The sequence below is a fragment of the Pseudoliparis swirei genome, chromosome 1 (genome assembly GCF_029220125.1).
Source record: "Pseudoliparis swirei isolate HS2019 ecotype Mariana Trench chromosome 1, NWPU_hadal_v1, whole genome shotgun sequence".
Taxonomy (NCBI): Eukaryota; Metazoa; Chordata; class Actinopteri; order Perciformes; family Liparidae; genus Pseudoliparis; species Pseudoliparis swirei.
In genome coordinates, this window is record NC_079388.1 from 5858087 (window position 1) to 5919713 (window position 61627).

General features: G+C 43.8%; 3 protein-coding genes across 3 annotated transcripts; 2 read left to right on the forward strand and 1 right to left on the reverse strand.

Moving 5' to 3' along the window:
- Positions 1-6614: 6614 nt before the first annotated feature.
- On the reverse strand, positions 6615-9121 carry LOC130195107 (uncharacterized). The gene is made up of 6 exons (XM_056416398.1): positions 9086-9121; positions 8437-8565; positions 8168-8361; positions 7493-7640; positions 7095-7299; positions 6615-6929 (listed from the first exon to the last, which is right to left on the reverse strand). The coding sequence occupies exons 2-6, from the start codon at positions 8539-8541 to the stop codon at positions 6622-6624; spliced, it is 960 nt and encodes a 319-aa protein (XP_056272373.1). The 5' UTR covers positions 8542-8565; positions 9086-9121; the 3' UTR covers positions 6615-6621.
- Positions 9122-12813: 3692 nt separating this feature from the next.
- LOC130193638 (uncharacterized) lies at positions 12814-13679 on the forward strand. The gene is made up of 2 exons (XM_056414287.1): positions 12814-12965; positions 13415-13679. Exons 1-2 carry the CDS (start codon positions 12860-12862, stop codon positions 13603-13605), a joined length of 297 nt encoding a protein of 98 aa, XP_056270262.1. The 5' UTR covers positions 12814-12859; the 3' UTR covers positions 13606-13679.
- Positions 13680-26934: 13255 nt separating this feature from the next.
- On the forward strand, positions 26935-58427 carry LOC130197852 (beta/gamma crystallin domain-containing protein 2-like). Its single transcript, XM_056420793.1, has 22 exons — positions 26935-28169; positions 28842-31072; positions 42168-43236; positions 43547-44380; positions 48999-49046; positions 50243-50361; positions 51787-51991; positions 52908-53047; positions 53138-53264; positions 53371-53406; positions 53484-53623; positions 53746-53872; positions 54450-54607; positions 54702-54828; positions 54916-54948; positions 55460-55572; positions 55663-55792; positions 55882-56021; positions 56263-56386; positions 56628-56786; positions 56932-57091; positions 57512-58427. The coding sequence occupies exons 1-22, from the start codon at positions 27852-27854 to the stop codon at positions 57598-57600; spliced, it is 6627 nt and encodes a 2208-aa protein (XP_056276768.1). The 5' UTR covers positions 26935-27851; the 3' UTR covers positions 57601-58427.
- The last annotated feature ends 3200 nt before the right edge of the window (positions 58428-61627 follow it).

Below are 61627 nucleotides of genomic sequence, written 5' to 3' on the forward strand. Positions count from 1 at the left end.
ACAAACTCAGAAGATAATCAGCAAATATTTAACACCTGCCAGCTGAAACTAGAAGTGACATGACTGACTTTCTGTTTTATTTCAACAGAAAAATGCCAGAGATAAACAGCAGTGTGTGTGTGTGTGCGTGTGTGCGTATGTGTGTGCGTGTTTTACGAGGGTGACACATTCTGATGCCAAAGTTCACTTTTGGTTTGAGTTCCTAATAGCCAGTGGCTGATGTCAACAAGACAAGCGGTGCACACCTTCCATCGTATGTCAACAGGCTGATCCCTTCGTCAGTAGCGTCAGTTTGACCTCAGTGTTTGACTTTCGATTGTAGTTATTTTTTTCTTTTTTTATTCAGCGGGCGAGGCCGTGCACACGGGCGTGTAGGGCTCTGGGGAACAGCACGCGGTGGTGACGTCGCCGCAATCAGCTAAATGGGTCTAAAGGTTTAACAAAAAAACAGATAATAAACGCCGGTTTATATATTACCACATTAGAGTCCGCTCAGGACACGCTAAGTAGGAATATTCATCCATTCTCTGGCAGACGGCGCCATGAGGGCTTCTTATCGCTCTCATTATCTTGTCCCATTTTACTTCCCGCAGCTCCACCCAACAAACACTCAGGGGCCGAGAAAAAGTTCATCCCCCCCGAGACGTCTGGAAACCCGACCAGGGGAAACCAACGCCACGATAAATGTGTAAAAACGCTCTCGATAAACAGCGTTCTCTCCTCGGGAAACACCGAGCGGCTACATGAGACCACGGCAAGCACAAAGCAACGGTGCATGCAGACATGACGGTGCTAGACATGTTGCTGCTTCATGCTCCCCGAACAAACGCCAACGGTGAGAGTCCAACTCTCCTGGTGGATAGTTTGTGGTACTGCACTCGTAGTAAAGGCTTCAATGTGGTCCACCGTTGTCCACATAGACTATGAATAGAAACATGGTCTGATAGATTAATTGATTATATTTTCAAAACAAAGTAAAAGAAACTTTTTATATGGAGTTAATACCAATAGCGACGTGTTTATTTAATTTAATTAATTACCTGAGGAAATTGTCAAATGGACCAGCCTTATAGTTAACAGACTTATGTTCATTTATTTATTTATTCACACAATAAAAGAATACAGGACAGATCTAAAATTATTAAAAGACACAGAAATGCGTGCAGGTGAGAAAATAAACCCAAAGGGCTTATCCAAGGTTCTCACCTAAAGAAATAAACAAGTATAAAGTTAAACAGGGTTAATCAAACATAAGACACGATAAACAAGTACCGTGTCCTGTGTGTTCAATCCATCGACATATATATCGATAACAATACATCAACAAATACAAAACACGACGTACATGATGGCTCGGTAGCAAATAGAGAGGCGTGATGCACCAGACTGGAGCTTCATGTTTGAAGTTACTGAGTGAAGAAGAGGAGTGAGCAATAAGAAAGTGAGTATTCCAGAGTAAAGTATGAAGACAAATATCAATCTTCTCATCCATTTCTCCACCAGAGAAGATAAAAGTACATTTTTACTGTAGTGTTCGGCTCCATTGACAGATCTCAGGGGCCTCTGGTAAAAAAAAAACCGATAACATGTGCTGCCATGGCACACGTTCCTTAGTCGTGTAAAATCACATGACCACGCAGCGTGTAAAACGCCTGCATACAAACACTCATGTATACGTATACTGAGCATGCTCATGGAGAGGCAGCGGTGAGTGAGGGGCCCTGCAGCTCGTGGCCCCCGATGCATGAATCCAGCCAAAGGACGTGGACACGTGCAAAGATCTGTCTTTCCTAAATACTTTAGTAGTTATTTGGTTTGGGATATTTTATTGACCCTTCGTGGAAAAGGAGCTCATTCCGTGTCCCTGGAAGCTGCTGCAGGGGAACTCCAGCCCAAAGTGTATATTTTATTACATTGTTTTATATATATATATTGCCATGATGTATATTCTATTACATTGTTTTATATATATATTGTTAATACTTTCTTCTTTTTTTTTGTGTGGATATTGTATAGTTTATTCTCATTCTTATTCTTTTTTTAGTCTGCTACTGTTGTCGGGAGTTTTGCACATAAGAATTTCACGAACCGATTATACTTGTATAAAAGGGGATGTGACAATAAAAACTTGAATTGAATTGAATTGAATTGAGGCGTGACTTCACTTTAGTGCCCTTACTAGATGAAGGGTTTGTTTTCAGTCTCTTATCGCCTCACGCGTGCGTGGCTGCTAATAAAGTAAAGCAATATAAGCCAACTTTATTGTGTAATTATCGAAAGGATAACATTTTACAATAGCAAGTAAATAACACTTTTTTTTTTTTATACAGCAAATGTCATGGCAGTAATGTCTATGAGTCACTGAGAGGGTGTGTGTGCGTGTGTGTGCGTGTGGGGAGGGGGGGAGGGGGACTCATTGCATCCACACTGGAACTTCCTTTACAAGTGGCGCGCGCAGGTTGCCTTCTTCGATTGGATTCAGCACGCGCGTGGCGCCATCATGAGGCGCAGTAAGGCGCATGCGCATGAACGTGCGCGCTGGCCTGTAGTTCCGTGACCCTTTTCATCCACTGTGGAGGTATTAATGAGGAGATTATATACTGCTCCGTGTGCATGCTTATTACAATATACATTATTATTATTAATAATCCGTTCCCGGTAGTGTCGCGGCCACCGCGTGTGGTTTACCAGCCTCAAACGGCGCGAGACGAGTCTCGCCCTGACCTCGCGTGCGACATCATGGCGACGGGAGGTTCCTGGTGTCGCCTCCGGCAGCAGGAGCTACCTCGCGGGAGCGCGGGCGGAGCGCGACGTCAGGTGACGGAGTCGCTGTTGACGCATTGTGTCACACAGGTGGCGCCACCACCATGCAAACACGCACGCTTACTACTGTACCTGACGCGCGCGCTTCAAATCAGCGCACAGGTGCGACGGTGGGCGTGGTCCAAACAAGGAGGCAGGAAGCAGGGCGTAAGGACTCGCCCCTAATTAACGTCCCCGGTCTGAATCTGCCGGGCAGATATATTCATATCTGATTTATGAAATACTGGAAGATATGAAGCGTTTGAACATCTTATCATAAAACCGTACGCGCAACCCGGCCTCTATACCACCGTGACCCATTAGAAATGAATGTACTCATTTCCTCATTTCGATTTTCTTTTGTATTCCGTAAAGATCAACATAGTATTCTAATTATATAGTATTATATGATTATTATTATTATGATGATTATGTACAAACGCTATAATTTGTGGCAATTAGGCCTATCTGTGATGCTGAACGTTCAGTCCAAATAGTGTCTGCATCTATCATATATAAATATAAATATATATATATATTTGTTTTAGTTTTTTGTCCATAATAATAATAATAACTTTATTTATATAGCACCATTAAAAACAAAGTTTACAAAGTGCTCTACAGAGAATTAAATAAAAACAAATAGAATAGTAAGATACAAATATAACATGTACATACAAAATTTAAATTAAATAAAATAAACGGACAAACTAAATGAGGCGAACCAAAGAACTGCATCAAAGGACATCACTTAAAAGCTGTTCTATAAAAATGGGTGATTTAAACGATAAAGCCAAGGTTGTATTGCCTTCCTTGGTGTTTAGTCAGGTGACCTTTATCAAGATGGAGACACATATATATTCCATACCTGACCTATGATACCGGAAGATAAAACTCACACAGGAATATCTTATCATAGCGACAGACTACGAGCACCGAATATAACAGTGTGCAGCTTGGAGACACCCTGACCCATTAGGAGACACATATGCATGTCCACATTTGGAATAATGTCATTGCGTAAAGCTTCAGTGGCCCGAGAGCCGTCGGAAGGCTGTCGTTGCAGGCTGCGTGTGATCTGGGTGGAGCTCTTGATGGGCGTGTCACACCTGAGCTCTGCAATCTGCACACAGCGTGAGGCAGCGGCAGCAGCTGTCTTCTGTCAACAAGTGCCATCTGCGCGCGGGTCCGTGTACGTAATGTTATTTGGTTTTTTCGTTTCATTCCAAATACGGAATACGGAAATCACGTGGTTTTTTCGTTTTCCGTTTGAAAACCAAAAACGGAAAAACGGAATACCACCTCCGTATTTCGTTTCTGCCGTCTGAAACCAAAAACGACAGAACGGAAGTGCTTAAAATGAAGTCAAAATAAAAGCCAGTGATACATATTCGTATTAACCTTAGAAGAATATTAATTAATCAATATAAAGAATAAATAATTAAACGGGGATATTTTAACGATGCAAACACATAGCAGGGTAACGTTAGAAGAATATTAATTAGTCAATATAAAGAATAAAGAATTAAACCTGGATATGTTAGCGACAGTGGTGACGACGGGAAGTTTAATATTCATGTAGCCTACACAGCAAGAATCACCTTCTCACTTAATCGTTGCATTGTTTGATGCAACACAGTTCCTAATATAGATTAATCAAAGTAATGTTTCTGTGCAGAGACTATATTTCCACCGCAGAGTAAACGGTTCACCTTTATACCGCTAGATGGCAGTATACCTGTTATTGATACATATGTATTTAATGCCGTTTATTTCCTCTGATATTTATGTTCATGGTTAATTTCCAGCATAGTTGTATACATCATGTATTTACTTGTTTTATTTGGGTCATTTTGGAACTAAACATTCCCACATGGAAGAGTGAGGATATGATGACCACGAGGCAATACATATTGACAATTGAAAATAAAGAGACAGTTGAGTTTTTCTTATTAAGCAGCCTTCAGTTCGCACCCAGTCACAGCACCACCTGTGCTTCACCTGTAACCTTCATTACTACATCATCATTACATCAACGGTTAATGGGGACACGTTTTTTGTTTTGTTTTTCGTTTTATGTTTATATGCATGTGTGTGTATGTATAGTGTGTGTGTTTATATGTATATATGTGTATTTATGTATGTGTGTGTATGTATAGTGTGTGTGTTTATATGTGTATTTATGTATGTGTGTGTATATGTATGTATGTGTGTATATATATATATATATATATATATATATGATTCTTTGAAATAAGTTTTTTCGAGAAATCATAGGTTAGGGCACTTATAAGCTCGTTAGCTTCAGCCTCGACCCTTTCGGTCAGCCACTTTCTTCATTTGTTGAATTATGAGTGTTGTATATTTTGCTGATTGAAATAAACTAAATCATCATCAACATGTAACCTGTTCTGTTGTTACTCTGCAGTCTTAGCCCTCTGACTACATCACATCATCATCATGTAGTACTTTGGTCTCCAGAAGGATGGAGCTCTGTGTTGTGTGTGAACATGTTCTGAGGAGTTGACTCCATGAGTTATTGTATCAGACTGAAACATGGAGAGCAAAGCTCCTCTCACATCTCTAAGATGTCTCACATAGTTTATAGTAGTGATTGTTAGGAGTTGTCTGTGTTTAGCCGTATGGCTATATCTCTGCATGTACATTTAGATAAGCCATATTCAGCTCAGAGCCTTCTTTAGCTCAGAGCAACAGGCCATGGCCTTCTTTAGTTTAGAGCAGCAAGTCATGGCCTTGTTTAGCTAATAGCAACAGGTTTAGCTCAGAGTAGGCCTAACAGGTCATGGCCTTTAGTTTAGAGCAGCAGCTCACATGTAGCCTACTTATATCTGATCCAATGACATCTGCACACTTCTAGATTAGTAAAGAAAGAGAATCTTTGGTATTTTCTAATTCTTTATGTCAAGCACAAGTTAACTACTCCCCTAAAAGAGGAAGCCTTCAGAATTAGTGGTAGCATTGCATTGCTGGATCTCAATTCCTCTGATTCTTCCATCTGCAGTTAATCTGCTCGCATGATTTACATCATCAAAGTTTTGCCTTCCAAGAGCTGTTCCAAATGAAAAGTGAATGTCAGATGTATGAACCGTCCTGACTGAGCTTCACTGAAGCTTTATACCTGCTACAAGCTCAGGTCAAAATGGTGTTTAGTATTATGTGATTTATAGGTTGGCTCAGATTGTTTATCATTGATGTTTGTTCCTGCTGTTTGATTGTAGTGCTCAGACATCAGCTGTGTTCTTAGTGAAGCAATAGGTATCAGATTGGCATCCAAACTGAGGGTGTCAGGGTCCTTAAGCTGCCCTTCATAAACAAGCGAGGTTCCCAACCACATCGGGGTCCTCCTCCAGTGGGAAATCTTCACACTGGGTTCAAATCTGTGATACCCGGCTGTCGGGGAGACCGACTTATGAGCCTGAAACAAGTGATACGATGGTGGCTAATGTATGAAGTTATCATGGCTTCACCGCCCTAAACCGGCTGCAACCGTCTTGTGTGTGTATATTTTGGGGTGTAAGTTTGTTACCTAGGTCAGAGGTCGCTGAACAAGCCATCTTCCAGTGCCTTACAGGGCAGGGGGTCAACACACGTGTCACTCTCAATAGTTGGTGTTACAGGTCCAGCCTTTCCCATTAGAGATTAAAAATGAAATTCGTGCCAGACTTTGAAGACATAAGTGTTTATTCAAAAAGAACATATTTCTCCCTTTAAACCCCCAACATTTGAAGAAAAGAAAAACATCCGTCAGTTGAACCAAATAAAAGCACAGACAATAACAATTTGGACACACAAACAACATCAGCGTTGACAATTTCTCCTTGAGATGTCGATGAGGCCTTTGAGTCCATCTTTGAATGGTTGTGGCAGATTATTCACTGCATTGTCCAGCAGGACACTTGTATCAGGGCACTGCAGAGCAAATTCCCTCACTGCAGCTTCCTGGTCCTGTGAACTTGGAAACGGGTTGGTGCCAAAGTCTGACACTCGTGTTAGTGAGCCCACTTCCTGGTCGTACCAGTCTGCAGCCACAGATGCATTTGGCAAAAGGTCTGTCGACAGCTTCTTTGGGCATCCATCTCTGGCCAAGTCATTTGGTATCCCCCTCCCTGTAATAATAATAATTCAATGTGGCTGTCACAACCATGCCATGTATTGCAACATGCTCCTTCTAGTATTTGATTAAACATGTTTAAGAAACATTCAATCGTAAAACATTTTGAAAATAATTATTCACATTAAAAAAGGCTTGAAAGACCAACCCGAAGACATACCAGGAATCCTGTGTGCATTCCATGCTTGCACAGTTCGGTTAACACCGATCTGGGCCAACTGGCATGTCAAAGATGACACACAGAACCGAGTCATCTGGTCCTCCATGTCCAGCTCCTCCTGATCCACCAGTTGGACCAATGCAGCTTTCAACGGGTAGTTAACTCGGTTGTTAATTTCTGGCCAGATTCTCTCGATTCTGTGATTCTGTCATTGCAAAATAGAGACATTTTCAGATTCTTGATAAACAAATATTTCCCCGCCCCCCCAGACTAACTTACTTTCACACATTTCAATATCTTCAGTTAACCATTCTGAATAATTAATGAAAGTGTGAAATAGTTATTTAATTACATGTTGATTAACTTTATAATCAGCAAAACCATTGTATGTCGATCACCTTTGTCGATGGTGTTTGGAGATATGGTGGCCTTTCAGTGTTGTGGCGGTGGCTGGCCAACTTCTCCTGCATGAAAAGAGTGAGGTAGAACTCCTTTCCATGATCCACTCTGACCTGGTCCCACATCCCATATTCCATTACTGCACTCCTGCAAGAAAACATAACATTGGCAGACAGCAGTATGGAGGGTAAGGCTAATGGTGTCAGATACATTTACAAAATGTGTAGTAGGTCTTGTGTTATCAGGTACTGATGAGGTGAGATGAGTTGTAACTTGCTGCTTAAAAGGGTGTCTGTAGCTTTCAATAAGTTTAATTTAAGTCCTTTTAGACCAATATGAATGCAATTTAATACGTTGATTCAAATCCAAACTAAAAAAATATACAGTATATTATGAAGGTTTTCACATGCGACTAATCCCACTTAAGTTGAGCATTTTCTTTTAATACATTAACAAGCCATATTGAATTTAAATCCACTTTCGAAAATGTCGTCTCTTCCTAATCAAGTACATTTTTCAGAGCTGACAAAATGGTATTCAAGAAATTGTAAGATATTTCATTTTAAATGCATTTTTTTGTTTTTAAGGACCCACAGACACCCTGTTAAAACACCTCATAAAATGGGGATGATTTGTAATGTTTAGGGTACAAGGACAACAGTGTTTTCAATTACCTGTAAACGTCATTGTAGATGGTGAGGTTGTTCTTTACAGGCATAGTAGCTTGTCCAACAATTTTGCTGGAGAAGCCATCTATTGCCAGCACATGAGTCACGCCAAACATGACAATCTTCTCATTTTGGTCCATGTGGATTTTGTGACCCACATAGGCTGCATGGTAAGGAACAGGGTTGAGGTTCCTTGCTCCCTTAAACAGACAAAAAAGAACATCATGACCTTATTGAATAGCACAACATATTCTAATTTGAGAAAAAAAACCAACCTGGCATCGTGCCTTATGGTAAGGTGGGTGAATGTTGCGCAAAACAGCTCCAACACGACTCTCTGATGCGAAGACACCTGCAGCTGCAAGACTCCCAGTCATCATTTTCCTGCCATAGGTAGGACCACCCTGAAGATAAAGATAATATCTTTACTTTCAACACAAATCCTTTATGATTCATTTGGCTTGATTTTTAGTGGGCGGGTCATTATGACCCTGAACACAGGTGTCTCATCTCTATTTATCTACATCACCCCATGACAATTTTTAACTAAATGCTAATAAAATGTAGGAGAATATACATGTTATAGTAAACTAATGCAATTTAATTTAGATTTAGATTTTTTCAATGTACCTAAAAAATAGTTTGAACATGTATTTTTCATTAAATCTATGGAGGGGTGAATAACTCAATTCCACTAAAAACTGATTGGATTGTTAGTAATGGTGTTGGTGATGAGGTACAAACTATAGTTATTAGGATGTTTTTGTTTCTGACCACTTTTGGGTCAAACTGACCCGGGAGCATGACGGCTGTATGTCAGAAACGAACATAACAGGAGGGTTAAAGTATAACATACTAACCTTACACACACTTATAGTTTCGTTGTATGCATTTTTTCGCGCAAATAAATTAACAGCACCCTACCTGTGTTATTGCATTGGAGACTGCAGCTTCAAGTTGTTGGTCAGTCACTCGCTGTCTTTTTAACCCGTGGTCTTTACAAAACTTCCGAATATTGGCCACGGACGTTCCTCTACGCAAGCCACATTCAAATATCAAGTGGTTTTTTATGTCCACATCACTACAGCCACTATGCATCATTTGTTGTACAATATCTAAGTAAGGTAACAGGCTGGAGTCCATCTTGCGTGCTTCAGTGCAAAAGGGTGGCAGTGGCAAACACGTCTACTGCGGGAGATAAACACAGAATAAACTCAGTTACCCAAAATGCAACCCTTTGTAGTGTCAACGACATTTAACCCTCCTGTTATGTGGCGGGTCAAATTGACCATTTGTTTCTTTGTAAATGTGGGACAGTCTTTCTTGCTCCTCCAACCATATGTTTCAAAACACACACACGCACACACACACCCCGACACACATCCCAACACGCACACACATACACTCCTGTTCAAAAGCCGCATGTATAAAGTGCTACACATTTCAGACTTCAAACAAAAGAACCAGGTGGTTATTATGGGAACCATCTCCATCCTGATGATCCTGATGATCATCACCCTACATGAAGCACGGGCACTTTCTAGACTAAACAATGTTTCTCATCTTCTCACTTTCCCCCTACTTTATAAGTATTGCTTATTAACCAACCAAATTAAATAATTTATTAATACCCAAATCCTACCAAACTGACTCCAGATCAGCACGTACACGCCGACACATCCGCGCACACAGGACTCTCACTAGCACCCATTCAAACTTCAAGCTCAAAGGAAGGCCAGTTGTATAGCTTATATCACCATCATAACTGTTTTCATGTGCTAGCATAATTGCACAAGGGTTTTCTAATCAGATATTAGTCTTCTAAGGCGATTAGCAAACACAATGTACCATTAGAACACTGGAGTGATCGGTGCTGTAAATGGGCCTCTATACACCTATGGAGATATTTCATTAGAAACCAGACACTTCCACCGTGAATATTAATTTACCACATGAACAATGGAGAGTGTATTTTTATTAATTTAATGTTATATTTCTTGAAAAAACAGTGCTTCTCTTTGAAAAATAAAGACATTTCTAAGTGACCCCAAACTTTTGAACGGTAGTGTATATGGTTTAGTTCTGATATTGGGCTGGTATTTGGGCTGGTTTTGATTGGCCATTGGCTGGTTTTGTCACACAGACCTGGCAACCCTGCAACCAGGTGACCAGAGCACGTTGGAGTTTACTGTTGGTAACAGGAAAGCTAGAGTGACAGGTTTTCCGTGAAACTCTTTCCAGTCTTTTCTTTCTTTCTATCTCAAACATGGATGATAAAGTAGCTCTTTGGAGAGGATCGCGGGAACTCCAGGTCCGAGAATTGGACGTAACCCTGGACAACGTTGCCCGAATATTTAAGGTTAGCACAAAATGTAAAATGTTGCACCATAAATTGGGTATTTAGATATTTGTATTTTAGTTTAGATTCAGTACCAATTCAAGTTCATTTTTAGCTAACATTACAATACAATTCCACTTAAAATATCAAGATTAAGCTGATTTAAAGATATGCTCCTGCATACGATTTCGGTCCAGCTCGGGAAACCATGCTGCCAGCGGCGGTCAGGGTTCACGGACTTTTTGAAATGATGGCTCTGATGTCTCCGAGTGTTTAAACATCAGATATCATTCTGTTCTCTGAGTTCATTATTTATTCCCAGGTGACACTAAATCAGTTTAAAGTAACAGTATGTAACAATTGTACCTTAAAATAACAGCTTGAAAAGAATTGTGCCGCTACAATGACTTTTAATATGGCGATTTGCGGCTCCGCCATTGCCATCGTGGGGAAATAACTCCGCTATGTAAGATTCTGGAGGCGCCCGCTCCGGGGCGGATGTACGTCGACCTGCTTTCTGGCAGTGATTACGCAATGTCATATAGTGCCAGCCACGCTCGCAGCTACAGTATAGGGTAGCTTTTTTATGTAGCTTTTTTTACAAGACAGGATCTATAATGCATCTATCGTAACTGGGTATTTACGACACTGAAGTAAACGTTAAATACCTCAAAAACTGAAGGGGGTGCTAAAAGGGAAAAACTACATAATGGGGCTTTAACTGAGGCCAGGATTAAGATTGATGTCGAAGACAATGTCAAAGAAAAGACTGGAACGAGTTTGGAAATAATGTGAGTAACATTAATTTATTCAGCAACCCGTAGCTGAAATGAAGTATAGCAGATAATTCTGTCTTTTTTAGCTCATGCACGCTCACACACACACACACACACACACACACCTGTATGACAGAAGTATAGTAAAAAAGAACTGATATAAAGATGTTGTCATCTCTGTATTTTCAGCTGACACCACGCAGCATTTACATTATTGACGATGTCGGCAATGTCCTGGTTCCCACTACCAGTGGCTACTTTGGTGTCTCTGGAGACCTCACTGCTGGTGGACGGTATGAGGTTTGTGGAGAAGAGACCCCAGCCTCAACGGCCACAGCAGGCCTGCAGCCAGCCCCACCCCTCTTCCGCCATGCAGCCAGGCCTGTGGCGTCTGCTGTCCGTGCAGGACGTGCTGCACCTGCCCATGTCAGCCGAATTTTTTCCAGGTTTGTTTTGACCAAAACCAACTCTAGAGCTGAGCATTGCTCATTACAATGCACTGAGGGCAACCTCCTAGGATGATTCTTGAAAAAATAAAACCATTGTATGTTTACAGGCTGAATAAGAAAAAAAATTGCTTAATATCTCTTTCCATATTGGTTTTGTCTCTCAACAGGAACATATCGATCGGCACTGTCGATGGGGGTGCTCTCAGAGCAGATGGGGGTACCCTGTACATACTTTTTAATGAGCAGGAGGCCAATTTAAGCTCAATGGCTGACAAAGTAAAGCACAACCTGGGCACAGAGGAACAGGTGGTCCTCTGTGACGGCATGGGCAACCATCTGCTCGATGGGCCGGGGACGACTGGTATGTTCTTGTAAAAGCTTCATTCCTACTTAAGTGTATCTTGTATGTCAATTATTGTTTGATTCTTGTTGGATTTGCTAACTTTGGATGATGATTATATATAACCTAATCATTTACAAAGTAATACATTTGAAATTAAAATTTTACGTTTTTTTCTTTAGGTCTTTTGTTTTGGAAGCAGAATGCCCGCCGCATTATTGCCCTGCTGGACAGCTCCTACAGGAGCTGATGGAGCATAAGAGGAAGAGGAAAGGGTAACAACAATGTAGAATTCGCTCTTCTTACGTCACCATGTGCTTTTGAACACCACCTGACTGACAACACAAGCAGTGACAGAGACCTCCACATTCAGAGCTACTAACAGTCTAGCAAGGCTAGTGTTTCACCCAAAAGTCCTGGAAGTCATAAATCAGTCCGATGGCATCATGGTAACCCACGCTGAATACACATTAATGGGATCAATTATGAACATATATTTATGTGAAGAGGGGATGAGTGTGATAGACTAAAATGCTTTCCTTTGTTTTTAAGGTGCAGTACTAATTATTTAAAAAAGAATGATGTTACTTAGTATGTGACAACCTGAACTGTAGTTATGAACGGTCAACAGCTACAGATACAGCTAATTACCTCCTTGAACTTTTAATTTTCTAAACTCAGTTTGTATATATCTATCTCCCTCATCTCCCCAGACGCATAGACGATGAAGACGTAAAGAACGTGGAGAAGCTGTTGCGGGCAGCAGAAGCGCTGCCAGCGGTCACACAGACGCTGATGGAGCTCGGGGACTATGCCCGGGCTAACAAAATCAACACGGTGGCCCTGACTGACGCCCAGGTGACCTCCGTGAGGGCCACATTTCAGTGCCTGGTCTGTCGAGGTTTGTGACTTTTAGATTATTTCTGTATAAACAAGCCATATTCTGCAGCATTAAAGTCATTGCTCTACCCACTTCTAACTGCCCAGTCCCATCAGTGGGTTCATTCTTACAAACCAACTTCGCACTGTCAAGCTTTGGTCAGATATATTTATATCTATCAATGAAGCCGCAGCCGGCAGACACAATGAGTATCAATATATTCAATTAAAGTCAGATAATATTGTTATCATGCAAACAAGAATAAGAATAATAAGGGGAAAGAATTGTCAAAATAACATGTTTGCCTTTTTGAAAATGGACCGCTAATATTTCATCATATCCCAGTTAGAAACAGTAGATGGGAAAACATAAATGTTTCACTTAGCAGTGTCAACAGATATAGATCTCTTTTATGAAAAAGTGCTTTCGACTTTCATTCCATGAATTCACTAAAATGGTTCATCTTGCAGACGTCATGGACGAGCCGGTGGTCGCCCAATGCTGCAGAAGCCTCATTGGGTGCAGGGTGTGCATTGACCAGTGGTCCGCCACCAGCACACACTGCCCCAAGTGCAGGGATGAGGAATTTTCCTCCAACTACTTTGCCATCACAGGGATGGGGGAAGTGGTTGATGTGTTCCGGGACACCATCGGCCACTAATTTTGTATTTTTATAAATGGTTCTGTTTTTTTCTTCTTTATTGTTCGATGTCCTTCTGTTATTGTGTTACATGTCCAATAAATGTGTTTGAACAGTTTATTATTTGACCATAACTTGCCCTGCATTTCATTTAGAGTAATTTGTTTATTCTTGTGACTGAGTAACACGTTGGTTGTTATAAAACACACAGCTCTGTCTGAGTTGTTGGAGGACTGATTATGAAAATCTGCTTTGTGCTGCTCAGCTGCTCAACTGCAGTGTTATTGAATGTATTGGTCAGAACAAGATTAATCACATCAGGTATGGGTGATTTGTGGCTACTCTTATGAACATGTTGATGATGATGTGATGTAGTCAGAGGAAGACTGACAGCAGAGTCACAACAGAACAGGTTGCATGTTGATGATGATTTAGTTTATTTCGATCAGCAAAATATACAACAATCATAATTCAACAACAATTAACCTATGATTTCTCGAAAACGAATTTCAAAGAATCATATATATATATGGATATATATACACACATACGTTACATATACATACATATACATACATATTCACACACATATACATATACACACACATACATAAATACACATATATACATATAACACACACACTATACATACACACACATGCATATAAACATAAAACGAAAACAAAACAAAAACGTGTCCCCATTAACCGTTGATGTAATGATGATGTAGTAATGAAGGTTACAGGTGAAGCACAGGTGGTGCTGTGACTGGGTGCGAACTGAAGGCTGCTTAATAAGAAAAATCAACTGTCTCTTTATTTTCAATTGTCAATATGTATTGCCTCGTGGTCATCATATCCTCACTCTTCCATGTGGGAATGTTTAGTTCCAAAATGACCCAAATAAAACAAGTAAATACATGATGTATACAACTATGCTGGAAATTAACCATGAACATAAATATCAGAGGAAATAAACGGCATTAAATACATATGTATCAATAACAGGTATACTGCCATCTAGCGGTATAAAGGTGAACCGTTTACTCTGCGGTGGAAATATAGTCTCTGCACAGAAACATTACTTTGATTAATCTATATTAGGAACTGTGTTGCATCAAACAATGCAACGATTAAGTGAGAAGGTGATTCTTGCTGTGTAGGCTACATGAATATTAAACTTCCGTCGTCACCACTGTCGCTAACATATCCAGGTTTAATTCTTTATTCTTTATATTGACTAATTAATATTCTTCTAACGTTACCCTGCTATGTGTTTGCATCGTTAAAATATCCCCGTTTAATTATTTATTCTTTATATTGATTAATTAATATTCTTCTAAGGTTAATACGAATATGTATCACTGGCTTTTATTTTGACTTCATTTTAAGCACTTCCGTTCTGTCGTTTTTGGTTTCAGACGGCAGAAACGAAATACGGAGGTGGTATTCCGTTTTTCCGTTTTTGGTTTTCAAACGGAAAACGAAAAAACCACGTGATTTCCGTATTCCGTATTTGGAATGAAACGAAAAAACGAAATAACATTACGTACACGGACCCGCGCGCTTCTCCCCGTGCATCCGCTTTTAATCAACCGATCGTCGCCGGTGGAAGAGGGTTTTTTTATTTGCGGGGCAGGGGGTTGTTCTCGCGCCTCAGTCCTTTCGGAGAGATGGCCAAGAGCACGTCCAAGAGGACTCTGAAAAGTTTCTTCTCCAGGAGCGAAGTCAACCTGCACAAGTCGGCGGAGAAGGACACGAATGATGATGAGAAGTCCAAGTTTAGATTGTTGAAGTTAAAGAAAAGGACAAAGAGTGAACCGTACCTGGCCAAGGCGGCTAATGAGAGCCAGCAGATACTCAGGTATGTTTGCAGAACGCCGTGTCTTGTCTTGGACGCCTTGGAGACATTAGTGAGGGCTAAATGGACCCAGACGGATGAATCTTTAGTGTCGTGCACCGAGTGTCCGGGGGTGACGGTGTTTTTGGATTGATGCTTCTCTAAGTTGAGTCTCCTACATGCTTTTTGTTGAATGGGACCTTCCCCTTGTGGGTTAAGTGCACATCTCCTCATACAGCTGGCTGTCCAGCAGCCAGTGTGGACGTTTAGCATGCAATAAAAGTCTTTAATGAGGTTAACGGTTGCTGAAAATGGTTATTTCCTGCACCGTGCCAAATCCTTTTCCTTAGAATTACCATGACTTTGAAGATGATTGCGTTAATGGAGATTTTAGATAGCCCACAAGGGCATTTATGTCTAGACAGGACTGTTAAATAGGCTGGACTGTGAAATCCATACTATTCCAGTCATTATGCAATTGTGAGAAAGTGCCAATGGAGTATATTCGGGGATTTAAACCTCCTTCAGTTCTCCAAAAGCTTGCAGAGTCCTTCAAGGACATGCAAAACATGGGTTTTAAACCTTTTTGTGTGTGTGGAAAAGTCAAGCGGTCGCAGCTGCAGCATTATTGGGCATTTCTTCAGCCAAAGAGAAGAAGCATGATTGAGTATCTTGTTGTCGGGTCAGTTGGAACACTTGAACGTGAAAGCACAAATTACAATTGGTTGTACAAGGAGTGCGTCATCCCAACAGATGTTGGAACGTGTGCATCAACTGGTGGGAAAGAAAATAAGCCTCCCAACAAGATGTTTTTGTTCGTCTGTGGCTAAGCTAAAAACGGCAAAACAAAAGTAACCAAAGACCCTATTTGCTATCGATTTAAAAAATAACTTTTGAGGAAGAGTCAGAAGGTCTCCACTTTGCGGTTGAAAGGGAAGGCAGAGTTTGCCTGTCCTGATTGACCCCACTTGACTTTAAAATTATCTGGTTGTAGCTTCTTCGTGTTTAATATTTTCTGATTTAAAAGTCTTCTATGATATTAAAATGTGACTGTTTGACTTTTTTTGGACTGCTAGTCGGGTGGAACAAGGAACTTAAATGATCTAACTTTGCCTTTGAGCAACTGTAGTGAACATCTTTCACTAGTTTCATCAAAGATCAAAGATCTGATTGAGATGAAGATAAACCGCAGATTCATTGATAATGGAAATAATCCTTTGTTCCAGCGCTAATCTTATGGAAAAGAAATAAGAAAAAGATGCAACATATTGAACAGAATCCTGCAAAATATTGTACATTTAGTAATTCTTGCCGAAGATAGCTGCTCTATGAAGTTACTGTAAACGGAGCTTAAAGCAAAATGACCACAAATAAACTTCAAAGAGACACAACTACAAAGATGCTCACCGTGACTACAAAGAGACGTAAAGCAACTCCAACAAAAAGGGGGCGAAACAATCGCACGCAAAAATAACCACAGTAACAAATACAGAGTGACACAAAACAACGACGACACGAGAAGGAGACACGAGAACCCCGAGAGACGCGTAACAGGGGCCGGAACCAGGAGGCTCCACAACCCAGAAGTCCTCTCCAGTTTGGAAGAGGCGGTGCTCTGTGGGAAGACAATGCACATAAGGGATAAGCAAAGGGATGTGAAGAGATGCACACACACACACACACACACACAGGGGACCGGAACCAGTGGTCACATGCCCGGGCGAAGTCTTCAATTTGTCCACGTGGCTGCGCACCAGCTGGTGACCGCCTATGCACACAAGAGATGCACACGGGGGGGGGGGGGGGATTACGCAACACCTACGCCTAACAGCGCACACATTCAGTTCAAAATGACACTAAAGATAACCTTAATGTTTAATATGAATGTTCAAGACGTCAGCCTCTCAGATTGTGGATCATAGTCGCTTCCTGACAGCGTCAATGAGCTATTGAGTGCGTTCCCGAATTGTTGACATCGGAAGGAATGTCCGAGATCGGAGTTCAATCCAGACGTCGACTATAAATCTGTTGTTTTAGTCGTTCGCGAAGGACTAAGTCGTAATCCAAGTCCGGGGGTCTGATCGGGCAAAGACTTGAGGATTTCAGGGTTTAATACATCTTGTAGTTGTGTCTTGTTTGTTTTGGACTCCAGTGGCATTCCAGAGCGTTCCAGGTGACGTCGTGACCCTGTACCCCTGCTGCGTTTGACATGAAGTTTTCAAGCCTTTCATCAAACACGTCAAACACACCCTGAGTTATGGCGAAAGACTCGTCGGGCTTTCCGAGTGGAATTGTGGAGCAGAAGAGGTACCGGGTAGAGAAACCGGCCGCTCCGCATGCCTCCTGCATTGTCGTGGGATTAAATACGCTCTCCTTGTGCCAGCGATACATTTGCAACAATGTTAGTCACAGTTTAAGCTTAGATGTCTTAAATATCTGAGATTACTGAGAACAATTGGGGTCAAACTGAGTCACCGCATCGTTGAACCTGTTATCTCCTCCGGAGGAATACTTGATCGTCCTCCAACACGTTTTATTGAGGTGAACTATTATTGTGTCCTATACCACAGGACTTCATTTGTGGTTCTGCTTTTATTCCTTCACATCTTTTTTACGCCCCGTTTGTCTAGAATTCCTCTTCACGGGGCGTTTCACTTTCTCTCCGCTCTTGTCCTCTTCTTATAGAGCGTATTCACGTGACGTCAGAATCTCAATCGCGCCATCTTGGGGTCCCACTTATTAAATGTCAGAAGAAGTTGACCTGGCTATCGTGTCCGCTGTTTGATTATGCGAGAGCCCAGCAACCTCATGTCCTTCTGCATTACCAAAGAAAGATTTCAGCGGTTGGAATTGAATATTTGCAACGCTTTTTTACCTGATTTCACTCGCTCAACACTTTGTGGTTAATTCGCTAGTGACCAGCACATAGCCCGGTCACATTCCTGTGAAACAGTTTTCATTTCCGTTATCGACCATGGGACATTAACAACTATTTCTGCGTTATACTTGTTGTGGAAATACCACAAATGTCGGAACATCAAGCGCCCCGTGTCTGGGTTCATATATGATCCGTAGTCACAGCTCCGCCTCCAGGACGAGTGTCTGGATGAAGCCGCTTCCAGCTCCTTCAGGACCAGCAGTGACTGTTTGGTGGCCGTGCTGATGCTGTTCCCATGGAGACAGTGTTTTATTTTACCTTGAAATGAATCACAGAGTAAAGGCAGACATCGCCCGACGGAGTTGCCATGTTCATGGCTTCCTCCCAAGTTTCCATCCACAGTTCCTTTTGCGCAAGTGAAAGACATTGATTTTCGCTAGGCGAAAAAAGCAAAAAGAGATTATTGACGAGAGTGTGTCAATGGAAACGTTCCCACAACCCGATGTAGCAACAGAATAGTCCTAACGCTCAGACGCCGAGTGAAGCCGAAGTAGATGCATCACAAGTTGAAGTAATAGCCTGTCTTTTTGAGCTGATAAACCCATATTCTGAATCATTAGTCCATCCAACAGTGAGGCACAGTACCATAATCACAAGGCACACCGCTTTGAACTGAAATTGTGTCTCCTTCAGGATATAATGGTCATTTCTAAGGGAAGAGCGGCATACAAACAAGCAAAACAATGCCGTGGTGGGACCCCAACATGGCCGCCAGAGTTTGTTGTGGTCACGTGAGTGAATACGCTCTATTGACGGGCCATGTAAAACGGCATGAGAGGCGTTCATGGAGCTGGATTCTGCGTAGTTACGGAGAGCTTTGTCAGTAAAATGAATCGTGTGCTTCAAGTCGGTGATACTGCTGTCGGGTTAATGTTTTATCTGTTCCTTTTTTAAAAGGGGGTATCGACTCCCAGTGACACGGCAGAATAACACTGCCGGACATAATCAATGAAAAGAATAGTTGGTTTCTTTACAAGAAGTATGACGTACGCATCAATACATGGCTTCCTCCCTACTCTGTCCTCGACCGTAGGGAACCATGTCGATTCAGCTAACTGTCTGGCACGATGCACGGCATCAATCGGCCCTTTGCTGTAGCCGTTCAAAGCAAAATGAGTGTGATGATGAGTCCCAACGTCAGTTGTAATTAGTTCAACATGCTCTTAACTGCATCAGTAGCACTTGTGTGACGATGGCAGCGCGTGTGCGGAAACTGCAGCATTAAAGCCCGATTTAAAGTGCCATTGCTTAGGGTGACCAGACGTCCTCTTTCCCCTGGACATCTCCTCTTTTTGAGACCTAAAAAATGCGTCCGGCAGGGATTCCAAAAGCGTCCGGGATTTTGCTTCGTCGGATATTTGTGATTCTCTGGGTCTTTCACTATAGTTATTACGCCCTTACAAGTTTTGGAAATGGTATCTCCCTTACGTTCCACCTTCTTGCATGAGCTCTGATGGTATAGAGAACAGTCATTGGTCGACCGATCTCTGGGTTGCCAGATACACGATAATTATCCTCCAAATACAACCATGTTGAGCCTTTGGTACGATACTTCACCGTTTCCAATCTGGCAACACGGAGCACCTCGCCGCCTCCACTAGTTCATTGTTGTTTGTGCTATAAACTCCTACCAGCGCCGCCGCTCCCATAGCGCACTACGCGCTGTGCGTAGGGCACCAAGTCCTGAGGGGGCTCCACAAAATAGGCAACTAAAAAAATCCTCATAGTTATAATAATTATAATGCCGATATTATTTCAGTCTAGAAACATTAGGCACCTTTTAGGCATGTATATCACAAAACAGGCAGAACAAGAGAGACGTTTAATCGCTCAGCCCCCCGTCGCCGACGCTCGCCGTGGGTCCCTTTCCTATCTCAGGGGGAGCATCATGCAGGAGTTATGCTTAGGGCACACTGACTACTACTACCCCCCCCCCCCCCCCCGTTACGCTAAGCTAAGCTAACTAGCTGCTGACTCCAGCTACGTATTCACCGCGCAGAACCGTTGAACAGTTCCTGTTGGATGAACCAGATGGTGCCTGTTTAGGTCAATCGGCCTACAGATGCAAATGTGTAAGTTTAGTCTCTCTCTCTCTCTCTCTCTCTCTCTCTCTCTCTCTCTCTCTCTCTCTCCCCACCTTGTTCTTATGCAAACAAACATCCCCACATTTTACTGCGCGGCCAGCGAGAGAGTAAATGGCAGTAAAAGTCAGTTACATCCTGTTGAACTTCATCCAAATAGAGATTCTTTTTCCAGAAAGTGTTTGCGCGAGTGAGTGAAAGGTGTCGCGCGTCTCTTTTACGTTGACATGTAAACAACACGACATCTTTCTCTCGACGTCTGCCCGGTTGTCTATTTGCAAGTGTGTCACGCTGTGTATGTTTCCGCTCCTCGGAGTTCACGTTTGCTGTCGCGGGCTCGTGAGCGTTGAAGTTTTTTTTAAAGCGACCTTTCACTAAACTCGACGTGATGACAGCTCGTGATTAATGACGAAGGCTCCGTGTTGACTTTGGCGCCCCTGAAGCCTCACGCGGGGAGGCCGACGTCCCGGGACGCGAGTTCGGAGAACAATTCTAACGACAATTCTAAGCGTGGAGTCGAATCATCTTCATGAAAAGAAAATAACTCAATTAAATAATTAACTTGATCCCCATCGCACAATTAGACTGTGCTCAACATGAAAGTCCTCTTTAGGATACACCAACTCACTCTCTGATCAGCCGGTTCCATTCAACATTCCCGAAGCAGTGATTCACAACCAGCAGCATATTTTCTTTTTAAAAGCCACTGCTCACGCTGCTGCATAAACAGAATGACATGTGTGTAGAGCTGTTCTCCCCGTTCCCTCTTTGTTCTAATATGTCGTTCTGTAAATCACACGTTAAGTCGTTAACTCTGTTTTCTAAGGTCCCACTTGTGAATTAAACTTTATGAGGCAATGAGATTGCCTGTCTAAATAAAGGTTAACTAACTAAATAAATCACCATATCGCCTTCGGCAGCACAACGTTTGTGGCTCCACAAACACCCCGCTTCAGTTGTGCCTTTTTTAGTTTAACATTTTAAGGAAACTGTGTACGATACTCGTCGCTGGCTAGCTGCTGATGTGTCGGGGCTACTGAAGCATGTGTACGTTTAAGGACACGATTTAACTAACATTACCGTCTATCCCTGAATTTATCATAAAAAGTTGTCTCTATTCACAGAATAAAAAATTTGAAAAAGGTTTTCCTTGTTTGACCTTATTGCTTGTTATAGCTCACGTTATTTACATATATATATATATATATTAGGGCTGTCAGCGTTAACGCGTTAATCTATGCGATTAATTTGGCCGCGTTAACGCACTAAAATATTTTAACGCAATTTTTTTTTTTTTTTTTTTTTTAAACCGCGGCAGTGCGGTTTGACACTGTTTCCGTTTTTAAAACAATCATTTCTCCGCGAAAATAAGGAGCAGAAATCAGTTTAACTCGTGGATGAATCAGTCGGGTTTCCTCCTGCTCCTCCTTCCTCCCGTCTCCCCCTCTGATCCACAGAGGAACGAAGGGGCGACGTGTCGGGTGACGCGGCGCGGAAAGAACTCGACACACGAAACCTTCACCGTGATTGGTCAATCCGTTTGTCTGTTTCGGGGGAAAAAAAACAATGAACACTCAGTAAATCACAAAGGACCTCCCACCTCACAGGTGAGGCTCATTTAGCAGCCTGTCAGTCAGAGAACCAGAGAACACGGCGCGAGGACAATGAGGCTCATTTCAGAGCTGAGAATGTTCTGGAATGTTTGATGTATAACACGTGGGGGTGTGTCACATGCAAAAGACTTTAAACGGTGAATTTAATTTATTTTGTAAAATGTATAAAATGCCCCCAGCCTCCAGAGGGTTAACGTGACATATTTGAATGTCAGTCAGTTACCAAGGCCACTGGTTCTGCTGCTGTTCAATGTTAAAGATGACAGGACCAATGGGGTCTCAATATACCTCATTTTTTTTTACTAATCTGATGTTTCACTGAAGAAACAATTTATCATCCACGATATTAAATACCTCGCTGGCACTGTATATGTAGGAGCCTCTTTGAAAACACAGCTCTGTGTGAAGTTGTGTCTTTAAAAAGAAGGGAAACACTTTTAACCTTTGTGTTGCCTTCGGGTCATTTTGACCCGATTAAATATTTAACCCTCCCCCGCCTTTGGGTCATTTTGACCCGATTCAATGTTTCACCCTCCTGTTACCTTTATATTTACTAACATATTTTACCCTTTGGGTTCAATTTGACGCCAGCAATTAAAACCTCCAGAAAATTATTAGAATTAATATTGTTTTCCAAGTTTAAGTGTGAGGCACTTTATGTTTGTTTGTTGACTACCGAAAGAACACCGACATTAAACATTGAATGGGGTCAAATTAACCAAGGCGGCAGGAGGGTGTAATATTGATTCGGTCAAAATGACCCGAAGGCAACACAAGGGTTAAACGGTGAATTTAATTTTTTTTGTAAAATGTATAAAATGAGCCCAGCCTCCAGAGGGTTACCGTGACATATTTGAATGTCAGTCAGTTATCAAGGCCACTGGTTCTGCTGTGTTCAATGTTAAAGATGACAGGACCAATGGGGTCTCAATATACTTCTTTTTTTTTACTAATCTGATGTTTCACTGAAGAAACAATTTATCATCCACGATATTAAATACCTCACTGGCACTGTATATGTAGGAGCCTCTTTGAAAACACAGCTCTGTGTGAAGTTTTGTCTTTAAAAAGAATGAACTTTTAACTTTTAACTTTTAATTGCGATTAATTAATCGCAATTTCAAAATGTGCGATTAATTAGTTAAATTTTTTTAATCGATTGACAGCTCTAATATATATACATGCAATTTAAAAGTGTTTCAGTCAGTAGACTTTTCACCAATTTAACATTTTTAACCGTGTGCCCCTCAGTGACGCTGCCAAGGATGGGAAGTCCTTGGATGACCTCATCGGAGCGGGCAAAAAGAGTCCTACCTATGGCACCGCATCCAGGTCAAAGGTCAGTCAAGCTGTGTGTGTGCGCCCCACATGCCCACAAGGCTTTACTTGTGCATTTAAAATAGCGTCACCCGGGTTAGTGGAACCTGATATGGGGAAATATAGCTTATAGATGTCCTTTTGGTTTGAAACCGATGAGTTTTTAAAGTCCTTGTTTAACTTTGAGATTCACATATTTTAGTTATGTGATGGTAAACATTGAGAAATGTACTGTTTTCAAGTAGTTATTCTTATTGGCGTGGAAGATGTCTAACACACACACACACACACACACAACATTCATCTGAGTTTGGAATAAAGGTTTCAACTAAGAAGAACATTTTTATTTTGGGTATTTAAACTTCAAAATCCAGTATGTTTTTCACCTAACAGGCTTGTATACATTTAATATAAAAAATAAACTTGGTCGGACGTGATCAGCACTGGTTTCATAATCTTCCTAAGATATAAACAAGACAAAATCTTCAAGAAAAAAATAACATTTTAGAAACCACCGGAGAGGGAATCTCAAGGAAGGCCTTCCCCTGGGGGAGGGGTGCAGCTGCACGTGGGAAAAGGCAATAATAAAGACACCGTCAGCACCATGCTGTCACGAATACACCTGTTGGCAAAAAATAAATTCTTCTACAAGGTGTGTTTGTGTGTGTGTGTGTATGTGAGACATACATTTATGTAGTACAACATGGTTTCAGTCGTCCTGCGGATCAGCATTCATTGAAGCAATACGGCCTGTAATTACACCGGATCATTATGGCCACAATTCTAAGCGATAAAAATATGTCAACGGTTTAGTCCACGTTGTCAATCAACCAGTTTAAAAACCTACCACTTTTCCCCGCCCTGAAACGTCCACATTTAATGGATTGATTGTGGATGTTTCAGGGCGGGGCAAAGCGGTACGCTATCAGTTCACGTTGTGGGATTTCTGTAATTGAAATTCCTAAAAGGGGAATATGTATCATCTTTTTTTTACTGCAATGTATATATATATTTCTTTATTCCAGACTCATGTGTCCATAAAACAACAAACACAAATACAACAACAATATATAAAATACAATACAATACGAGGACACAGGTCCAACCATTGCAGCTAAAAAGTGACTCGTGGTTAAAAAACATACACACACTTCCAGAAAAAAGACAAATACCTGGTATCACTCAGTGTGGTTCAGTCACGGCTTTTATAACTACATTCTCTGAGACACTCAATCGACATTTCAATTTAAATATAAAATTCCTCTAAACAGCATGAAAAGTGGGAACATTACGGCTCACAAACATCTGACTTGCACTTTTCCATCTAGGAAGCTTGAGCAGGATCCTGAAAGCATCATTAAATACATTTAGAATATGTCTTTTGCACAACATGCTCACCCGATTGGACCGATCCACAGGGGTTTGGAGACAAATATATTGCAAGTCTGTGTTTTAGATATTCACGACACACTTTTTCCTCTATAAGTTAATGACAAAAAATCATCTGAAAACTTCCTTTAATATTTCATCTTTGGTTGTATTCATATCTGAGCTTTGCTCCTGTAGATGTAGCATAACAGGCTCTGTGCACTCGCCCAAACAAGAACATCTTTGGGGCAGAAATGTTGTCGGACCCATTGCGTACCCTTGTTGGATGAACTGCATTCCACCAACACACTTTGTAGATTCTCCCTCCGGGTCTTGCAAAACAATTTAAACAAAATTAGCAGCGGTCTGTGATTGTTCCATTCTCTCTGTCAGTATTGTTTAGTTTACTTGTATCTACATTACTCCCATGTTTTCCCGCAGCATTTAAAGAGGCGCAATGCAACCCTTTCTGACTCCCTCCAGAAGGGGGCGCCAGTGCGCTACCAAACGGCCGCTCAGTTGTGGTCGAGATGAACTCTGATGATGGGACTGCTTTTGTGGCTGAGACCTGCAGGACAGATTTCAGGACAGGGGTCATTTCAAGGGGGCTCGGGTCACGTAGAGTCACTCGCATAAAACAAAAAAGGTTCAACCCAGGGTAGGGGTGGGGTACACTTTGCAACGATAAAGGTCTGACATCGTGCAAGAATCGAGCAGGACTGGATTGAGGCAAAGCATCAATTCAATTCAATTCAGTTTATTTGTATAGCCCAATTTCACAAATTAAAAATTTGTCTCGGAGTGCTTTACAATCTGTACACATAGACATCCCTGCCCCAAAACCTCGCATCGGATCAGGAAAAACTCCCAAATAACCCTTCAGGGGGAAAAAAAGGGAAGAAACCTTCAGGAGAGCAACAGAGGAGGATCCCTCTCCAGGATGGACAGATGCAATAGATGTAATGTGTACAGAAGGACAGATTTAGAGTTAACTGACCTTGCTACTGAGACACCTTAATTGATGCATCGAACACCTTGATGGATGAACTCAAAAGAGGCCCTCCTTCATCCTTTAATTAGTCTTACTCATTACGGTCCACTGTGGCGCCGATGAGGGCTGCTGCAGTAACATTGTGTGCTTATGTCCCCGTCATAATTAAGCTTCCACACCTCTTTTTAATTGGAGTATGCTTGTATCCTAACAATTGTGGTTCCTAAGTAACTTTCGCTGTGGTTACAACGGACGATTATGAGAAAATGGTGTTAGAGCTGTCGATGGAGCCGTGTAGTTTGTGATTTAATTGTGTGAAGGAAAGGGGTTTACTTATTTACAGGCTCAAACACAAGGATTTTATTTTTATTTATTCATGAAAAAAAAGCCAGTCAGATTTTGTTTGGTATTTTTATGTTTTTACTTGATCTGCATTCGACTGTTTGCCTGTATACTTTAATATTTCACTCAATTCTTCAAATGTCGAAAGAACGAGAAATACAAAGTTTATGATAGGAGGAAAAAACAATATGGGATTCACGGTGATTAAATAAATGTATAATAAAAAGGATTAATCAGCTTTTTAATGTCTTTTTAAAATCCCATCTGGTTTAGAGTTGCGTGGTCCACATGAGAGGCCCCGGTCTCTGCTACGATCGCTGACTTCTGCTTCTCGTACTTTGGAAAACTTGTTTAATCACAGGAGGAAGAATTTCGACAGGCACACCCAGTGAAACAATCCGTGTGACGGACGGCCTCGTGATCCATGTGTAACATGTGCAACGCTCAATAGTACCAACTCTCGTCAGCTGGGAGAAATATTGTTTTGGTTGTGCAATATCCTCATTCTTTCCACTGAAAGAGGCAGTGTTTGCAGGTTTCTAATGAACTCTTGTCAAGGGTTGACAGTTATGTGTGTAGGGTGTGTACAGTGTTTTTTTTCAGTTCATATAGTAATCAATACAATTCTTAATCACAATATATAGTCTTGGGTTAAGGCAATTTATGTATATATAGTCCCAGATGCATTTAGAAAGGTGTCATGTTTATTGTCTTGCAGTTTGCATTGTCTGACTCCCTCTCCATCGCTCCATCTCTCCATCTCTCCCTCTTCCTCTCAGGGCAAAGAATTCAGCTACTCGGAGATGGACCTCCGGAAGCGGTTTGCCAGCATCTCCTTAGTCCCTAAAAAGAAGAAGAAGAATGATCCAGCGGATATCTCCCAGAGCACCATCGGCCTTCATGGCTCCGGCAATGCAAAGCAAGAGGAGGTAACTCACGCTTCCCACAGTGTAGTTTTCAAATTCACATGCGGAAAATCACTTTTCACCCAAATAATATTCCATGTAGCTCTCCGGCCCCAACTTTACTGTTTTAGTTAGTAAGCAGTAAACAAACTTCTAAAAACGATCCGTACACAACCTGCTCCGCAACAAGCAGCAGATAAATACAGTTAGCAACTAGAATGGGCACTCGGTAGAGCGCATACCTTCGCATATCACAAGATTGGGCATTGAATTATGAACATGTTGGCATTAGTTGCATGCCAATTGGACAAAAATTGACCGCGCTATGGTAAAAAAGAAGATTTTTACTTTTTCATGACCTTGACCTTGACCTTTGACCCGATTGATCCCAAAATATAATCAAATGGTCCCCCGATAATAACCAATCATCCCACCAAATTTCATGCGATTCGGTTTAATACTTTTTGTGTTATGCGAGTAACACGCATACAAATAAATAAATAAATACACGGCGATCAAAACATAACCTTCCGCATTTTCAATGCGAAGGTAACCAGCGGGTGAACATATTGGAACATGTTGCAGCTGGAATTTCTCCAAAGAGACGGTAGAGATAAAAACAAATTAAAAAGACAGAGCTCAAGGAAAATCAGTATTGGACTTATAATTTCCAAGTTGCCAAACAACTGTATATACTGTATGTTACCCTTCTTGAAAGTATCTAAAACCATATGTTGTGATGGGCTTGATGCTTGGCCCTGTGGTTCCATCGTCATGATAAAACAACAGAGGTACAAACTAAGGCTAACGCCACAGATTCAAATTCTGTATATGATCTTTTTCTAGACTCCTCCCAACCACCGTCAGAGGAAGATGGAACAGGCCAACACAAAGGTGCCTCAACCAGACCCGGAAGCCATCGATACATTGGACATCCCTTCTCCTCCGGCCGGGGCCACGAAGCAGCCAGTAATATCTTTCAGTTTGCCGAAACCACCGCAGCCGCTCTCCGCCGTGAACTCCCTACCGGCGCAGGGCAAAGACCTCAGCTACTCGGAGATGGACCTCCGTAAGCCGAAGAGGTTTGCCAGCTTCTCCTTTGTCTCTAGAAAGAAGAAGAAGAATGATCCAGTGGATATCTCCCAGAACACCATCGGCCTTCATGGCTCCGGCAATGCAAAGCAAGAGGAGGTAACTCACGCTTCCCACGGTGTCGTTTTCAAATTCACATGCGGAAAATCACTTTTGTGTCACTTATTAAATGTGGTGAGTCAACTGCCGATACAGCTGTGATCGGTCTGTCTGATGTATTAATAGCACCAGTTTGTGCCTCTCATTTATCATTTTTGTATTTTTTTTATGAACCATTCACCCAAATAATATTCTATATACATCACGATTAAAACGATTTTTAAGAACTAAAAAAAAAGGTGGTCCCTTTGACTTCCACAGAGCGTTTATAGGGAGTTTCAGCTCACCGGCCACAACTTTACTGTTTTAGTTTGTAAGCCGCTGTTATCAGTAAACAAAACTCTAAAAATGAACCGTATACATAACCTGCTCGGCCACACAAAGCAGATGAATACAGTTAGCGACCAGCGGGTGAACATAGTGGAACATGAGATGGTAGAGATAAAAAATGTAAAAAAGACAGAGCTCAAGAAAAATCTGTTTGAACTTATAATTTCCAACTTACCAAACTCATGAATGTTCCCCTTCCTGAAAGTGTCCAAAACCAGACATTATAATGGACTTGATGCTTGGCCCTGTGGTTCCATCGTCATGATAAAACAACAGAGGTACAAACTGAGGCGAACTCCTCCACAGCGACAAATTCAAATTCTGTATATGATCTTTTTCTAGACTCCTCCCAACCACCGTCAGAGGAAGATGGATCAGGCCAACACAAAGATGCCTCAACGAGACCCGAAGAGCGATAAATTTGACATCCCTTCTGCCTTGGCCACGAACCAGTTAGAGTCATATTTAAGTTTGCCGAAGCAATGGCAGTCGCCTTCGGCCGCGAACCGCCCTAAACGGATTGACGTGCATGCGGAGCCGCGGAAGGCGCCGATTGCCACCATGTCTGAGCTGGATCTGTATGATCCAGACTCATCAGAGGAGGACGAGGATGGCGATAATGACTCTGTTGCATCTGCCTTCGCGGCCCTCGCCGAAACCAGCCCCGCGGTCGACAACCCGACCTCACCCGGCCTTCCAGACAGCCGACCTCCGCCCGCTCTCCACATCACGGATCGCACGCCACCGGCCGTTAACTCCGTCGCCACGTGCGATGATGACACCGAAATCTCCCGCAATGGATCCACCCCAGTTGCGTCATCGTCAGACCGTCAAGCCGGCGACGGCGCGAGTCAAAATGATGAACCCCCCCAAACAAGTGAGAAAGGTGCTACGCCCGTCAGGCAGGACGTAGTTTATGGGGCGTTGTACGAGTCGCTTTTCCCCCAGAGCTTTAGCTCGGAGGTAATGGCGGCCGCCTCAAACCCGCCGCCTCGCATCACTTCCGAGATAAGGCCTCTCAACAGCAAATCCAAACCGGTCATGGTTAAAACCCTCAATGAAAGCCACACAGAAACCAACGCTGAGTTCAGCTTCGCTAACGTAAACGCCTCCTTCAGCAAGATGAATGAGAATTATTTGAGCGACAGCACCAGATTGAGCTCTTTCCGAACATCTATTGCGCCTCAGCCTCGGAGGGACCCGGATCATGACATCGGTTATCTACCGTCTTCTCTGAAGTCGGGATCCGAACCAGTTCCGAACTCGGAGCCGACCTTCGGCCTCCTGGAGGTGAAATCTGACGGTGTTGGCCTCATTCAGGACAATGTCAGGTCAGTCCCCGTGGTTCAAAGCTCTGCCCCTCCCCCCTCTGAGTATGTAGAGTCCCAAAGGAGAGACACTCAGGTTACCCCCTCCAAACGGAGAGCGATCCTAGTCAAAGAGATATTCACAGACGAGGCGAGCACCGACCCCGTCTGTCGCTCTCCTGTGCCGGTAAAAATGAGTGCGCCGAGGGGTCTCGAGGTGAGAACCGAAACGATAGAGATTGTTTTCTCTCCCTCCGGACAGGCCAACAGGTCCGACGGGCATTTAAGTCCGTCGTATCTGAGCGTCGGATCGGATGTCAGCAGCGCGGCGGAGATCTACTTCAGTGCCGAAGAGGACAACGACGAGGGGAGCGGCAACGAAGAGATTCACACGGTGGATAAAAGGGTAGAAAGTTACGTGATAGACATGGGGAGAGAGGCCGGGCTGCGGGAGGAGTTTCCACCACCGGGGGATGTCGCCGAAAGAGGGATAAAGAAGAGAAAAGAGGGAGACTTTCTGGTGGTGGTTATTGAAAGGCAGAACGAGGAAGTCGTAGTGGCCAAAAAAAAGGAGAAAAAGGGCATCTATAGCCAATTTGAAGTGGAGGAGAAAGCCGGAGTTCAGAGGTCAGGGACCCCAGTGCAGGAGACCGAAGTGTCTAATTATCTTGTTGGCAGGGATGCAGCGAGTCAGAAGAAAGAATTAGAAACCGCGGTGTTACCACAGGTTGGAGATAAGAGGGCGGAGGAGTTACCTGCCACACCGGTTCAGCAGGTGGGCAAGCCGGCGGAATGCCACTTCGCTCCACCCTCCAGTGAGCCGCAGGGGGAGGGGTCGGAGGGAAACTTGACCGACGAGTTGGAAACGAAAGACCCCCCTGAGGGAGAGGCGGCGCTCCCGGGCCAGAAGGCACAATACCTGGCCCACAAAGACCTCACTGCTCCCAGCAGCGCGGGAAAGGGAGTCGAGCTCACACCCAGAGCGAGCGTGGCGGCAGAGCAAGTTTCTCCGGCGGCGCGAACAGGAACCGGCAGCGACGCCTTAGTCACGGACACTTCCATCACGCCGCCATCGGACGTCACCGAGGTGGAACCCAATAGGGCGGCGAGCAAGTGGGTGGATACAGTTACTCACAGTGCAGAGAGAACCGCGGCGGCGCACGGACAAGCGGCAGCCAGCGCAGACCCACGGTTTCCCGACAAGGAGGCAGCGGGGACACCGTCGGACGGACGTTCGTCAGAAACGCCACCCGACCCGAAACGGGGGTAAGTGAAGAGCCTTTTGTGTTCCTCGAGAAAAGGTTTAGCTCGACTCAAACGATGCATGCGAATGAACAAGTCATTGATAGCCTGTCATGTATGGTTCGCCGTCCGGCGAAGATCAAGTTGCGGGGTCATCGAGGGGTCGTTGAGGGGAAGTGGGCGGCGTGGGAGAAGCTCCCTCGCCAGCTGATTGCTGTCTAACTGCAGCTCTTGAGCTTCTTGTGCTGGAATGTGAAACATGAAGCCCGAGGGCGATGACTCACAGGTGAGGTGATTTCCTCGCACTTTAAATCTGTGTACTTTTAAATGAGGAACAGTAAGTTCCTCGCCCGATCCGATCCTCAATATTTCCTATGATTTAAAAAAAATATATATATTGTTTACCAACAGAGCCGAACACACCCTTTTTATTAAGGCGCCACATGTCTAGTGATAGCGGGTTGTCACCTTCGTCTCTGTGACATAATCGACGAACCCGAGGAGCATGTGTGGATCACCTGTCACGATCCACGGGCGCTTCGACTCGCGGCCTTTTCCATTTGGTCAGACCTGAGCGACCACTCGGTGCCATAAGGGGCAGCAACTCGGTGCCTTCACGGTCACTATTTCACACACATTCCCAAAGTGGACCCTTTGGCCCTCTTAAGGGGGTCTATGAAAGGGTTTTTATTTCTTTGTTAAACCAATGAACCTGTCAGGTCATAAATATCCAAAAGTAGAAGAGGGAAATGCACATCGCAAATACCGGAGAAGGTGACGTCTTCTAGCAGCTGGTTCTCCTTGGCCACATCCCCAGATTGAAGAAGCTGATATACTTCAGCTCTTATCCCAGTGTGGCTGAACCCTGCGTACCTCCAGGTTTCACTTGAAAACCATGAAAACAAAGTACTAATGAGTTGGTATTGATACGAATCCCCCCCCCCCCCCCTGCGTCTGCCTTACCACATAACAGTCAAATCTATATTATATAATATACAACCAATTGGAGCAGTCCATATACATATATTTAAACACGTACTGCCCCAGCAATATTAACTGTCTCCATCTCCCCGGCAGAGTGCGAGGGGCTTCATGCGCTCAGTCTGTCATGCAATTTTCTTTTCTTTTTTTTCCCGGGGGTGTGACGGGAGCAGAGACACGCGAGTCCTCGTCGGAGGAGATGTTTTACAACTTACTCGTAAATTCCCGACACCTGTAGCACTGGGTCTCATGGCGGAATGTTGGACTATATATATATATATGTATGTGTATATAAATGAATATATGTATGTATGTATGTGTATATGTTTGTATCAGTGGCGGTGCGTCCATAGAGGGCGATAGAGCGCCGCCCCTCTTAAAATTTTGAGATGAAAAAAAAAAAGAAGAAAAAAAATAATATATCCTGTCAAAAAACATTATAGACCAAATCATTTAAATAGCAAATATACCGTGTTGACGCGCTAAATGTGTGTGGGAGACCATTAGCCTGTCAACAACCACTTAAGTTAAATGTGACATAAATAATATATCGCCACTCATCCTCACGGAGAGAAGCCCCTCCCCATTTTCGGGGCTCCGGCCAAACTTGTGTGTGCTGCAGGGAGCAAACATTTCACGGTCATTTCGGCAAGGACGGCTTCTCATTGGCGGATGAAACGTGAATCTTGGGGCACAAAAATGTGCGCCCTGGCCAATGACATCGTTTCTTATTTCACGTGACTGGACTATTCGGCCAATCAGAGACCCGTATGTTCCCTCAGCCCAGAGAGCTCCACGGAGCTACGGGAGCAGGTTGCTAACGGAGCTGTCAGCTGGTGCTCAGTGAGTAATGCGCTGTTTAGTTTCCCCTGTCTGTTGTTCCAAAGGGACTGAAACTCTCTGGACTACAACGGGGGGAGGGATCTAAAGAGCTGCAGACAAGTGGAAAGCACGAATCTTGCCGCAGTTATCTAGCTAAGAGCATGGAGCTAACTCGCTAACAGCATGAAGCTAACCCTGTTTGCAGAGCAGAGCAACAGAAGGAGACCGAACTGGCATCGAAAACACAACGAAGAAGTTCTGAAAAACAGACACATTCCCTCAAGAATAATGGAAACAGGCTGGTTACAGACATGATTGACTTTAACCAGAGAGTTATGGAGAAGTTTGACCACTTTAAAGAGAGGAGGCTACTTGTCTTTACAGTAGTGGGTCTGCTCTGTCCCCCAATGTAACATGTGATCTAATTCTGACTATTCTGCTCTGAACCTCTTTCATGTGAGGGTGAAACTCTTTTATTTTGCAAACCTCTGAAACCCAACCCAATGTGTCTTAAAGCTGCTCTGAACCTCTCATGCCCAAAGTTACAGTGTGTTGATAGTTGTTATTGGACAGTGTTGAGCACGCTGTGTTCTTGAAATAAAGCTTTGTTTTTTACAATATTCTACTCAAAACCTCTTTTCTTCTCATTGTTGAGTGATATTTAAACCGCGTCGCCCAACTGCGCCCCCCCCCCCCCCCAAATTCACCAGCCGCCACTGGTATGTATGTATACATATGTGTATGTATATATATACATATGTTCATATATATACATATACACATACATATATGTACATATGTATATATACATATATGTATGTATATATATGTAAATACATATATACACTACCGTTCAAAAGTTTGGGATCACCCAGACAATTTCGTGTTTTCCATGAAAACTCACACTTTTATTTATCAAATGAGTTGCAAAATGTATAGAAAATATAGTCAAGACATTGACGAGGTTAGAAATAATGATGTTTATTTGAAGTATTAATTTTTTTCTTCAAACTTTGCTTTCGTCAAAGAATGCTCCTTTTGCAGCAATTACAGCATTGCAGACCTTTGGCATTCTAGCTGTTAATTTGTTGAGGTAATCTGTTGAAATTTCACCCCACGCTTCCTGAAGCACCTGCCACAAGTTGGATTGGCTTGATGGGCACTTCTTGCGGACCATACGGTCAAGCTGCTCCCACAACAGCTCAATGGGGTTGAGATCTGGTGACTGTGCTGGCCACTCCATTACAGACAGCATACCAGCTGCCTGCTTCTTCCCTAAATAGTTCTTGCACAATGTGGAGGTGTGCTTTGGGTCATTGTCCTGTTGGAGGAGGAAATTGGCTCCAATCAAGCGCTGCCCACAGGGTATGGCATGGCGTTGCAAAATGGAGTGATAGCCTTCCTTATTTAAAATCCCTTTTACCTGGTACAAATCTCCCACTTTACCAGCACCAAAGCAGCCCCAGACCATCACATGACCTCCACCATGCTTGACAGATGGTGTCAGGCACTCTTCCAGCATCTTTTCACCTGTTCTGCGTCTCACAAATGTTCTTCTGTGTGATCCAAACACCTCAAACTTGGATTCATCTGTCCATAACACCTTTTTCCAATATTCCTCTGTCCAATGCCTGTGTTCTTTTGCCCATACCAATCTTTTCTTTTTATTGGCCAGTCTCAGATATGGCTTTTTCTTTGCCAGCATCCCGGAGTCGCCTCTTCACTGTCGACGTTGACACTGGCGTTTTGCGGGTACCATTTAAAGAAGCTGCCAGTTGAGGACCTGTGAGGCGTCTATTTCTCAAACTAGAGACTCTAATGTACTTGTCTTCTTGCTGAGTTGTGCACCGGGGCCTCCCACTTCTCTTTCTGCTCTGGTTAGAGCCCGTTTGTGCTGTTCTCTGAAGGGAGTAGTAAACACCGCTGTAGGACATTTTCAGTTTCTTTGCAATTTCTCGCCTTCATTTCTAAGAACAAGAATAGACTGGCGAGTTTCACATGAAAGTTCTTTTTTTCTGGCCATTTTGAGAGTCTTATCGAACCCACAAATGTGATGCTCCAGATAATCAACGAGCTCAAAGGAAGGCCAGTTGTATAGCTTATATCTCCAGCATAACTGTTTTCAGCTGTGCTAACATAATTGCACAAGGGTTTTCAAGGGTTTTCTAATCATCCATTAGTCTTCTAAGGCGATTAGTAAACACAATGTACCATTAGAACACTGGAGTGATAGTTGCTGGAAATGGGCCTCTATACACCTCTGGAGATATTTCATTAGAAACCAGACGTTTCCACCTAGAATAGTCATTTACCACATTAACAATGTATAGAGTGTATTTCTGATTGATTTAATGTTATCTTCATTGAAAAAAACAAAGCTTTTCTTTGAAAAATAAGGACATTTCGAAGTGATCCCAAACTTTTGAACGGTAGTGTATATATATTTATACACATATATGTATATATACATGTGTGTGTGTATATGTATGTATATATACATGTGTGTGTGTGTATGTATATATATCGCAGTATCTGAAGCTCGCCTTTTGATTTAAACCTGTGAATTCCCAGGAACATGTGACACGTGTTGTTGCTCATAGGCACGTGTCTTCTTGACTGGTTACTGGTTAGTAGCCTATCAAACGTGTTCACAGTTGCAGGCAAAGACTGTGGTTTCTTTTTTTTTTTTTTTACTGCCATGTGGGAAGATCTATATCTGAGACTGGATTTTGTCAGGAATTCTTGGCACATGATGACGGATGCAGATGAACTCTCGCAGCTCCAGAGTTTTGTCCAAACACTTATAGTATAGATTCTTTACAGCTGCTATATTACCAATTGTGCATCAGGTGACGTGCGTTTGGTGCTCGAGTCAGTTTGTAATTATTATTTCTTACCACAAGATGGCAGCAAAGATGTGTCTTTTACTTTGTGTGGAAGACCGGATGGGAGGTAAGGTGCATTAAAAAAAGCCTCTTATTTGTCAATAGACAAAAAAAACTAAACTCGTACATCAGAATAAAAAACAACATGTAAGTAGTTTTCAAAATAAAAACATGCTATTTTCCTCTGTGGTAAAAATGGAAAGTAAAGTAAATTCTCCAGTGTTCACAATTAATTGTTAAAGTATATTGACTATTTCAGAGTTGGTACAATAGCAAGAGTAAATAGCCCTTGTGTTGGTGTAAATATTCAGAGTTAAACATTTGTGTGTAAATTATAAAGTGTTCAAGTGAATTGACTGTCAGTCATTACAACTAGAGCCAGAGTAAAACCCCATGTTGATGACAACGATCACTGTTACTCTGGTAAGCTCCGCCCCCTCCTCCTCCTTTCAAAATGAGTTTCATCACGCGCATTTTAATTCAACATTTTTTTTCTCTAAATAATTTTTTAAATATCAAATATTGATATTACAGCAGAAGCAACATTTTAGAATGAATCTATACTGAGTTCAACTTAAACTCGAGATGTTTTTAAATCTGGAAATATCGAATTGCAGACGGCTAACGTGACAACGAGTCAAAAGCGACACAGTAGAATTAAAGAGTACATTAACAATAAGCCAGTGAACATGGCACTATCTACTGAGTGTTAAAGAGCCGCTGTGGGTCAGTGGGTAGCAGGTCTGTCTTCCAATCAGAGGGTTGGCAGTTCAATCCCCGCCCTCGTCGATGTGTCCTTGAGCAAGACACTTAACCCCAAACTCCTCCCTGTAGCTGCGTCTACGGTGAATGAATCCAACATGATTGTAAATCGCTTTGGATAAAAGCGTCGGCTAAATTAACTCTGAAATGTTAACACTATGTTCAGTGTGTGTATATATAGAGAGAGAGAGATTGACCCTGTCTGTAGATGCAGGTTAAGTGGAGGTGAAATATGCACACAGCATGAAGCTAAATATGCATATGCACAAAGAAACGTTGTTTTAGTCAACACACACATTGAGTTCACAGGTGTGCGTGTGCATTTCTCTTCTCTCGCTCCATAACCTGGCAGCTAATTCGCGGACCGAAAACAACAGTGTGTGCGTGTTGAACAAGACTGAGCTGATGCTCCTTGAAAGATGAGGCATGTGGCCTGCCACACCTCTGTGCATTGTCACAGGAAACCACACGAGGAATGTGGTGACACCGGCCTAAAAAGAAGTGGCGGAAAAAGAAATGGACATGTCGTCGCCATTCGTTTACTATTCTCGCGGCATCTTTTTTTTCCTCCACCTTTTTAATCCGACAATCTGCCGGGATAAGATCGGAAAGCCAGTGGAGCCACGTTTTTGGGGCCTTTAGTCGGAACAATGCACCGGCAGCTTTTATCCTTTTATCTTCCACTGGCGGTTGCTCGGCGGCTTATTGAAAACACAAATGGAATGACAAACTCGTGGCGAAACATCTCTGTTCTTAAACTCGCCCAATTAAAGATCTTAAGCCCAGAGGACACCCGAGTCACATTAGTAGAGGCTCGGTGTGTAATTACACCGTTTCACAATAAACCGACTGGCACACATATTCCATTATCTTTCATTTGGGGTTGTCTCACGAAGCCTTTAAGTCTTCATACCGCTGTGCTGTCCCCTAAAATCAGTGGAATTCACCTTTTTTTTATGTTAAACACGTATGACGTCACACACAATGCTTTATGCCGTCAATCCGGTTTAGTTTACTTTGCACATTTCATACGACAGGTGTACAATAATGTTTACGCTAAACCTCGGGGGAATGTGTGCAGCTCCCTTGTGAACACAGCGGTGACTCGCGGCGTGTGAGCTTCACCTGATCCCCGAGCTCAGCGACGCTGCAGCAGGTGTTGTTGGCGTTGGGCAGTCGCTCAGCCGCTAGAAAGCCAGACAGTCACATGTCACACGACCGTGCACTCGGTCAGGAGAACCTGAAACACACACATGCTCTCTTTTCACAATCGCAGATTAAATCAGAGATGTGTACACGTAGAGACTTGAGGAGAATTTTTTTTTTTTAAACGATTAGTTTTCAATCTGCGTTCCACCTGCTTGACTTCCTCTACCTGGCACAGGACTCCACATGGCAAGAGTTCAAAATCCATGTTGCGGAGCGCTCCGCCCCAGACGCTGTTTACCCGTTTGGGATCTGCAACAATGTTTTCTGTGTCTTTTTGCACAAGACTAAAATATTCAAAGCATCCAGCCGCTCATGCTCGACATTCTCCGCCTAAGATTCCTTGACGGGGTGCGATTTACAGTTTGTTTTGCATATTATAGGGAGAGTGGTGTGTGTGTGTGTGTGTGTGTGTTGTTTCACTAAAATACAGGCAGCCAGGAAATAAACTAAACACTTTTCCCTGTTGTTAAAACATTTTCTTTTTTAAAGGCACCCAATGAACACACGTCCTTATTTGTCGGTCTCTCTGTGTGTGTGTGTGTGTGTACGTGTGTTTGTGTGTGTACGTGTGCGTGTGTGTGTGTGTGTGTGTGTTGTGTCACTAATAGACAGGCAGCCAGGAAATAAACTAAACCCTTTTCCCTGCTGTTAAACCATTTTTCAAAAGGCACCCAATGAACACACGTCCTCATTTGTCGGTCTCTCTCCGTGTCTGTGCTTGCGTGTGCGTGTGCATCTGTGTGTGTGTGTGCGTTGGTGTGTGTGTGTGTGTTTGCTTGCGTGTGTGTGTGCTTGCGAGTGTGTGTGTGCTTGCGTGCGTGTGTGTGCGTGTGCTTGCGTGTGTGTGTGCGTGTGCTTGCGTGTGTGTGTGCTTGCGTGTGTGTGGTCGACCGCATCCCAACACCTTCTCACCTAGACGAGGGTGTGAATCCGTCGCTGGAGAAGAGTTTGGGCTGTAACGTTACACATGAGATGACATGCAAGAAGATGTTATTCTTTCATACACAGAGCTGCCAATCATATACCGCACTCCAGTGTAATTACGTTTAACTTCGAGGTGAGACGCTCGCATTCCCCAAAGTGTCACTCCGTGTCCTCGTACATGTGGACTCAGGCTCACCTGAGGCTCCAGGTGGGGTGGATGCGTGTGTAGAATTTGCATGTTGGAATGAGTCTGCGAGGAGCTTTAGGATCGCTGCTGGAACATGCGGAGGCCCTCAGGTGAAAGGTGTGTCTTTGTGCAGTTATGTGCTCAGCATGTGAGGGCCGGGGGGGATCATATAATAACAGCTCCATTTAATGAAACATCAGTCAGAGACACGAGGGTTAACATGCAAATAAAACTTCTCAAAGTCAAATGTATTTATAGTTAGATGATGTTAGATGGAGTTAATGTAATTAAATAAATCCTAAGGCACACCCTTATTTTGCATAGCGAACGTACTTCCTTTAAACTAAACTATTATATTTTACGATAAGCCTATTTCAAAGTTATGGTGCTTAACCCTCCTGTTGCCTTAGGGTCATTTTGACCCGATTAAATATTACACCCTCCTGTCGCCTGAGGGTCATTTTGACCCGATTCAATGTTTCACCCTCCTGTTACCTTTATATTTACAAACATATTTTACCCTTTGGGTTCAATTTGACGCCAGCAATTAAAACCTCCAGAAAATTATTAGAATTAATATTGTTTTCCAAGTTTAAGTGTGAGGCACTTTATGTTTGTTTGTTGACTACCGAAAGAACACCGACATTAAACATTGAATGGGGTCAATTTAATCCTAAGGTGACACGAGGGTGTAATATTGATTCGGGTCAAATTGACCCTTAGGCAACATAAGGGTTAAGAAGTGTTTCATGTTTATTTTACATGAAAAATATGCAGAAGTATCTGTAGTTTCTTTTCCCACAATGCATTGCAATGAAAAGTGTTACTACATGCATGGCTGCAACACATTTGGGTATCAGTGGCCGTGAACAGACTCCACAGTGTCCACACACGGACCACATTAGTAAATGAGTCTCTCTGTTGGTTTGAAAGGTCATCTGGGCCGAGATAAACTCTGGATCTACTAAGCCACACAGCAGGGTACTTGAACTCGTCTGAAGGTTCGTTAGTTTTCAACCTAAAGGCGGCTACTCGTCGTTGATAAACTCTTAAAAAAATACAAATTATTGCTGACAGATATTGTACAACACGCACGCACTGCGTTTTCCACTTATCGTACGTTCGTAGTGTCTTTTCAAAATAAAGGTCCACTGGACACAGACAGTCCGTGCTTGTGACAATGCAAACAGTTTTTTCAAAAGTCTCTTCAAAATAAACTTCCAGACAAAGGTGTATTTAGTTTGAAGGTTTACTTAACCCTTGTGTTGCCTTAGGGTCAATTTGACCCGAATCAATATTACACCCTCGTGTCGCCTTAGGATTAAATTGACCCCATTCAATGTTTAATGTCGGTGTTCTTTCGGTAGTCAACAAACAAACATAAAGTGCCTCACACTTAAACTTGGAAAACAATATTAATTTTAATAATTTTCTGGAGGTTTTAATTGCTGGCGTCAAATTGAACCCAAAGGGTAAAATATGTTTGTAAATATAAAGGTAACAGGAGGGTGAAACATTGAATCGGGTCAAAATGACCCTCAGGCGACAGGAGGGTTAATAAGTGTCAAAAATCACTGTTAATACAATCGTCCATCTTTCTGTTGCAATATTCATATGACTATGTGGCAAGAGGATGAAGTAATACTTGTGACCTTTTCATTCTTTTCTTTTCTTTCCTCTCTTCTTTTTGTAGATCAACTCGCGGAGGAAATTATTCTCTCATGACCTTTTAAATAATCGACCTCGGGCATTGCTTTGATGCATCACACCTGTTTGACAGGGTGTCAAGGTGTGCGTTCTCTGCAACCGTTTTAACCTTCTACGGGTAGACAACCACACGTCTGTTAGAAAAACCACAAAAAAACCGTTTGCCATCAACACGGCTTACCATCTTTGCAGAGGACAATCGATGAAGGTCAAATGATTCACTGATTGACGCCCACTGAGCTTGACTCACGATCGCCTTTTTAGACGTTCAAGGCAAAGAGCGCTGTCGGTGATGCCTTTGTGTGCACGCAATAATGCCCATCCTTCCACTTTCAAGTCTCCACAAGTCAATAACCACAGAGATTCCACTTTGCCTTTTTTAAATTCCAATCTTTTGCTCCTGGATAAGCATTGTATAATATATATATATATAATTCAGAATTACGTTTTCATATTGCACCCCTAGGGAGACTTATGAGAGACATTACAAAATAAGTAATCTAATGGAAACCAGCAGAGGCCTGGGTATCCAGACTGGTGTCAAACTCAGATGGCGCCTTCCGGTTTGGCAAAGCGATGCCGATACGGAAGTCTACGAGGAAACTTCTCACTTGACTTTTTACCACGATAAACAGTTTATGGTCTAAAGTCTTCTTCACTGCAGCATGATGTTCATTTCGTAAATGAAGGTCCATTTAGAGTCAAACCGACGATAAATTCTTGAGGGGCGGGGCTACTTTGGCCCTGACTTTAACCCCGTTTCTAATCCAGGAAAGTTAATCGTAACATTTTAGTTGGCTACAAATGTCTTGTGCGGCGGCACATGGCTCCGCCCTCTCGTGTCCCTGCTGGTTACAGAAAAAAACCAAAATGCCGACGGCCTAACTCGAGACTTTAAAAACCGCATTCCACAAACCAATCGGTGACATCCCGGGACTAAATCATCTTCTTCCACTCAGTCTCTGGCCACACTCTTCCGACTGCTAAGTGACCACTTTATATCGAGTTTTTAACACACACAACTTAATATTAACACCGTCTTCACGGCAACTTCTTTTTACCAAATGCATTCATGGATGTCAATATCGAGCATTCCTCTCTCTCTTAATCAAGCCTCACGCACACGCACCTGTGCAGCATCTCCGTTCCTATCTGATGCCGAGTGGCTGTTGGTATTTTAAAGTGTGTGTGTCTTTGCCGGCCAAATGTGTGCGTTGAACGACACTTTCGCACACAGGAAAAGAAACCACGCACACGCGTGCTACATCGTTAGCTTAGCGCAGCGCGCGTGCTGTGCATGCAGTTTGGACTTATCATGTCAGCTCGCAGCGTTTTGCTTTTTGCACACGGCCCTCTTTGTTGGTTTTTACAACCGCCTGTGCAGATTAAAGTTAATCCCGCGAAACTGCTGCGTCCTTTAAATGTGGGTAATTATTTTGTTTTTTTCAATTCCAATTCCTTCAACCATGTAAAAAATGCAGATAAGTAGTCGGCGGCTCGGAGTCGCTTTAATACGATCTGCATTGTTGTCTCTGCGTGACCAACACACCCTGAATGCACCACGCAGTCAACTATGTCAAACCCTCACTCTGTCTGTTTCCATTTTCTTTCTCTTTTTTGTTTTGTTGGTCTTCCTCCACAGGTCCCAGACGGCATCGAGGCCGCAGCCCACGGCAGCTCCGGAGGGCTCGGCTTCAGTCGATCAGCCGCCTCGAGTCGAGGAGGGATCGCTTGACGAGATGAATTCGGGTTACAGCAGCCTCACCACCAAATTGTCCATAAAAACGTCCTCCCCCCTTAAAGGGGACGAGAGCTTACGTTTCCGTAAGCTATCGCTGATCAGTGACGCCCCTGAGGTCAGCCAGGATAAAGTGGACCTCAGCCAAGATGGCGCCGCCGTCAATAAATCAAATGGGCCGGAAAACGACCCGGACTACAGATGGAGAAGTAAATTTGAGGGGGTTTCTCAGTATAAACCATACAACACAGAGAGTTCCCCCGCTTCTGATTCACCGAGTAACAGAGTGTCAAACACCTCCTCCTCCTCCTCCTCCTCCTCTGCTCTCCCCGATTCCACAGCATACAAACACCTGAGCAACTCCTCCTCCTCCTCCTCTCCAGAGGAACACGTTGCCACTGGCAACCGGCTGAGTGGCACCACCAAAGTGCCTCTGCGCTACGAGAGCGAGCCAGTGGGAGCACCAAAAGAGAAGTGGAGGAGGAGTTTGCTGGAGTGGGAGGAGCCTGCTGCACCTGCAGGTGCGAGAGAGGCAGCCGGAGAGGCAGAGAGGTTTGAGGCAGCCTCGGACTCGCACCGGCTCCCCGTGTCCGCCGTCTCCTCGGCGCGTGGTCGCGACGCCCTTGAAGACGACGACTCCCTTTTCACCGGCGTGTTCCAGGCCACGCTCGTGGATCTGGTCTCCGAGCCGGCGGCTCCCTCCTCCACCCCCCCGGCCTCCCCCGACGCGGACAGCCTCATCCAGTCCGACATGGACAGCCTGGTGGACACGCTGAAGAACATGGGACCCTCCATGAGGCCCAGGAACTCCAGCCTGCGCGGCGCTCCCCCGGCCTTGGGCTACTCCCTGCCTCCGATAGTCGAGGACGCGTTCACCCCCCCCCAGTCCCTCAAGGGGATCTACGCTCTGCCTGGTGACCTGGGCCTGAAGAGGAGCTTCCTCAGGGACACTCCACTGGAACTGATGAAGCAGGTACAGTCAGACACACCTTCAGTGAAGCGCCTTTGCTTCGCGAAAAGCTTTGTACCTTTCAAAATAGAATAGAATTCCTCATCGGAGTAATTGTTCTTCCTAATACAGGACATACCTGTATTGTGTGTGTGCTTCTCTTCCCAGCTGTAGTGTGTTGTTTGTCCTCAGGGGGCAGGGTGCACTTTCATGTTGATGTTACATTTCTCCCATGACTTAGATACCTTTCCTCAGGCCATTATTGACACCGTTTTAGTTTCCCTTTTTACCACTCTGGTGGATCGGCCCTTTAACTCACCTCTGTGCTCACCAGAAGCAGGAGCCGCCGCAGCAGCAGCAGCAGCCCGGAACAAGAGGCCTGATCTCGCCCCTGCGAGCGTCTCTCACCAACAATTCAGGACTGAGAAGATCCTCCGACTCTTCACCCGAGGACTTAAAATCCCCGGTGGTGAATGGAAACGCACTTCCTCCGTCCACCGGCTCCCGCCTGGACAGCAGCCTCCTCTTCGGCAGCCACAGGTCAGCGTCCATGGATCAGACTTTGGAAAACGGACCGTCCTTTCGGCCGCTCTTCCGACCCAGCACGTCGCTCCCCGACAAGGGGCCCAAAGATCGCATGAGTTCGGGTAAGAAGGAGCTCGGGGAGCCCGGGAGTGCAGCGGAAACGCCGGGGTCCCGCTTCGACCGCTTCTCCTTCCTCCTGAGCCCCTCCGCCTCGAGCTCCCTGTCCGGACTAGATAGCTCCAACGCTCGTATGAGTCGGCCTCCGCCGCCGCGGGGCGTCGGCACGCCGCCATCCATCGACAGTCCCAAACACCTCCCCAGCCCCAGCATCGACCTCCAGAGGCCGTTCACCACCACAGACTCCCCCGTAAATATCTTTGGCCAGACGATGGGGACGGGGGCCGGGCCACCGTCCGGCCACATCCTGCAGAGGAGTTCCAGTACCGAGGGACCACCGGTGGTCCAGCAGGCCTCAATATTCAACAATCGTCACGGAGGGCCTCAGTTCAGTACCGAGGGTCCCCCGGTGGTCCAGCAGGCCTCAATATTCAACAATCGTCACGGAGGGCCTCAGTTCCAGAGCCAAGAACCTGAGCCTGAGAAGAATTTGGAGTCAAAATACAGAGCCTTCCCAGATGCTTATGTGAGTATTACTGCTGATTATTTAGTCTCTCTAAAGTAGTGTGAGTGGCGCTTGCGTAACATTTCAATACATCACGATTCAGTCTGCTGAGCAGCAGGTGGATCTTTATACTTCGTAGAATCCATTTTATATTTAAGCTGGCCCTCAGCATATGAGCAATGTTTAATTTTGTTATGCACCCCGAGGGAAAAGTAAGTGGAAGAATGTCGTAGAAAGAGATATTATATAATACATCTCCCTTTTTGTTTAACAAAAGAGAAATGCAAACCTTCGGCGGTTAGTTGAAGGCGGCGTGGAGCGCCCGGCTGCACGCCGACGTTCTGCCGTTTGCATAATGTCATGATTATGTCGAAGATCTGTTCCCCCCCCGGATATTAAAAAGTGGTATTGTGCTTGTTCCAGAAAAATAAACATCAGTGAATCAGTGGCGTCCTTTCGCCCAAAAAAGAAGAAAAAAAAGTGAAAGTATTCAGTCGAATCAAACGCGTATTGTCACAGCTGAGCGTTACAAAAAGGGCGTGTACTCCGGAGCGCTTTCCGGCATGCCTGCACTTGTTTAACCCGTGGAAGTGTTTACGGGACGGGTTTAACTGATTCAGACACGTCCTAAATGATTTTTATTGTCGAGCGGGAGAGCGTCTCCTCTTTTGATCCCGTCTGTCTCTTTCCGTCAATCTCACCGTGGCTCACACTCCCCATCCATTTTTATGGCCGTTCTTCCTGTTTCACGCCTCTGCAGAGAAGACGCACGTCACGCTCCCACATGCCACACGTGTTACAAATCACGAGTGCAGCTACGCCGAGGGTTGGGAAAGACGAAGCCGCAGAACGAAGGTTACGGGTCCTGACTCTGACGATTATGTCATCTTTTTTCTGAAGAAATAGAAAAGTAGAGTCAGCTGGACGCTCGAGGTGAAACTACTCGTTAGCCGACGGGTGTCCTGTGTAGTTTTTCTATGTCGACTACAATGTAGAGTCTGAGATTACTCAGTTACTCATCGTTACATTTATCTATATGAACAAGAGTGTTGTCCTCAGGGGCCCGGTCGAGGGCCTCGCTCTTATCCGTTAAAGTACAGCAACAGAGGCGTCGGCTGTAGCTCATTGGGGATTTGATCCCCGCTCTCCCAATTAGTTGCATGTCAAAGTGTCCTTGAGCAAGGCACTGAACCCCCAGTTGCTTCTCAGCAGCCGACTATTCCTTAATTACTAAGGATGGGTCAAATGCAGAGAAGAAGTAGCTATATTAATTGTGATAATACTATGCGGTTTTCATCTGAGTGGATGTTTTTACATCTTTATTCTTTTTTTGCGCCCGCCAACTTAAAGAAAGAAGAATTTAGAGCGTGCACACATGACGTGAAACATGCTACAGTTGCGTAGACATGATATTAGAGACACGATGTCAGCCACCGGGCTCCCCACCCACTGCAGCTATCTGTTTATCCTGCGGAGACACGGCCACGCCTCGCCTTGTGTGTTCGCCCTCACATTTCTTGTTTGCTGGATGTTTGTTTTTGGCGGAGCTGACTCGGAGACATTGAAGATGAGACGGAGATGGAGTTGTTATTCGCTTTGGTCGTCAAGTGTAGGCAGCACGCGTTCATGCATTTGATTATAAAATAACACTATTTATGTGATTTGCTGAGACTGCACATTCCATTCATAATACATTAAACGCTTTGTTCACCTTGAATGGTGCAGTTGTTTGACCTTTGGCTGTAAAATGAAGGCTGGGAGTTTAAGTTGTGATAAAGTTGTGATAAAGTTCTTTATTTTCTGTAATGCAATTAAAAAAACAAAAATGTCATGCATTCTGGATTCATTACAAATCAACTGAAATATTGCAAGCCTTTTATTCTTTTAATATTGCTGATTATGGCTTACAGCTTAAGAAAACTCTAAAATCCTATCTCATAAAATTTTAATATTTCCTCAGACCAAGTAAAAAAAAGATTTATAACAGCTGAGTGTTTGTCAAGGCTCAGGAAACCCTTGCAGGTGTTTCGAGTTAATTAGACAATTCAAGTGATTTGTTTAATACCCTACTAGTATACTTTTTCATGATATTCTAATATTTAGAGATAGGATATTTGAGTTTTCTTAAGCTGTAAGCCATGATCAGCAATATTAAAAGAATAAAAGGCTTGCAATATTTCAGTTGATTTGTAATGAATCCAGAATGCATGACATTTTTGTTTTTTTAATTGCATTACAGAAAATAAAGAACTTCATCACAATATTCTAATTTTCTGAGACAGTCCTGTATATATAAATATACATACACACACACACATATATATATATATCTATTCACTCGTCATTTGTAGTGTGAACAATTATTATTATTATTCATCCCCAGCCCCCCAATAGCATTTCATATATATATATATATATATAAAATAGCATTTCATATATATATATGAAATGCTATTGGGGGGCTGGGGATGAATAATAATAATAATTGTTCACACTACTGGTGCCTTATCATGCAAGTGAAATTTAAATTAAGTCAAATGCAACGACATGTTTGAATGTCACGATAAAGTGTGAATAGAGATATTTTTCAAACGAATGCAAAGGTCGGCATCATCATCTCCTTTCAGATGTGATGTATCCGTGATCGTGTTAACAGACATAATACATGCGTGGAGTTTAGGCAACGAGTAATTCTCACAACACAAATCGCTTCATAGGGTTAAAACAATTTAATTAAAAGCATCTGAGTCAAGTCGTCCTCTTCCAGTGGTGCAACCTTTCATCATGTAAGAGAAACCTGTGAGACCGACTCCAGTGTCGCAGTCGGACAGGTTATGACCGCCTTCCTTCCTCCAGCGTCACGTGTTTGTCACTCACATGTTCAGATCGGGTAGCTTTTTGCCCGAGAGCATCAACACACCCACAGCCGTGTTATTGCGACGAGACGAGTGGGAATGTTGACTTCAAGTCTTTTGTTGATGACGCAATAGCAGCGTGGGTGCCACGTAGACTCTAGTATGCAATAGAATACAACATTATTGACATTGAAACATGTGCACACGTCACAACACTTTGAGCTGGCCTTCTCGGAAGTCCTTCTAACTAGGCTGTAGCTCAGTGGGGTAAGAGGGCCGTCTTGCAACCGCAAGGTTGTGGGTTCGATCCCCGCTCTCCCCATTAGTTGCAAGTCAAATTGTCCTTGAGCAAGGCACTGAACCCCCAGTTGCTTCCCGGGTGCATCACTGCAGCCCACTGCTCCTTAATAACTAAGGATGGGTTAAATGCAGAGAACTAATTTCCCCTTGGGGATTCATCAAAGTGTATATTATTATATTATTATTTATTTCTAAAGAATGAGCATTGTCTCCGGGATGAACCGCCTGTGTCCTGTGGTCCTGCCTTTTAATATTCAGGCTATTGATATTGTATTTTGCCCAATATAACCATTTTCTTCTTTGTGTTGGTAAAAAAAAGAAAGTAAACTGGAGTTGCATTGAGATCAAAGGGAGATGAAAGCTTTTTATTATTATTATTTGGCTCTGCGGCAGGAAGTGTCTGTTGCCCTCTGGAATGCCATTTGAGCTCCTTTTATTTACCAGATCAATAACACCATTCATGCCCTCAGCTTGCTCTCACTGAACATGGGAAAAAAGGTGTTGTGTTGCACTTCAGGAAAAGTCCAAGCGCCACCGTGTCCCACATGTGTCTGAATGACTCCGATTGAAACGGGCTCCAACATAGATAAAGGGCCATGGACACCGGAGCTTCTGTGGGAGGCCTCCTCTCGCCTCCTCTCGCCTCCTCTAGTCTCCTCTAGTCTCCTCTCGCCTCCTCTCGCCTCCTCTCGTCTCCTCTCGCCTCCTCTCGCCTCCTCTCGCCTCCTCTCGCCTCCTCTCGCCTCCTCTCGCCTCCTCTCGCCTCCTCTCGCCTCCTCTCGCCTCCTCTCGGCTCCTCTCGCCTCCTCTCGCCTCCTCTCGCCTCCTCTAGTCTCCTCTCGCCTCCTCTAGTCTCCTCTAGTCTCCTCTCGCCTCCTCTAGCCAGTAACGTGACCCAGACAGTTCTGCTTCCAGAGAACAGAGGGCCCGGTCTGCGGTGACACCTGATGCCGGGCGCACAACCTCTCTCTCTCTCTCCGCTAACACAACATGCAATTTTGCGTGGCGCTGAGCTGCCGCCACGTTCCAACGTTTCGGAAGCCGAACACTCTAAAAATTCCAACCCGCATGCCGGCCGAAGGCTTGGAAATGCACACGAGGGATGAAACGGGGGGGTAATAATAATCCAGAGCAGCGTCCTGTTTAGTCATCGGTGAGGGATGAACGACGGAGCATCAGGTTGAACAGGTACTGGGAGGAATGTGTGTCTCTCCTGTCAAAGAGGAGCTGGTCCTGTCACGGAGGATGACCTGAAGAATGAATAACAATACACCACATGACCCCTCTTTCTTTTGTGTTGGAAAATGAATAAATAAGGGAAAGTAAGTAGGGGGGGATATACAGATTTTAAAACGCATGGCACTTGATCTTGTCTTTTACCTTCTTTGTAATCATATAAATGAAACCCTTCACTCCTAATCACTATATGTATCAATTAGAAAGTTTTCTAAAACTATATATTTTCTTCTCTTTTGTCCGTATAGCTCACGAAAGAGAAGGAGCACGGGAAACTCAACCCTCGTCCTGGAAAGGTGAGTTTCTCCACTCTGATTACCCGGGAACAGGAAGTGATGTCGCGGGGCTGCTGTGGAATTTGCTTTTGACTTGTGTTCGATGAATAGCTGAGCTAAATAAACTCTTTAATAAACTCTTTAATGGTCCACCGTCACGTGGAGCCATCATCATCATCATCATCACTGGTGGCTTTCTTGGCACTTTGGAACAAAGACCCATTTATATTCTCTTAAGTCTTAAAGGTCCAAATGCATTTCTTATTAAAGATTAAACATAAATACATAGAGAAATAATGCATAAAAATGTACCTAAATGTTTTAGTTTTCTACGACACATTTACAACGGTTCTATTACTCCTCTTCAAAATGACACACGCAGTTCTCAGCCCCTGAATCGCGTCGCCGTGGACCAGATGTCATTTCGAGAGTTGCCGTTTGATATCGAAGCAGTCTGGTTAACCTCGCTTGTTATTAAGTGCGGTAGCAGACAGTCTGGTTTAACTCTTCGCTGCGCAGCAGCCCGTCCCTAAGCCTCTGCGGCGTCTCGGGCCGCGTGCCCGTTCCGTGTCACACGTGTTATTAACTTTCAAATGTCAGGCCTGCTCCTGCGTGCCGCCGCGGCTCGTCCGTGAGCGCTCCTAGGCGCCGGAGGCGGGTTTGACACTTAGGATCAGTGTCTGCATGCTCTGCTCCGGGGCCTCAGACCTGAATGGACGAGAAATGTCGGCAAGAACGGGGTTGTTTCTTTGGAGCTCGCGGCACTTTCAGGGAACAAAGATCCTCCAAGAGGAAGTGAACAAATATTGTTTTAATCTTTTCATACGGTGATTTAATTGTCCAATTTGATATATATATATCTTTCTCTTTTTTTTCTTTTTTTCTTTTGCAAAAACGCTGATGTTAAATATTCAGGACTGATGCAACTGTGCAACTCCAGCCGCGTACTGTCCCTTTAATTGTGTTGCGTTCTTGTTTCGGGAGGATCCTCCATCGGAATGGGGTTGGTATGAAATGTGAGATTCACGCTCGGATAAGAAAGTAGAGATAATGTCCCCCGATGATAATGGCACCGACGTCTTTTAGTATCCAGATAAAGGATCCTTCTGCAGTAGCACGGGTCACGCTCGCAGTGCATCCTTGTCTCTGCCATTGTATCTCCCTCCTCCTCCTCCCCCCCGTTTTCTATTCTTAACTTCTACTCACGTTTTCTCCAGATCTACATCTTTGACCAGCCGGGGATGTGCGGCCAGAGGATCGAGGTGCGCAGCGATGTCATGGACGCCACGGCCTGGGAGCTGCAGGAGACCATCTCCATCAGGGTGGTGCGAGGAGGGTGAGTGGCTCGGCTGCAGTTGGTATCCCAAAAAGAAAAACATGCCGTACTTATTTCCTGGGACATCCATCGAGCCAAAGTCTCGAACCAGTCTCATTTTCACCATCATATTTGATCAGTTTCCTACATTCCCTGATGTGCATTGCATTGTGGGACATTACTGTGCATCGAGATCACGCTCAAAAAACACTTTGACTCTTTTTCGAGGACACATCATGTGTTTTCAGTACAAACCTGAAACCGACTCCGACTTAGAAGGAATTGTTTCACGTGGCGACCACAGCAGAGGCCAGAGACGAATACCTCGGTCTTCTCGAGAACATCTACATGCATCGACACATGAGATCAGGGCGTGAAGTGTCTTGCCGATCCGGTATTGCCAAGCGCCTGAAACATCAGTTTCAATCAGTACAGCTGCGCTCTTCTTCACGCCGCCGCCAACGCCACCATCGCCGCACAGTTGTCTCTCCTCTAAACACGCAAGTTTCCCCCGATACCTTTTCTGAAGCGGCAACGACAGCTTGGGTGACACCACCGCCACACCTTGTCCGTCTCGGAATGTGAGATGTGTAATTAAATATGATAAACCCATCTCTCTCTCTCTCTCTCTCTCTCTGTCTCTCTCCCCCTCCGGCTGTCCTTTTGTCGCCATCGATGCGACCTGGAAATGCCTTCCGATAGTTCCCACTCGCACACAAGCTGAAGCACACACTCGCCTCGCATGCGGAATGTGTTTGCCGGACGCGGCCAACGATGTGACCTTGAGAACACTCGGTTGACTACGAAGAGATAATTAAGCTGTCATCTCCCCTCGGGCGTCGGTGCACTGCGCCCGGTGCCCAAACCACAGCTCCTTCTGAACTCAAATACCTCTACGGAGGTGGGGCTTGTTCTTGGTTGTTGGCCCCAGACTAAGATCTACTTGAACTCTGTCTAGCAGCAAAACATTGGATGAACTCACGAGATACAGTCCTATGATACTGGTTAAACCAAGTAGGTCTCAAAGTTACTACACTGAGGCCCCTCGGGGTGTTTCAGATGTTTCAGGACGAGGTTACAGTGACATTGTTTCGATGTTGATCCGACGCGGTGCTTGTGTTCGCACGCTGCCATTTGCCAACCAGCACTTCCCTCAACAGGCGGATCAGAGCGCTGTTGGTTTTTGTGGTTTCTTTCATCAGAAGTGTTGCTCAACGTTTGCTACGATCGACTGACAACAGCCACGGTGGAGCAGCTGCAGCCCTGAGTGGATGCAATCGGTCAACGATGCTCTTCATTGCTTTATTGAGGGAGAACATCACTGTGTGAACACTTGCTTGGTTAGATTTCAACATTTTCAATCAACAGCGGGCTATATGGATTGTATACAAGAAGCACAGATCATATGTACATAAGAGGTTGTAACCTAGAGCCCTCCACCCACAGATGGGTGCTGTACGAGAAGCCGAACTTCAAAGGGGAGAAGTTCGCCCTGGACGAGGGGGAAATGGAGCTCGCCTACCCCTTCAACCAGGAGGAGCCGCTGCAGAACGGAGAGAAAGAGGCCGCACAGCAGAACGGAGGAACGAGCGACGCGCCCGCCAAGCCGGCCCGGAAGTTCATCATCGGATCTCTCAGAAGAGCCGTCAGGGTAGGACGAGTTCACCCCGCTACGCATCTCTCCTTTCAGTTCAGTTGTGATCACGCACAGTGGAAAAACCTTGTGTGTGTGTGTGTGTGTGTGTGTGTGTCATATTATCTCTTTTACATTGTTATCTGATGCAGAACAGCTGAATCGCTCTGAGACATATTTGAACTGCAGCGTGTCTGTGGCGACGTTCTTTAGCTCGTAGCGCCATCTAGTGGCAGAAGTAGGAGCACACACCTGTTGCTTTGACTGGAAAGGAGATGAACTGTCAAATCTTTTAATTAAGGAGTAATCTGTTAATGGAAGTATGTAATCCAGTCAACAACTGTTTCATTTTTTTATCTGGTGTGGTTCTCGCCTCTTTTTTATTTATTTAAACCTTTATTTCACCAGGTGAATCCCATTGAGATAAAAAATCTCTTTTTCGAGGGTGACCTGGCCAATACATGTAGTTAGAAACAAAAAACACAGAACAAGACGAGTTAAAAGAAGCTAAAAGTTAAGAGACAGTGACATAACCGAGTTCATTTAAGAAACATTGAAAATGTTTGGGAACCTGCCTCCATTTCTTTCATTTTTTACATTACATTACATTACATTTTATATTTAAAAGCTGTAAGTGGTATCAGGTCTTTGAGTTTTAGTCACAGTTGTTATAGTCCCGTGACATCCTTTTCACAAAATGTTTGCTGAAAAAAATCATAAATAATTGGATATACTCCATAGGAGTTGTGTTCAAAAGCAGGAGTTTAATCTGTTGAGAGTTCGGCTGGTGGTTTGCATTCAGCTTATGTTCTGTCTGTCTCTCAGTATGGCTCCCGCTGCGTATATATTTCCTCCGTCCCTGCAGGACCTGTTCTTGTTGTTGTTGTTTTTCTCCACTACGTGACCTTGATGGCCGCCCTCTGTCCTCCCACAGGACTACAGCGTGCCGGAAATCAGTCTTTTCCCCGAGGAGAACGCGGAGGGGAAGAAGGTCACCTTCAGGGACACGTCGGAAGATGCCAGGATTTTTGGCTTCCCCATCAAGGCCAACTCCATCATCATCAATGCGGGGCTGTGAGTTCTAAATGAGGAGCTCACGCGCTTCATTTCCTCTGGTTCGAAAGTCAAACGAATGTTTCTCTCCTTGTCTTCTCTCCCGCTCAGATGGCTGGTGTACGCGCATCCCTTCTTCCAGGGCCTACCCCGTGTGCTGGAGGTGGGGGGGTTCCCCAACCCTGCGTCCTGGGGAGTGGAACAGCCCTATGTGGGATCCCTACATCCACTCAAAGTAGTAAGTGCTGCTGTTACCCAGGAAGAGAAACCTTCTGAGTCTCTAGAGAAGTGCATCCCCCTGATTGTTAGCAGGAAGTTGATTTGTATTTATTCTCTCATCACAGGGGGAACCAAGAGTGGAGAACCTGAGTGAACCAAAGGTAACAGAGCACGAAGGTTATAAGGAAAATAATATTTCAGTGCGTCCTGATTCTAACAGACACCCTTTTCTCTCCAGATGGTGATCTTCGACAAGCCCTACTTCAGCGGCAAATCCAGGATCATAACCGCCAACATGAGGGACTTCATGACCAGAGTAGACCAGCAGCAGACGGCCTTCATGTACAACGTCAGCTCCCTTAAAATACAGGGAGGAATGTGAGTGTGCGCTCTGCAACGTGTATCAACGCCGACTCCTTCCGAGACATGTCGGTGATCATTGATCGGGTAGTCGAAGTGATTGGCATGCTTCTTCTTCTTTTGACCCCGTGCCTCTGAAGATGGGTGGGCTACGAGAAGGAGGGCTTCCGGGGCCACCAGTACCTGCTGGAGGAGGGCGAGTACCAAGACTGGAGGGTGTGGGGAGGCCGCGATGCCGAGCTGCGCTCCGCCCGGTTGATACGAGCAGTAAGTTGGGAGGAATTTATATATTTTTACTTGCAGTATTTTTAATAAGTATTTATTGAAAGGTTTGAATCCCGCTGAGTGCAAGCCGACGGTTTTTCGGTCTCTTTGTAATGCAGCACAGAAATGTCCTCTTCCGTTGTTTTCTGTGCTTGTTTTTATCGAAAAGTGTATCTTCTAGATCCATTTGAACAGAGTGCATATGGGTTTGTTTGTTTGTTTGTTTATTTCACATTGAATCGTAAGTGATGCAGTGTGGGACCCCTACTGGTCTTGGTCTTGGACTTAGATACAGCCCCTCAAAGTCTTGGGCTTGTCTTGGCTGCGCTACACTCTTTTTATTGCCGTAGCGTAAATCCCATTCCAGCGTTCTCATCTCATCTAGAAAGTAACTTTGCACTCTGATGAATGCCCCGCGGTAGTCCTGACGACGTTTCCATGCGAACGTTGTCTCTCAACGATAATTATCGCCCTTCAAAACGTGACGCGAGGAGTCCTATTTCCAGCCGCCGTGTGCCGATGTCGCCGGGCTTCGGTGTCGTTTTTTTAGCTCACGCCCTGTCTTCTTGCACTCCTGCAGGACCTGACGGACCCCACGATGGTGATGTTCGAACAGCCGGAGGAAGAGCAGGAGGGCGGGGAGGAAGAGAACACCTTCGAGGTGACGGAGGCCATTCCCGATGTCGAGCTGTTCGAGTACAGAACCTCCACGCGCTCCATCCACGTGCTCAGCGGGGCGTGAGTTTTGATTCGGATCCCGCAGAACAGTTTGCTTCTACGGCACTCGGGGACTGCGCAGGTAACCACTGGCAATTGTTCATCGCCCTTACAGGTGGATAGCGTACTCCCATGTGGACTACTCTGGGAACCAGTACATCTTGGAGAAAGGCTTCTATAACAACTTTGGTGACTGGGGCTCTCAGGACACTCGCATCTGCTCCGTGCAGCCCATCCGACTGGTGAGGTCTTCAGACTCTCCCTTTGACAGTGTGTTCATGTTCTGGTGGTGCTCACATTTTTTTTTCTCTTTTGCGTTTGACCCTTAGGCCCCAAGTGACAGCTCGGGGACCAGGGCTGAGGTATTTCAACTTGACTTTCTCACTTTTACGATGTTTTTTAGGCAGTTTAGTCTTTCATTGTAATGTCGCAGAATATCTGCAGAGAGATAGTAGATATTATAGGTGTCACATCTAAGATGCCCCCCAGGGCTGCAGATGGATTGTAGTCATTTATAAACTGTGATATAGCCCAAATCACTTTCCTTCAGTTGTCCTTGCACGCATTGGTGCAAAACTTTTGGCTTAAGCTGGATCACATGCTGGACCTGGACTATTCTCCATGTGGGGAAACCCCCGGGGTTATTTTTCCACCCATAAAACTGCTGTGCTTCAGAGGACAAGGGGGGGAATTTATACCATAGTCAAAGATAAATGTTGCAAGATCAAATTAAACATTATATTCTGCATTGTAAGCAGAACCTGTAGTCACCATAGGGGGGTGAGGGAGCTTTTGAAGTCGGTAATAAAAAGGCTTCAGGTCATAAATGTGTGAATCTCATCCCTTTCCTTGACCCCCATCTCTGCCTGTCAGGTAATACTGTACCCTCAGCCAGACTTCCAGGGCGAGTGTCACATCTTCAAGCTCAACCAGGACGAATTGCCCGAAAAGTTCCTGACCAAGTCCTGCCGGGTGTCGGGGGCAAGGTGAGGAGCCTTTCCCAGAGCATTGCAGTTATCCACAAGGACAGGAAACTGGAGTCTGCCCAACAACACGATAATGCCTCTGTGTTTCAGCTGGCTGCTCTACGAGGCCAAACAGCACTCTGGGAACATGTACATCTTATCTGAAGGGGACTACCCCAACTTAAGCAGCATGGGATGTCCGCCCGTCTGCAACATCCGCTCCGTCAAGGTCGTGCCAATGGTGAGGAGGCACTTTTAAAATCACAATTAAAAAAAGATGTTGTTGGTTTCCTTCGCCCCCTTCTGATCCTCCCTCTCTCCGTTGTCCAGATGCTGTCGGTTCCCTCCATCTCTCTGTTCGGCCACGAGTGTCTGGAGGGCAGAGAGATCACCATGGACTCCGAGGTCCCCAGCCTGGTGGAAGAGGGCTTCAACAACCACATCATGTCCATCAGAGTCAACAGCGGCTGGTGCGTGCTGGTGCTTGGTCACGTGCTGTTCTGTGTGTTTGCGTTCCCACTGTCATGAAGCAGCTGTCCGCTTTCTTTTCCACGAGCGGCGGCTTCTATTTTACGACAGGAAGCGAGTTAAAGGAAGTGGGCATTTGTGAAGAATTGAGCGTCAGCTGGGACAACGAAGCACCTTGTTTTGGGTCCCTGTGTCGGCCACGTGACGGCATAGGAAGCTGACATTGTCTCTCTTCCTTTGCAGTTGGGTGATATGTGAACACGGCAACTACAGGGGGCGCCAGTTCCTACTGGAACCAGTCGAAATCATCAACTGGCCGAAGTTCAGCTCTATACAGACCATTGGCTCGATGTTTCCAGTCCGGCAGGTTTGTAACCGAGTCATCTTCACCAGACGGAAAAATCAAGTGAAATTTGATCACCTGACACAATGGGAAACGCCAATATTAACAAAGCTTGTTTTCCATGATATTTAAAGGGAGTGACATTCTGTAAACTTGTCAAAAGTAAAAAGACAAATGTAAACCGATATGTTATTTAAGGATATCATTTAGCTCCACCGACCTTCGACTGTGACGATGACATTTTGTGGTGCTTTGCCTCCCGCAGAAGCGCCGCTTCCTACGCATCAAGAATACAGAGAGAGGTCACTTCCTGTCCGTCCAGGGCGGCGTGGAGGAGATGAAATCAGGACGAGTGGTGGTGTCGTCAGAGGTGGAGCCCATGAGCGACATCTGGTTCTATCAGGACGGCTTCATCAAGAGCAAGGTACCGAGGCAGGAGCTGAAGTGTAATCGGTGTCGCTGCGCCTCGCCAACCAAAAGCTGTCGTTTGACTTTGGAATGGTCTGGTCTAACTGTGTGTGTGTGTTTGTGTGTGTGTGTGTGTGTGTTTGTGTGTGTGTGTGTGATAGTTGTCTCCAACCATGAGCCTTCAGGTGATGGGCACCGTAGAGCCAGCAGCAAAGGTGGTTTTGTGGGCAGAGACCCGGCAGCCGGTCCAGACCTGGAAGGCCCAGATGAAAGGCCACATCACCAGCCTCACGTTCCCCGGCTGCGTCCTGGATGTCAAAGGTATGAAGGGAATACATAATTTAAAAAATATCTAAAAAAATATAAATAAAAAATCTATTTGATTTTGAAACTATAAACCTTAATATGCTAAAAATGTATGCAAAATTCCATTTTACAAAATAAGTTTGAGGAATTATAAAAAGCCTTACATTTGTGAGTGTTTAAAAAAAATGTTTTTGTTATAGAGTGATAAACAGATCGAGCATTTAAATCCTAGGACTGTGATGGCTTGGATTTCGGTAAAATGAGAGGTTTTCGAAGGGGAAACGTGGATCACCAAAAAGACCACCTTTCTATTGACTGCCGGGTAGCATTGCTGCAGTCGAATACATGTGCTTAGTCACATTCTACCACTCTGGATGATCATTATTTAATCATGTTCACTTGAACTTGACATGATTATTTGTCCCTCTTCCTCAGGTGGCAAAACGTACGACAAGGACCACCTGGTGATTATGCCGGAGAACGAGGAGAGGCCGAGCCAACAGTGGGAGATCGAGCTGGTGTAGCCTGCTGTGGAAAGTGGAAACGCCTCATATTTTATATTATTTTTCCTTCACGAAGCTTTTCGCTCCGCAGACCACCGGCAGCACTTCTCTCTCCAACTCCCACAGTCGGGAGCCCTTGTGTTTTACTTTAATTAAGAATGGCCTGAAAAAGCTGCAGCAGACAGTTCAGTGCTCTGTAGAATTCTGTGTTTTATTCTCATGAAATTGTTTTCGTTTTCATACGGATATTCTTTTTCGGAACACCGTCAGTGCCTTTCAACCTCGCTGGATGTCTTTTGGAGGACCTACTGAACTAAACTCTGAAACAAGAACCATTGATTGGCATCCGGTTGACTTCGGGTGCAGTTATTTGACTTTGACCCGTGTCGGATGGCCTCTTTTATCAGCAATTTGAGTATTCAAAGTAGAATATGATTCCAGGTTCATGCAAATTCCCCCGACTGCAACAGCACCTGTTGTGGAGACTTGTATATTCTTTACATATAGTGAACAGCAGGGGGCTTCGCTGTGCTTTTCTGCATATCGTGGACACAGGAAGTCAAAACGAAGGCCTATAGTGTGCAAAGAAATGTGTGTTTTTTGTTGTTTTTGTAAGGTATTTTTATATGCACTGTCTACCGATGTCCGTTTTGTGGGAAATGTCGCACTTGTGTGCGTGCCGTGCATCCCCTCAAGTCGTCCTGTGCAGCTGATTCTTGTTTGATATAAAGTTTTTAATCCCCATCAGCACTTGTTAATATTTGATACTAAAGATGTGATGTCAGATGTGTGTAAAGAGGGAGTGGTTTTGAGAAATTTAATAAAAACATAAACATTGTTAAAAACAACAGAGCTGCCTCGTTGATTTCAACAGAACCCTCACCAATGTGTCATATTTCCTGATGTGCTCTGCAGGTTTTACATGCATAATAATTGAAAGAGTCAGATCAATATCACAGAATCGGAAGTGTATCTAAAGAACGGGCAAAAGTGGATGAATACTAAAAGCTAAATAAGTCGCAGAATACTATTTCAACAACTGAAATAACTCTTCAGAGGGCACATCAGCTGATTTTATCTCAAACGTTTTACATGATAGCAGTATCACGCTTCATTTGCATTTTCCTCAGATCATTTTTCCTTTTATTTTCTTTTTTCTTTTGCCGCTTTCATTGAAATGGATGTTGATGGATGTTTTGTACCACACAGGTCTCCCCAGTGGAAAAATAAATATGCGAAGTATATTTAATCTTAGCATACTTGAGTATACTTGAAGCCCTACTAATCATAAGTGTGCTATTTTGGAACAATCAATGTTGTGCTGAATATATTTAAGTTGTGATTAAATAGTATTTAAGTCCAAGATGAAGTGTATTTAGTATATATTTGTTGTGTTTAATTGGAATGACTTAAAGTATACTTAGTACATATTAATTACAAGACTGAGTATGTGCTAATATGCATGCCGATAGTTCACTTAAATTGTATTTGTATTGTATTTTAAGTATATATGTAAACATCACATTGAAATATATTTAATATATTAATATATTTTAAAAGTATACTTTTTGTATCACATTCTAAATATATCAATATTGTGATTATAATATACCAAAAGTATACTTTTAGTATATTATTAACACATAATAAATATATTCATATATTGTCCATTAAAATATTATTAATGTACTAACAGTATCCTAAAGGCTGAATGAACTTCCCAGATAGAATTCAAAATCACTTTATAACCTTTCCAGTTGTTTAAATCAAGATTGTATAAATCACAATAACTACATTATAATATACACATGTACATTTTATAATGTAGCTATTTTTGTACTTTATCCAATTACCTTACTTTAAAAAAATAGTGAGCTTAACTCATTTCTACTTACTTTATTGACCATACTTAAAGAAACTTGGAAAAGAACACTTTCTGGTGAGTAAAGGTATTAAACTTATATCAAGTAACCTTTATTTAAAAGAATGACTGAGGAGGAACCGCCGCAATGCAAAGCTTGGAGAAACTCAGCAGATTGGGATACGCTACGCATGCTACTGAAGACGTCCTTCACGGGAGGCGGAATGGCGACTGTTAAAAGTTCCAGCTTCTTAATAAAACGCTAATGTTCATTTATTTGGCAAACTTCATCATCTCTTTAATCTTCATCTAATTATTAATTATTGGTTGGATGTTAACTTTGTCTTCGATTTCCAAAGCTAACGTTAGCTAGTGTTTAAGCTAGCTAGACTGTCAAGTACACTGTAATACCAACAGTATAGCTACTTTTGGTATGCAATTAATATATAAAAATAATAATATGAATACGTTTACTTACTAATTACAAAAAAATTGTTTATTTAAATTTTATATTCATCAAATGTGCTTTAAATACATTGTTTCAATGCTAATTTAGAGTATACATTTTGAAATATACAAAAAAAGTTTCAAAACAAAGTTTAAAGAAGTACATTCAAGGAATTGCACAGAATTTACACTTAAAGTATATTTTTCTTTTTTGTTTTAAAAGTTGAGTCTTTAAAATAAGTAAAAGGGTGACTTTAGTATACTTTTTATATATTTGTAGAAAGTAAAACATTTTGATAGTATATTTGCAATGTACTATTAAACATTTCTGTATATTTTAAATACATTAAAGTACATATTTTTTCGCCTGGGTCATGTTTCTTGGCACAGAGGATCGGATGCATTTTAATTAGGGCTGTGAAACGATTAAAAAATGTAATCAGGTTAATCACAGGTTTCTGTGGATTAATCATGATTAATCCCATATATACATTCAGGGTTTTTCCTGGGTCAAAATGGGAATTCGGTGCGCCCAAAAAAATGTTTGCCGTGCGCATCGTCTGTTCATTGAGTGAGTGATCAGCAGCTGGCCGCTCGGTCCATTCGCGCACCTCACAGTTGCGTATTGATCAGACAAGAAGACACGCTTATCAACTCCAGTGTTTCCCCTACTATTATAACAGGGGAAATCTCCACCCGTCACCCTGTAATTTTCGTCTACCCCCCCCGTCAACAATTCTCGGCTCGCGCGACAGAGCGATGCGCGCGCCGGCATCGAAGCTCTGCGGCGACCGCGATCGACATATTGAGCACCCCTGCATTAAAACATTAAAGAGCCGAGAGTTTTTTTCAGCGTGAGAAATACGATGTGTGGCGGGAGTGCGTGAGTTAAGACCGAAATGCGTGAGTCTCACGCTCAATGCGTGACACTTGAGAGCCCTGCATTGCTCACCAGTGCGCGCGCCGGCATCCGAGCTCTGCGGCGAGCGAGACGGAGATCGGAGTCGTGTTAACGCGACACTAGAGACAGAATGACACGCTGCTGGTTAGAGACGACCAACAACAGACGGATTGGAAGCTCATTCTGCGCATGCGTTAAATGCGTAAAAAACAAACAACTAGTTAAACCTGTAATTTAATTAACTGAGTTAACGCGTTATTTTTCACAGCGCTAATTTGAATGTTTTTTAATCATGTTGCCGTTCCTGTTAGAAACCCCTCATGGAGCGAATGGGGGTGGGGCGTGGGGGGGGGGGGGGGGTCAGTGAGACTCAATCCTTCTTATGACCTATGACCTGCAATCTGTGCCTCCTGCTAGGTTTGAAGGTGAATGTGATGTGTCTCTCTGATCTGTCTCTTCTCTTGAGGACACAAAGAAAAGGGCCGATAAACCCTTTTAGGAGCATCCGATCGTTATCACTTGCAGCCAATGAATGCAGCTGATGAGAAGCCCTTTTGTTATATACTTCGTGACACGAGTCAGGCCCTTCAGGTTTCGGCTGCTGTTCGATGTAAGGCTCGAGAAAATCTGTAAATCAATGATTCCTTGTGGGCAGAATGGATAGCGCTCGTAAAGGAAGTCATCGTGGCGTGATAAGAACTCTCTCCCTATAAAACGCTTATATTACTAATACCACGTCTTTATCAACGGGATCTTTGAGGAAGGGTGCTCCATTTCCTTCCAGGGGAGTGGCCAGTTTATCCAGCTAGATTGAATGAACCTGCTCTGGAACAGGTTTT

Coding starts and splice junctions, on each gene's coding strand:
- LOC130195107 (XM_056416398.1), bottom strand. CDS start 8,541: ATGATGACTGGGAGTCTTGCAGCTGCAGGTGTCTTCGCATCAGAGAGT. Junction 7,641..8,167: donor ATCTACAATGACGTTTACAG/GTAATTGAAAAC, acceptor GTTTTCTTGCAG/GAGTGCAGTAATGGAATATG. Junction 6,930..7,094: donor GAATGCACACAGGATTCCTG/GTATGTCTTCGG, acceptor TTATTATTACAG/GGAGGGGGATACCAAATGAC.
- LOC130193638 (XM_056414287.1), top strand. CDS start 12,860: ATGGAGCTCGGGGACTATGCCCGGGCTAACAAAATCAACACGGTGGCC. Junction 12,966..13,414: donor TCAGTGCCTGGTCTGTCGAG/GTTTGTGACTTT, acceptor TTCATCTTGCAG/ACGTCATGGACGAGCCGGTG.
- LOC130197852 (XM_056420793.1), top strand. CDS start 27,852: ATGGAACAGGCCAACACAAAGGTGCCTCAACCAGACCCGGAAGCCATC. Junction 31,073..42,167: donor CCACCCGACCCGAAACGGGG/GTAAGTGAAGAG, acceptor CTTCCTCCACAG/GTCCCAGACGGCATCGAGGC. Junction 49,047..50,242: donor TCAACCCTCGTCCTGGAAAG/GTGAGTTTCTCC, acceptor CGTTTTCTCCAG/ATCTACATCTTTGACCAGCC.